At 44.7% G+C, this 60948-nt stretch overlaps 2 protein-coding genes across 3 annotated transcripts in view; both read left to right on the forward strand.

Moving 5' to 3' along the window:
- Positions 1–1475, forward strand: part of LOC119164088 (uncharacterized) — a 6745-nt gene extending 5270 nt beyond the window's left edge. The window contains exons 5-6 of the mRNA XM_075870955.1: positions 1213–1251; positions 1333–1475. Of these exons, the coding sequence (XP_075727070.1) occupies positions 1213–1251; positions 1333–1472 (179 nt within the window). The 3' untranslated portion in view covers positions 1473–1475. The remainder of the gene's footprint in view (positions 1–1212; positions 1252–1332) is intronic.
- Positions 1476–28011: 26536 nt separating this feature from the next.
- Positions 28012–58804, forward strand: LOC119164090 (venom metalloproteinase BumaMPs1). Of its 2 annotated transcripts, XM_037416196.2 has the most exons (14): positions 28012–28112; positions 37020–37216; positions 38597–38692; positions 39461–39593; positions 42295–42333; positions 46748–46872; positions 48497–48568; positions 48655–48785; positions 50157–50218; positions 50660–50768; positions 52938–53078; positions 54891–55044; positions 55486–55617; positions 58746–58804. In XM_037416196.2, the coding sequence occupies exons 1-14, from the start codon at positions 28055–28057 to the stop codon at positions 58785–58787; spliced, it is 1491 nt and encodes a 496-aa protein (XP_037272093.2). In that variant the 5' UTR covers positions 28012–28054; the 3' UTR covers positions 58788–58804. The 2 variants fall into 2 exon arrangements, 1 of the variants encoding a protein (XP_037272093.2); XR_012885267.1 differs by lacking the exon at positions 54891–55044.
- The last annotated feature ends 2144 nt before the right edge of the window (positions 58805–60948 follow it).

The following is a 60948-nucleotide window of genomic DNA, read 5'->3' on the forward strand; positions in this document are numbered from 1 at the left end:
CTATCTATCTATCTATCTATCTATCTATCTATCTATCTATCTATGTATCTATCTATCTATTTATCTAGCCGCCTACGACTTTTAGCTCTCCTGGCCGTTTTGATAATAGCATCGATACCAAACATGGTATGACATGACTGTATGAAGAACATATTTGACTAGTCATAGCATGAAAATCATGACATGTATGTCATGAATGTAATGATTTACATTTCATGGTCCTGCAGTTTTTGCGGTGGTTTCGTTCACATGGCAAGTTCCAAACTGGTATGGTATGGCATTATTGCATGACAAACACAAGCGACAGACCCTAACATGAAAATCATGACAGGCGTGTCATGTAACAACATGACTACATGCCATTCTCATGATGTGCTCGCGGCCATTTCGCTGGCGTCACATATACCAAATTAGGTATTGCAGTACGTGAATGCATGACGAATGTATGACAGTGGTGCAAACATGATAAACATGAGATGCGTGTCATGTAACCACATGACTACATGCTACGCTCATGATGCACCCGCAGCCATTTCGATAGCTTCACATGTACCAAACTCGATATTACGCGACGCGAACAGATGACATAGGTAAATGACGCATCCAAGCATGACAATCACGACATGGGTGTCAACATGACTACATGCCACACTGATGATGCGCTTGCGGCCGTATCACTAGCTACACATATGCCAAATTTGGTATTACGTGACGCCAATAGATGACGAAGGTATGTGACTGGTGTAAACATGATAATCACGAGATGCGTGTCATGTGAGAACATGAATACATGCCACAGTCAGGGTGGCAATACATTTCGACGTCAATGGATAATGAAATATATGCCTGTTGCAAACATTATAATCCTCACACGCGTGTCGTGTAAGAACATGACAACATATACCACGCTCATAGCGTGCTAGATGCCGTTTCGCTAGCTCCACATATGCTAAATTTGGTCTCACAAAACGTGAATAGATGACGAAGCTAAACGGCACATCCAAACATGATATTCAAGACACAGAAGTCATGTAAGCATCATTTACTTCCACCTCGTAAACTTGTGCTGATTTTAAAGTAACATCTCAACGTTTCTCATTCGTGCTTCGCATATCGTAGAGTCCCACTGTACGTGGGATCTGCCTTTTTTTAGCGAAACGATATGAAAAGAACGTTTTCACTAATAAAATACTTGTTCGCAATTTCTTTTAGGACCCGCAAGATTCAGACGACACACAAAGCTTGATAAAGGTGTGCCAATGCAGTTCCTACTTCCATTGCTTTATCGTGTTTTTATTATTTAGAACAAGTTTGTTTTTCTTTTTTTCTTAGAGACCAAACTGGAACTGCCACAAAACTTCACTATCGAGACGGTGTTCATCAGTGACCTCAACCACACTAAATATTTTAGTAATGACAAGGACCGTATTAGTTATGTATCAGTGCTGATGCTTGCGGCAAGTATTGGCTAGTCTGTTTACTTTTAGTAAATAACCTGCTTTCTCAAATACTCAAGTACTAAAAAGAGCGTAATATTATTATGAATGATGAAATTCTCCCAGTGTAGCTGAAAATAACTTTATCTGATATACTCCTGATATATAATAAATGTCAACTTCAGGTAAACAGCCTAAGGCTTCTTTTTAGATCTTACAAAAAGTTCGTTAATTAAGGCAGAAGGCCACGCGATCCCATTTCGCGTATATCGCATCAGTGCACACAACGCAGTGGCATCATTCCGAGAAACATTTCCCGTGCCCCTCTCTAACAACTGTCCGATTTTACTTGTACGCGATATGACGTAATCTCGCTCATGGGTAACATTACCGAGCACCCACTTCTTTGCTTGGTTCTTTATCCTACAGGACGGTGGCTTGCCCAGGTTGCGACGCAGTATTGGCCGTTTTCATCAGTTTTACTTCACAATCTGCCTTTCCTTTGCATCCTCTGCTGTCGTGGTTGAACTCCGAAACTACCGGGACAACCAGTATTGCGATAACGAAAGTCTCTTTTCCGCGAGAAGTAGGGTACTTACCTCGCCAGCTCCTCGTAACCCTAGCATCGTGCTCTGCCCCCGTGCCTGGCCGCCTCGGTAGAAGAATGGATGCAGTGCTTGGGCTCGACTGCTGGCCCAACGGTCGCGGACTTGATTCCGACCTCGATGGTACCATCCCTATAAAGGCAATATGGTAGAGGTTCATGTTCTCTGTGTGTCACTGCCTATTAAAGAACACAAGATGGTCGAAATTTCCGGAGACCTCCACTACGGCATATCTCATAATTATATTGTGGTTTCGAGACTTGAAACCCCAGGTATTATTTTGACACGTGTTTTACGCCAGGGTCCGCCGATACTTCGGTGACGTATTTCCGTCACGAAAATGACGTCGAATAAATACACACGATCAGAAGATAAAAAGTGTTGCCAACAAGACTCGAACCTACGACCTCTAGGTCCGCGACAGAACATGCGGGACGCTCTATAGATATCCAATGTGCTGCGCCCGCAATCATTCTATAGACTTTGAAAAATGTACCTTTTAAATCTACCATTGTGCTCTCACAGCATTCTTGGTAAAGTGCGGTAATGCATTATGACCATGGCATACGTGATTAGTTCGTTCAACGCTTCGTTCCTAAGCGTCCTTGCCATGTCGACGCGTTAACACACCCCCAGGCGGCAACCTTACTTCAAGCCTCGTAAAGTGTCGGCATCGCTAATAGTTTAGTGCCTAGAAATGTACTGCCAACATGTTTCTAGACACCATCCACACCAAATGGTTCTGCGAGACTGCGACACCCAGCGGCTTCGCGTGGCTTTAACTCCACGTTCCCCACTAAGGCTGGCCCCAAGAAAAATCTACAAGACATAAGGCGCCTAGCGTTACCCTCTGGTCGGGCGGTTCAATACCTCCATTATGCCCCGGGCAGGCAATCTTTCTTAGAGGCGTTGTCTTTACCCGAATTTGGCGTCCAATTAGTGGCGCTCTTCTGGCTATCACATCGCTTTCTATGGATTCACTCTCACTGTTTACTACAGCTACCACAAGTATATATGACCACGAGGGTTTGCGTAAAAATTAACGGTGGATGTTAGTATATAGTTATAACGGAGATGTATCACTAAGTGTCGACGTGGATGCAACTATGTATAAGCGGCGTTGTCGCTGTCAAACATCAATACAAATTGCACAAGCCCTCTCGTATCATTGCAGGTTAAACAAGAAACTTTCTGTCACGACAAGTTTTACTTTCGTGTTTTACCAATTCTTACAAACGAGGGATCATCCATGATTTTCTTATTCTTCACGTGCCGCTGCGACACCAGTGGAATGGGAGGAAGGGGTAGAAGTAGCCTTGGTCAATTGTTAGCGGCTTGCCAACGACACGATCGCTCACGTCGTGTTTCGTTGCCAAAATAGGCGTCATCGCACAAATGGATACGCATACCGATCTTTTCTGCTGTAAAGATTGGGGAGGCTCAGTGAGAACTTGAAACTTGCCGAGGTGTGGCTTTCAATTACTTTTGTATGGCATTACTCCTTTCGAAATTTCTTACAACAACATGTTCACATCGTAAAAACGTTTCTCTCGATTAGAATTTTCAGACCGCAAGGTTGTTTACTGGCCCTTCAAGCTTTCGTCGGTTAACTTCACGAAATTTGCTCGTAAATGTGACGGCATAAATTTGCAAAACAGTAAAAGTTGCTTGTGAAAGAAGTTTTTTTTTCCTTTTTGTATATAACGCTGAAAAGTGGAATACGTAATCGTTTTTTTTTTACGTTGCTGGTTACACTAGATTAGCTGCGCTTCCTGAAACTTTGTTGCCTTTCGCGGCCATGTTTTTTTCAGCTTTAGGCATTTTTTTTGGCACTCCGCAATCGTGAACGCCACTGTAAAGTGGGGTCGTGCTGCGCCACAGGTTGCGATTTTTCCTATCTCTGAGGGAGTACACCTACAGGCGTGACCCAAGCGGCATTTCATACCTGCTGAATTTTGTCTGGGCATGGGCTACACCTGGTGCTCTCTGAAATAACTACGCTATATTTCGAGCTCTCAAAGCAGCCAAGACACCCAGTTTTCGCTTATATTCTGAATTGTGGTTACATACCTGTGTGTTCACTATCAGGCTAGTGAAACTACAGCGCATTCGATTGAGAACTTATTTCATAATGATCATTTTTATAAACACGCAAGAGACCCCAAAGTATGACAACACTGGTGCATTCACAAGCCGTGAAGTGACCAGCCGATTTCATTGGATGTGTTTGTTCCGGCCGATCATTTTATTTTGTGATCAGTTGTGCGTGCAATTGAGCTGTTGGAACTTGCGTGAGTCCGACATTGATAATTGCATGATCAGCACTGGTTGAAAATTAGGTAGAAGATGACAGCACGACTGAATGAAGCCTGTGATGTCACACACCATGGCAAAGGGGTGGTCACCGACAGTAGACGAGTTTATTGTCGGCAACTTTTAGGACTAATTTGGCTACAAAATAATCTTTTTACATCCCATTTTTCATAATAACAGGCACAATGAACCATCTAATTCCAAATTTCGCTGAAAGCCGCAATTCAATGGGTGATTATGTCATGGACCCAGTTGTACTTATGTCTTTCGCATCTCGCTAAACTGGAATCGCTGGGTGCGCTTGCTGCACACTTCCTCAAGTTTCGCAGTATAGGGGGGCTGCATTTAGCACTGGATTCAGAACTACTCCTGTCGCTACAAAACATCGACATTTTGCTTCGTAGGAAATAAGTTTTACAAGAAAAGTAACACGCGTTCGTAGATGTATGACCCCAATAGGAGGAGCCGGAAGGTACTATTTCCCTTAACGTCTTTAATCGCGTCGTCTTGTGTTATCATCTTTCTGAAAAACTAGGACAAGTGAAGGTAGCGAGCTGATTGCTTCTTTTCATTAGTATACTAAAGTTACAAATTTTTTTAGACGAATTGCCTGAAAACGGACGCTTGCTTAGTTTTTGAGGAATTGTGAGACAAAATAATAGGAGATGGCTTTCTTCGCTGTTGCAATGAAGCAGTTTTTGCAAAATAGCGGTAGCAACTGATACCCTTTAATCTGCTGCTCAACGTTTGTCTTGCAGATTGGCCTTCGGTTTCAGCGGCTCGATCCACCTGGTCGTATAGCGTTAACCGCAATTTATAAATGTTTCACAGCTGTATGTATTATGTCACTATTGTTTCTTTCGAAAAATCCGTAAACACGAGTTGTGTCGAGCCCTGTTTGAAGTTTCTCAATATCTGCTTCAGTGCTTTACGCTGCGTATCTTTACAGGCTGAAGAAAAGCTTTTTCTCAGTCTCTCCGGTGATGGCGCTGTCCTCGGCTCACCAACGTTGACAAAAATATCGACTAGCCCACTGCGCAAAATAGAAGCAGCCGATATAGTATACCTGGTCACACAGTATGTAGCATTTTGTTATCTTAACAGCTTCAAACAAGACACGTTGCATACGTGATTATGACATTATTATTACCATCTAAAAGACGGTCATAATAGAATCGGCATCTATGGTACGCTCATACAATTCCCCTTTTTCAGTTAATATCTCAACTAATGCATCATGTGTTTTTTTTGTTTCTTGTTTTTATTTTTGTCACAAAGTTGGTGTTTTGCCATTGTGACATCGCATTACTAAAACCAAGGAAGTGAAAACAGTGCAAACACCAACAGAGCTATTGATTGTGTGGCTATCAGATTACTGTTCTCAAAAAAATCCCCACGTATTCCCGAAGTGGGCCAAGCTCCGGAGGCAAGCTGATAAACCATGAATTTTCATTTAATTTTGCCCATCCGATTATTGTACAAAGACGGGGCATAGAAACGCAGTGGTGTGGTAGGTATATATAAACGGTACATAGAGAATGCTTTATTATTTCCATATTAATATATTATATACAGAATATCTCATTATTTACGTATAGAGTATATGATGGTTTTTTCAACAGCTCTACGGACTACAAAAAGGGGTGTTCTCAGGGAGGATTTTCTTCGAACTGCCCTTCGAGCCCTCAGCTCCGCGTCCACTTTTCAATGAGCCCGCGCCACTTCCGTTTCGCGAACTGTCGCCATAGGGTCTTAGTGGTGAGCCCATGCTAATGCCTCTTTGTCAGCCCTCCACTCCACCACCGCCTTGTCTTCTTCTTTGTTCATAGTTGCAGGGTACCAGTATCAAAGCACACTGAGTCACTACTGGCGAAAGGTAAAGCAAGCGCGAAAAGTGAGTGCTATATATAGGCATGACCCTCTAGTGGTTTCTTGCCAAACTACTGCACGCGCTGAAAGTGGAGCGTAAGGACTTTAGTAAAGCGCAAGGTCCCTATAGATGAAACAAGGTGTTTCATCTAGGGACCTTAAGCTCGCAGCCGCGCCATCTAAAGGGCGTCATTCGAATCAAACGCGAGCACAGCTTCACCTCGATAGTGGCGAGTGTACTATAGCGTTGCTACAACAGTGAGACGGGAGACAAGCCTCGAGTGTGAGGAGCCTCGCCCCTAATACTTGCAGACTTTGTATGTTTCGAAGTGCGTGCAGCGAACACCTGTACCCATTGATACAGGGTTGGTGAAAATGGAACGCGATGCATGCGTCTCTACTCTTGCATGACTGGACACGCTAGGCGCAGCAACTCTACGCAAGCTAAGCTTGAGCACTCTAGAGTACGACCCGACCGGCGTACATTGGCGTGCCACGGCACTGTGCCTAACCGTACCAGGGAACGTATGCATGGAAAGGCAGACGGAAAGGTTGATGGGTGGAAGTGAGCACAAAACAGTAAATGCTTTCGCCTTAAAACACTCCGTTACACATCGTGACGTCATTGCTTGATTAATGTGATTCTCAGTGCGCGACGGTGAAATACACTTGGATAATGTTTCTGTGTGAGCACCTGTAGAGAAAAACAGGCAATGAAGAGAAAGAAAGGGGTAGCTCTATGAGGGAACAGCCAATACAGCAAAACATTTTAAACAATGGATGGCTCTGTGCTAGAATCATGGTCCTTGGGTAGAATACTAGGCAGCTGCACAGGAATCCTGGATTCGAATCCTATTCTTTCTTGTGTGTTTTTTTCTCTTCGTTGTTTTTTCTTTCGCGCTATAGCAGTTGCGGGAACCGGCAGCAGTGGAAGTGCCACTACGGTGCCAAAATCGACTTTTATGATCTCATACAGACATCGCTGTAAAGGTCAAGCCTGTATGCTCATCACTTAGGCAACCCCGCTATACGATTCTAGATATTATTTTTCATGTAGGCTTTCAAAGTGCACCATACTATGTGCACGCAAGCACAGACAAATCAGGCCAAGGAGGTCGCAAGCTAGGCCCCCTCATTGCGTGCTCATCAGCAAAACTTAACAGTATTCAGTGAGTCCCCATTACGTCTCATTTCTAAAGCATAGTGTAACACTTCGGACTGTGATGACTCAACTTCGAAAAATAAGCTGTTTTTTTTTTTGCTTTGGTGATAATGAATGAACAATTCCTTTAGAACACCGTACTTTTGAAACACTATACCAAGACGAACCCGGCTCTGCTCTAGGTAAGAGGCTTTCTCATTGCAGAAACTCTCTGGTCTTCACTGCCTTCTCGGGGCACCATTGTTGTTCTAAGAAATCCGCAGAGACGAGTTTGACCTCCCGTGTTGTCCTAACTATTTTTTCAACGGAATGTAAAAAAGTATCATGCGATAACCCATGAAAAAGTTCAGCTGCAATATTCACCCACAAACTTTCAGCGCTGGCTACGCCTGTTTATGATGGCAATCCTAAGTAAGAGAGTGTTTATGTGGGCTGCATTACCCTATGTTCATTAACACTTCGGCAAAATCAGTAGCTATTTTGAAATGCGCACAGCTTTAATTCTCATTATCCTGAAGATCGTCGGGGACACATGGACTATTGGTTATCATTTGTTATGACATTGAAGTTGGCCACAAAGCAAAGTTTGTTTCCCCGGGATTGCTAAGCTTAAGCTCTGCAAGCACTATTGCTCAATAACTTTGCGCGGCAAGCCCTCAAATTTGGTTGAAACAAAAAGTCTAACAAGAATCTCAGATAGAGAATATATAGTCTTGTTTTAATGTGTTTTTTATCTTTTATTTTCAGAAAACCTATAAAGCGTGGAGACAATTCAGAGTACGCCAATTCAAGCGTTTTAGGTATGCCGGCATGGACTTCAGACGCTCGCCCCACATCTATGTTAACCTGCATTCTCATCAACTTGGCTAGGTTACTAAAGAGCTTTTCGTGTAGTGTGTACATATATATACTGTCGATGGCGTTGTCGTCATCGAATTGGTCCTTAAGAGGTCTTAGAGGATGAAACTTTGTCAAGTCCTTCGAGGTATAACGTGTTAAATTGATGTGGAGGTTTCGATAGAAGGTGGATGTGTATGTGTAGATGGAAGGGGGGAGAGATTGGGCGGCTCAGGTTTAGTGCATGTGTGAAACAAGTATTATGGGTACAGGTGTGAAAGAGCGCCGTACTCAGGGGCTGTTATATTTTCATTGTGATTAAAGAGTTGCGAGTAAATGAAAGACGTACACAACATGCACACTGAGCTGATGCTCTTTAGATTGATCGGAATGGAGATTTACTTCACTTAACATCTCATAAAGTGTATATAGTATCGCTGATTTTGTCCGTTGATCCTTCACCCACTAATTATCATTCACCCCAGGAAATTGTCGGATTGATTTTCTATATTGCTTTTCAGCTCACAAGCATTTCATATTTCAGGACCCTTTCGTCTCTCACTTTAAGGGAGTAGCATCATTTTATAGTATTTGTTGGCTTTGTGAATCTAACCAGTAAATATGTGGTATTTAGTGAAATTGAATGAGTTTTGGTGTCCGTAACATGTATTTCTTGACGTGCAGGGTGGCACATACGAACGACGAATGATTGGATTTCGTCTATTATTTTCTATTCAACTATTACCTCTTCAGCGTTTCAGAGGACTTAATCGTAATGGGCACTATTTTAACAACTAGATGACGTAGAAAGTCAATATGCGCGCCTCGTACTGCTCACGCATTTGCAGCTGTGGCAAACATTCAACTAGACACATGCTTTACTCATGCAGGATTGGCGACAATAGGAGGTGCATGCGGGAAAAACAAAGTTGCGATTGGCAGGGACCAACCGGGAACTTATTCCGGATTACATACCGCTCCGCATGAAATAGGACACCTGTGAGTACGCATGTGCAAATACGCTTTTGCAATTGTATTGCATAGCTACGATCAAATTCCATTTTCAGTTATTGTGCAGGCACGCTCAAACTCCGTGACCGACATTTTGTAGCGCTTGTCGCATACCATAGCAGCTTGAGGATTTTGAACCTCTGACATCATTCAGGATCCCTAGTGGTGAGGAATCACTAAAGAAGTAATGACAAAATTTGGACACACGTCTTTATCAGGGTAGCCACCCGTCGAATTGAATGCTTCATCATCATCCTCGGTCCTTGACGAACACAAATATCTTATACAACAAGCGATGTTTGTCAAGAATCATGCAGACAAAAATAGAACTGAACTGCACAGAGATTTTTTGTTATATCGTACAGCCTCTTTTCTTTGATTAAATTCACATCGTAGAGGTCATGTCTTTTATATTAAAACAAACATGTAGCCTACCCTACTAACCGATTAGGTCTGTGATTGTTGACGTTAACATTCACGGAACTGCGCTAGCTGAACACGTACATGCAAACACGCACGATAATCGTTTTCCTCATGTATATTATTGTGACCGTGTTCAACAAGCACTATTTCTTCGAAGTTCGCACGCCAAATACGTGTATGTACCAATTTTGTGTTTATTTGCATTTGTTTGACAAGTGAAAATACTTGATTATTATTAATAGTCTTATTGAACTTACAAAATACGGTTATCTTATGTGAAAACTGGACTATATAAGACCATTTATTGCAGCAAAAAAAACAATATCTTAGCTGTCGCGCCAATAGAGCGCATAGCATGAGCTCGCGCCAATTGAGAGCACAGCATTATCTAAGCAATGATATAGTTTTGCCATTATTTAAGAGCAATTTTACTTTGTTCTACAGTTCACAGTGTATTAAACTCGACTGAACGCTTTCACCGGCTACTCTATGTCACGCGTGAAAGGCATGTGTGAATATTGATTACACACCCACTCATGTTCGCCACTTCCAGAAAGTTACCTCAAGAAAGAAGTTTAGCAAATGTACGCATTAGGAAACGTTCAAGACCATCGCTACTGTCGCGCGAACCGGAAGCTCTAGCTCTGGACGCCCACAGCGGAGTGCCCTACTTGGAATATAGGTGTGACTACTAGGGATAATAGAAAGTCTTTTTTTTTACTTTGCACATCAGTATTAAGGTAACAAGCTTAGTATATAATAGTTGCCTTCTTTGGAGGGCATACACTTACGTTTTTCTGTTTGAGTACAAAGTATGTGCATTGTGAAGCTCTTGCTCACATAACCTGCAACGATTACCTATCTGTTAGCATTCATGTTGCCCTATGCTCTTGCAGATTGGGTTGCAATCACGACGGCGAAAAGGGCTCCGAAACTTGTTCAGGAGGGTACATAATGGAGAGGCATGCTGGCGGGAAGCGACATTACGAATGGTCTAAATGTAGCAAGGAAGCCGTCAAAAACTTTTTGCAGTAAGTTTCTTTGCTTCTATTCCCAGTAATCGTGATAAAAAGTGTGGGTTTTCTCATCGCAGTGCTACAACACATTACAAGTTACTATTTTCCGTGACGGGGTGCTGTTTAGTCGTTCATGCATGAGTTTTCTGTGGTGTTGCTGTTAAATTTTCGTCTTGCTAGCCACTATCAAAATGTCCGCATAAGCACTCGAAAGGACTTGTTCTTCCTATTGGGAAAATGCAAGAAAGGACTAGCGCATGCGCACAAGTGGCGCGAAGACTCGTGAAGCAGCGGAGTGGGGAACGTTGCCATCCACCTTTTCCTACTTCTTTCACTCTTGCTCACCCTTATTTTCATTTTTACCACTTATTATACTATGCTGCACATGACTACGTTTCTTCTCTTTTTCTACCTCTTTTTTTGTGCCTGCCTCTTTCGATTTATCCTGTTCTCTGTCTGTTCCCATCTCTCTCTTACTTTTTCTCTTACTTATCCTTTCTATTCCTCTTTCTCTCTATCTCTATCTTTATCCCTCTCTCTCGGTACTCGTTTTTTCGCCTTGCTCCTTTTTCTCACGTCGTTACATCGCTTTCTTTGCCTCTCTTTGAACTCGGTCTCGCACTTATAAGAGTTTAAACGTAGCTCACGTGTTCTGAGAGGGAAGATGAAGAAGGCGAGAATGAAGACGAGGTCAACGAACTGTCAAGAGCCAGAAAACATCAATTATTCTTTTACTTATTTCCTGACGTTTAAGAAGCCACAGGGAGAAACATTTATAAACTATATTCAGAAAATTAAATATTAACCTTAATTCTGAAAATGTTTTTTTTTTCCCTTGGGTTTCTTCTCTGGGTCACAGTAACAGGAGCATCTGCGTAGCAGTTTGGAAATTTGTCAGAGACACAAGAATGTTTGCTTGTTAGATTTTCTTTTTTTTAACTAATCAAAGTCTAGTTCTTTGAAATTACCAGCCATTTATTTATTTCAGTTATTAAGTATTTAAGTGCTTCATCGTAAGTCACCTTATGATTATCCCCTCTTAAAATCCCTAGATGACTAAATAATTATTTTTTCTTCATCAAAGTTTGAAACTTGTTTTTTCATATTACAATAACCAGTGGTTTAATGGCCAATCCCCTGTGCTGGGCACGAGCCAAAGCATGAAGTAACAAACAAGCAAGCAAGCAGGGGTCGGTCCATGATGACAGTGTCTTGAGTATACTCCGCACCACAACGAAAAACTTAGCAGCTACGTTGTAAAGTGTTCTGCGGTATGAAATGACCATGTCACTTTTTAACACAGCTCCAGGAATACATGTAGCACAGGACATGAACGATCGTCATCCTGCCAACTGAAGGTTCATCGCACTGTTCCCATATCTGTGTGTACATTTTGATACTCGCTTGAAAGGAGAGAACTGGAGCGTGCTTCAGACGTCTTTTGTAGAGCATTGTTTGAACTTTTCCACTGACCGTGATGACGCTCTTAAGTATATAGCTGGCGTATGATTAAATGGGAACTTTGCCATCAATGGAGATGTTCAGAAAATGATCACGTTCAGGATGATCACCGGAGCAGTGGATAAAACAGCAACAAATGTAATGTCAGATTAGGTAAGGCTGGCAGCTTGCTCATTGGGATCCAGTCTCACGTAGTTCTACAGACCGCTTGTGAAAGAGAACAAGGCCGCTCTAGGTGGACAAGTACATGGTTTTTGTCCAGTCTGTTTGCGTTGACTGCACAGTACTTAGGAGGGTATACGAACTGTTCCCTAAATCCTCCAGGAATAGCGTGCGCGCCAGCCATCGCGACTGTGCTCTTATGATCAAATTTATAATAGGAAGGCACAGCGAGACATAGACAATAGACGAAAAATACGCAACACACACGAGCGTAGGCTTGCAGCTGCATTAGGTTTGCACCAAAACAGCCCTGAATGTGCACATAAACTTCACAAATGACACATCAGTATCGAAACAGATGACCGCTTTGGCTTATCGAACAAGATACACTAACATGATTCTTTTTTTTGCAAAATCCGTTTGGTTAATGTCACAAAATAACAAAAACAACAAATGGATGCTTGTCAACGCGTGGCTACCAGCGATATTGTGATACATACATTTTTGTGTTTACTCTATTTGTGTGTTTTTTTTTCTTATGCCTGCATGCTTATTAAATCACACGGATTTTACGCATGTTTTAGTGCTCTTTTAAGAGCAGTAAAACAAGGATGAATAAAGACACGTATATGCGGTGTGTATTTGTTCTTTTTTTTCTCAGAGTCAAGTACAGTTTTAAAAGAAACCAAAACTTACGAAGTAAGAACACCACAAAGAAAGAGACAAGCACTGAAGAAGAAATGACAGGTCACTCACGTCTGTTCTTCAGTTCTTGTCTTTATTTTCGCGCTGTCTGTAAATCCCCAGCATGAATAAACAACTAGACCAACTTTCGCTTCTAGTAGAAACTGAGAAATACACAGTTTCTTTTGCTTCAAAATGTATGATTGGGTCTGCTTCAAAAGTTTTTCGCAATCGTGCTCGCGTCACCGAGATACCTCTAACAAATATTACAACTAAAATCTATGTCGCACACTATACTCACTATTCAGGAGCAAAATTGCGACTTCGCTTTCAAAGAAGGTAATATTTCATTTGGATCCAAATGAGATTATTAAAGCAGTTTAAATTACAGAGAATGAACAATGAGCAACATTTTGCGGCAATTTTTTCCGCGTCACAAAACTTTACAGAGTGGCCTCTCGTGTGTCACCAAAGAAGCATCACAGTGAAGCGTCTGTGAAACGTCTTTTTATCTTGCGTGAGCCCGTGAATGGAAATCCACACACCAAGTCGGGACGTCAGCTTGCTGTAGAAAACAAGACGAGTTTTGGAAACCTATCATCAATAATTTTTCAGGGTGCAGTCGTGCTTATGAGTGCGTTTTTTAGGGTATTCAAGACTTGGTCTTTCTCGTTACGCAAAAACAAAAACAACACCTGAATATTTTGTCTGTATTCATTTGAGGTTCGTTGCGCTAAAGCAACGTAATAACTAATGTGCATCACTTCTGTGTGACAATGATATACACTGAAACTGTGAAGCTGCGCAAGTAATACTGGAGGTAATATAAGAGATGCGGAAACATGGAACCCAGTTTAACAATTTGGGTCATGAACTATCATGCCGAATGGTCAGCCACTGTGCTATACATGTCGGATTTTTTTTTTTGTTTCTTGCACCATCCCGCGCATTTCAAACGTACAGGCTGAGTAATGTTCCTGTGACGTATGTGCTTTGTTGTTGTCATGTGTTTCATTTTTGCGCCTTTGTAGTAACTTGAATGCTCCATCAATAGCCATTCATTTTTATTACACTTTAACGCAGATCACCCGACTCCAAGTGCCTCCACGATAATAAAAAAGGCTACATTGCTGTCTTACCAAACAAAAGTGCCGAATTCGAAACTGTGACAGGCAGACGAGAGTATTGCCGTAACTATTTACCACACTATAAGAAAGTCACCTACATCCAGGTATGAGATATCCTTCGAATCAAAAGGTTTAAGCAATTTAGTCGCTCGGAAGAACAGAGCCTTTCAATGAGTTGCTATTGCACTGCGAACCGCATATTGTGCAAAAAAGCAAACGAAACAGCAACAAGAAGGAAGAGAGCACAAACAGGCACATACTAACCAAAGTTTACTTCCAGAAAAACACGCATAAAAAAGCAAGGACATGTGATTATGATTATAAGTTGGCAGTTAGATATTCAATCTCAAAGTACATAGGGTCATATACTCGCTCGACTCAAGACGTTTTTTCCTCTATGCAGCATGTACACAAGGTTCTTACTTTATTATAGCACCAACAAAAAATGCCTAATGGAACACAACAGACCATCGTTGTGATTGTCTGGCGGCACTGACGTAAACATCAGAAATGCAGAAATTATTGTTACATCATACCGTTATGATACTACACAAAATTTGTGACGTCATTATGAAAACATCGTCACTTCACATGACCTGACGTCATGTTGTCACAGGAAATTTGAGAGCACTTTAGTGGTGAAAACTGGTAAGGGGGCGGAGCAGGATCTATACATCGACTGAAAAGAAAATAGAAAATGCCGGGCCTGCGCGGTAAGTGCAGCACAGTCACAGCGAAAACTGGAAGAGTGGCCTTTCATAGCCTTTTCTAAACACTCATTGTATAACTGCTGCAAGCACACTTGCTTGATACCCACTACTGCATTACTAATAAAAATTTCTGGGTATTAATAGCATTAATAATAAAAACTTGTGGGTATATTGGGTATCAAGCCTGACTGAGGCAAGTTTGCAAATAAGTCCCAATCGCCGGCGTGGCTCAGTGGTAGAATATTAGGCTGGTACCCAGCGGATCGCGTTCGAGCCCCAATGCGGCATTAGGACTAGGTTTTTTTCTCTAATTTTGTGAGATATGGTTACGGACACCGGCGGCAGCGGCGGAAAACTACGGCACCCACGGACCTCTTAACAGCTTTCGCTGTAAAAGATGGTATTTGTCTTCAAGTGATGTAAGGCGAACGTATGAGGAACCCTATGCATTTTATTACAATAGGCACTACATGGCCATCCTTGGTGAATTTTCGTCATCGGCGTCATGCCCGTCCAAGTATGTGTGCATTTATATATAAACAACTACCCCAAAGAAAGAATTATCGAAGTGCACTACCCCGATTCAAACCTGTGATATCCCACTCCGCAGCGTGCTTCGTTAGCCAACTCTGTGATTTATTTATTTTTTTTTTGCAATATAAGCTTCACTCGGCGAATTGAGGCAGCTTCACATGGCTTATCAGGAGCAATGCTGCGCATGCCCGATGAGCAGCGACTTCAAACGGCCCACAGCTGGCGTGCTGGGGGAAGGACTGGAAGCTCCTTAATTGGCGCGGCACTAATGTACTGGCCCTTAACCTGCTGGAGCTTGCTCGCTAGGCCGTCCGTTCGTCCTTCCATCTATCTGTGTGTCCGTTCATAGTTCATGCTAAGTACGTCCTCTCATAGCCGAGCTAAATCACTGCTTCTTTTTTTGGTTTACTACCGACAAGCAAGGAGTGAATTGAACGCACCACTTACTGCTAGCGGTACGCTGATCTCGGAGGCACTTCGGGGAGTTCAATGCCACCTGCGAGATGGTTTAGAGGCATGGTTTAAAAACGCGTTCCTGCGTTATATTTCAGCTGCTGCGGAGAGGCGAACTAAAGAGTGGTCCATATGTCTACTCATTTATGATGTAGAACAACGCGTAAGCAGAGTTTCGCACGACATAGCGCCGTGGGGTGCTTAGAGGGTTTGCTTCCAGCGCAGAAGTTATAAAAAAATAAGCGCTGGCTCCATCAACCCTTGCGCTGGCACCGCCAAACTTGTCGACACCGCCAACCAAGCCCTTTAATGTACACTTTCCTTCATATTCATACTCTGAATCCCGGCTGCGGCGGCTGCATATATGATGGAGGCAGGAATGCTGTAGGCCCGTGTGCTCAGCTTTGGGTGCGCGTTGAAGAACCCCAGGTAGTCGAAATTGCCGGAGCCCTCCACTACGGCGTCTCTCATAATCACATGGTGGTTTTGGGACGTTAAACCCCGCAGATCAATCAAGAAAGAAGTAACAACTGTAACACCTAATTGTTAGTTTCGCTTCAACCAGAAAGTTCTTTTCGAGCGTTTGTGTTTAAGTAGAAGGGAAAGCATCCAGTTGCTTCACATCTACCGTCCCATACCTTGTGGCCAAGGCATCCTTTGCTTCGCTCTTGCGGAGAAACAGGGACTTTAACATGGAAAGAGAGTATGTGCACGCTACATTTATTAGCGGTACTCTTTTCTGTACAGCTGAAAACAAAACAGCACCGCTCATACTTGAAATAGCTCTTGTAGGACCCGCCACTCTTCTCTATCTTATTTTACTGGTACAGTCACTGATGAAGTCACATTTTCTGTTACTTCAACATAGCCGACGTTCATAGACGTCGAAATAGACAACTTGCCTCTTCAATACAGAAATCGCGAGCATTGCGACTTTGCCGCTAACTCCTCTCAACAGGGACAAAGTATCTGGTTCGGGTACTTTGTACGTACAACCAATGCTCCGAAGCAAGCATGAACCACCTGTAATTAAAAGTTGCCTTATTCTCACTTCTTACCTATATTACGCATGCGTTTTATTGTTGGCCTGGGTGATGTTTCCTGTCAGAAATTGGAAATTATTTGCTTTTCCTCACTTGCAGACGGGGACAATGGATCCGTGCAGGTTTTATTGCGAGATAATAGACACACAGAACAAGAGTAATGTTGTACCAATATTTGCTCCGGAAGGGACACCATGCAACAAGCATCACCCAGAAATGGTGAAACATTGGGATTTTCACTTTTTAAAAAAATGCTATATTGATCTTTCACTCGTAAGCCTAATGCCCATTTGAAAAATATTCTTCGTCACAGGAATCGATGTGTCTTTTCGTGCGTCTTGCAAGATACAGTCGCAAGTCATGACACGTTTGAGGGTCGGTCCACACATGCGTCTTTAGCCACTTACGCTTCCAGAAAATAAAGTTAAATTTACGAAGGGCGAGACGCTGCATATGAAAGCAACAAGTTGAAAGGGTATACGAGGTAGCACTCCTTTAGCATCCGATAGGGCGCATCATTCAACAAGATACTAACATAAGGAACCATGGCCACTGCAGCGAGCGGAGCGAGCTACGTGTTGTACATCGCTTTAACGCAAGCATTGGTGACACCACATCGCTTGCAAAGGTATGAGGCGCCTGCTGATTCCGGTCAATATAGAGCGCGTGTGACGGCGCTCAGCCGCTTAAAGTACGAGCCGCGTAAAGCACTCTTATACGGTCATTTCTCCCGACGGGCATGGCCGATGTGTTTGAGCCCCTTCTGTAATGTCAACGACTCCTTCCCTCACACAGTTTGACTCAGTGTTAATGGGTTGGTGTTGTCGCTCTTGGAATTTATTCGAAACCTCGCGGTAGCCGCCTACGCCAACTGTGCCGGCAGAAAGGCTTCTGAATGGTCCCTATATACTTTCGATTAAGATAAAATTACAGATGTTTGCTTTTGTATATCTTGGGCTTCAGAGCCTTAGCGGGAACCCTCACCTAAGAAGCTTGTACCTACAAGAATGAGAAATAAACAGATAACAGCACAAGCCACCATAAAACGTCTTACTCTTGTATGTAAGACGTTGAATTGACTGACCCAAATATTGCGCTTACTGCATCAAATTTTTATCGTTTTCAGAATTTTAAAAAACGTGCCACAGTAGAGAAGTAGCATGAAGCGTTAGTCTCTCTGAGAACGTCATAACAAACATCATAACTTCAGTAAACAGCAGTTCCGATGGTCCTGTATTGTACGTCAATGTACTGTATTCAATACAATTTGCTTTTAGGAAAAGAAATTGCCTTACTTTCAAACAAGTGCAATTTAGGTATCATAAACGCCCACCTACCTACTAACTTAACTACCTACCTACCCACCCACCCATCCAATCACCCGCCCGCCCGCCCTTTTGTTCACCCGCCTGTCCATCCATCCGTCTATCCATCATTCCGTCATCCGTCTGTTCGTCTGTTTGTCAAGCATCGCCCTCTGGGTGCTCTTGTGATTGTCTCCTTAGCCTGTAGTGAACCAACATTAGTATAGGTGGATAAGAGAGTTTCGCTACTATGACTGGCTGGTCATGACATGAAAAAAAATGGCAGATCCCACGTATCAAGGGAATGGATGTCATGTGAAGCATGCGTATGCAAGGTGACTGTATTTTTTATTGAGCGAAACGTTACGAAGTTGCGCTAAATACAATAAACAGCCGCATATGTTTTACATAACCATTAAAAGAAAAGCGGCGCACAAAAAGACGGAGACAAAGAAGAGAACCACACACAGCGCTGCACTCACAACTGAGTGCAGCGCTGTGTGTGGTTCTCTTCTTTGTCTCCGTCTTTTTGTGCGCCGCTTTTCTTTTAATAAGAATATACACCAACTCACCCAACTTTCTATTCTGTTACATAACCATTTGTTTACAGTTGCATACCGATGGCAACCGCAACATAAATATTCGCAAAACCAGAAGCGTTAAGGTGATAAGAAGCGCTTGTGCTCGCAAGAGTGGTAGCCGTGCAGACACTGCTACATAAATCAACCTCAGCGGATGACACGCAACTAGAATGCACATTAATCCGACATGACGTCTCTATCACAGGACTGCATATGCAGTGTTTATAAAATTGTACACTCAGCACTGCAACCACAATTGATGTTTCAGGAACATTACGGTCTATTTGAAAAGTACTTTCAATATCTGGCATGGCTCTTTAGTAGAATACCTGATTGCCACGCAGAATTTAGAAGATCGTTTGCTGCTGATACCCAGACATTTATCCTTTGCATTCGTTTCTTTTGCATTCGTTTGCATTATCCTTTGCATTATCCTTTGCATTATCCTTTGCATTCGTTTCAATGCGGCAGTCTACAACCTCCTGTAGAAGCTGATTCCACTGTGGGATTGTGAGCGGAAAGGAGTGTTGGTAATTGTTTGCTCTTAAAAAAATTTCTCCGAATTTTAGGGGGTGTTCAGTTCTCTTAGATAAAAATTGGGGAGGTGAAAGGTAGGATGCTTTATCTATTTTGATCAACCCATGAAACATTTTGAATAGTATATCTAATCTAAAGTGTTTCCTACGTGATACTAACATTTCTTACCCTAACCCATCCTTCAGCGCTGTGACTGAAGTCATAGTTGCTAGTCACAAAACGAGCTGCGTGGTTTTGTACGATCTCGAGCATATTGGACAGAGCTTTTGTTTGTGGATCCTACGTCACACGGGCGTACTCTAAGATTGGCCGGAAAGTATAGTTCGAAAAGTATAGTTAGTAGTTCTCTAATTATGGTAGGAACTACAAAAAGTTCCGTTTAACAAAGCTTAAAATTCTCATAACATCTCATAACATTTCTCTCAAGAAATAGATTGCACCACAGTCACCACAGTCACCTTTTCACGTAACATCGATTCCCAACACACGTGGGGTCTGCCGAGTTTGTTACCAAATAAATGCGCATGTTTATTAACATGGTTTTGTATAGGTACAAAGAAATAAATAACAGTATCATTAATTTTACAACAGCAAAAATAATTCTTTATTGAACTGTATTATTGTTAAACAAGTATTCATTATAACGTGTTCTCCTTTCCAGAAATGCATAAGGGGAACTTGTTGGTGGCCAATGAAATAAATAAACAATTTAATATATTTTGGTCTCATTCCTGTCTGTTATGAGAAATACATCACGAACCAAATCCGCATGTTCAATCATGCATCTATTTAAAAAAAGCACATAAGCATCAACATCTTTGACGATATGAACTATCACTTTTACTTTTAAAAAATCAGCAAAGGGACGGATGCACTGGATGACTATATAAGTACGAAACGACATTGATGATTTATTGAAAAACAAAACATTCCATTCCACTTCACCTTCGTGTTCTCCATCTGTTTGTAGTAATGATTATTAGGCCTTTATGTATACACATCCGGACATGGCACTCAAGCAGACCCGACAACCTTAGATTAACTCTCCAATATTTAGTATCACAGCCGTCACAGTGGACCATGAAGACTTTGCTTCTAGGTGCTGCTCATCTCTCTCCAATGCATGAGAGGCTCATACCTCCCCCCCCCCTCCAGTCATGGTGTAAATAACAAACACCCATGACTAACTATTTGGTGGCCTTGAAAGGTATCTGGTGATTCCTTGTTATATACACTCCAACTTCTGTGCGTCCTCCCATGTGAATCGGCTATGTGTAGATGCTGTAGTAATGAACAGCAATGCATTCATCAGGCTTGAGCGGTGCTGGCATGTAATATAGACTGCTTAGTAGATATGTATATTCATTTGCGTTTCAAGTGCCAGCATCCAGTAGTCTCGCCACAAATGCCCACAGGTTCGCCTGAAATAGCGAATTGTTATTTCTGGTCATTCGAATGTATTTAAAGAGAATGCATATGCGACACTCTTCCATATGCACCAGCTGGCTACCATTAAATCATTGCCGTGGTGCAATACATAACCAATGGTCACCTTGTGTTCAACTAGACTGTTTGGAAAACCAACAAAACGACGGTATACTGACTTGCTTTATTGTCGACTTGCCTTATTGATTTGTTGGCTAATTGTACTCTGGATACGAGAGCAATATAGCATAACATAGTATAGCAAGCTTTCGCCTGCATTAGTCAAGCAATGCACATAAACGACCCAGTGCCATTGCGCGTGCTGTTTTTTTTTTTCTTGTTAGTGGGGTGCGGGGTACAAGTACCGTCTTAAGGCGGTACTTGCACCCCACGCCTTAAGGAGCTTTGCTCCTTAAACTGTGCTGGCATGCATTCAGGGTTTTTTTTATCTTGCGTGCTAGAAATGCGTGTAGCAGGACCCAAAGCGGCCGATCGAACCGACCTCTATCACGATCTTGTTGCACTTAGCCACATTAGCTAGTACATTCACATTCTTTCTGTCGTTCAACCATGTGTCGCTGGAACCTTCTGGTCCCATACCATGACTGACTTGTCTCTCCACTTGACAATGTCTATTTTCTAACTAAAAATTTATTCAAGCTAGAACCCGCTTCTCCTTCACCTCTATGAACTTCTTGGTCCGGGCATCCGGCAAGTCAGGTCATCTTATTGGTCATTCCTACCCTCACTAGCACCGTTTTCTTGGCTGTCATTGTAAGTACTATGACCAATAATATCAAGATCATCAAAATTTGAAGATTAACTTCATTCTGTTCCTGGTTGGTTGCATTTCTTTTCTAGTCAGCTGCTTCCCTCTCAATAATAGTGTGGTCCTAAGACCCACGGGCTCCGCTTAAGAACATGTAATTTAAACAGCCGTTTATCAAAATTTGCGGCACTGATAATGCCTAAACATTGATTATAAATACTGGAGACCCTCCGATAGTGGAGACAGCACAGCGCCTTGCGGTGTACCTCTGCTTCCTGAAAGGAAATAGCCGTCTTCCTTGGCCTGTATTTGTATGTAGGATTGTCTGTTGGTTAAAAACTGCCGACTGTATTCAAACGCTCTCAGGCCACAGCCGGTTTGTGAAAGGTGTGTTAAAATTACCTCATGAGATACATTGTCAAACGACCCCTTCAAATCAAAGGTGAGTAAAACCTTGTCGTTGTGAGGACATTCGACGGAATCTCGGATATACCAATTAAGTTGAAGCAAAATGTTTTGCGTTGATCTGCACGGGCCAAATCCGTGCATCGAATCAGCGAAAATGCGTTGATTCTTCCCTGGCCGCTGTCATTGTATAGTGAGTGTAGGGAACTATGCGAACGACGACGAAGCAGCATAAAACGGCAAGCCACTGCGTTGGTGCACGCGCGACCCGAGCTTGCGTTTGTTTTGTATTTTCGGCCTGTTGGCGTTCCTCGCTCTTCTGGCGTTCCTCGGCCTTCCAGTAGGTCTGTACGTAAATAAACTGCGTGACATCTGGTGGAGGTGTGTGGACTCCCGTACAAACCTGGAACTTCGCTCCCGTAAGCTTCCCCCTCTACGTGACACGAACATGGCCACCGAGACGCCTCTCCAGGTGGGACCTTCGACCGTCCATGTCACTTGCGGTGCCGTGTATCCTCAACGAGACCCTCCTATCTTCACGGGCTCCACTGATTCAGACGTCGAAGATTGCTTGGCGAGGTACGACAAAGTCGGCGCAAGTAACAAATGGGACGACCCAAGTAAGCTGGGCTACGTCACATTCTACCTTGCGGACACCGCGCAACTGTGGTTTAATAACCACGCAGCTGACATTACTACGTGGTCTGCATTCAAGACGGCTATTGCGGACGTCTTTGGACGACCTGCGGCACGCAAGCTTCAAGCCGAGCACCGTTTACGTCACCGTGCGCAGCAACCAGGCGAGACCTACACGGGCTACATTGAAGATGCGTTGCACCTATGCAACCGCGTCAACTCTACCATGCCCGAGGAAGAAAAAATCAGGCACATACTGAAAGGCATTGATGACGGCGCCTTTCAGATGTTGCTCGCGAGAAATCCCCCCACTATTGCTGTCCTCGTTTCCCTATGTCAAAGCTTCGATGAATTGCGTAGGCAGCGCGCAATTGCTCGTCAAGCCCTCACGACGCCAGACACGCTCGCAAGCTTGCACCTAGCTGCCCATCCTACCAATCAGCAGCCGCTGCTTTCGACAATCAAGGACTTCGTCCGCGAAGAGGTAGCGCGCCAGCTGTCGCTGCTGCCACTGACACATGAGCCCACGCAAGCTTTGGCACCGGACCTCCAACACGTCATTCGGACCCAAGTCGCTGAAGCCCTTCCTCCGGTGCATCAGCAAACACCAGTCACAACGCCTCTCACGTACGCCGCCGTCGCTGCTCGGCCTACGCAACAGCGTATGCCGTATGCTCAACCTGCCACGCCACCCTATGTCGTGCCTACAACCCCAATTGCGGCACCGTATCCCTACGCGAGATCTTCAGCTCCATTTTACCGTCGCTCAGACGCTTGGAAGACGCCGGATAATAGGCCCATCTGTTTCACCTGTGGTATCGCTGGACACGTCGCCCGCCACTGTCGCCGAGATCCCCCTCCAGCCGAAACCGTGGGCAGGCCAATGGCATCGTCGTCTAGGACGCCATCAAGGTACACCACTGACGGTCCTCGACCCTACGCAAACCATCGGTCACCATCGCCACGACGACGCTCCCTGTCACCTATGCGTCGCCGACCTGCTACGGAAGAGGGAAACTGATCGCTGCAGCTCCGGAGGCAACAGCTGCATACAATTCGAACTGCTTAAGGCCTCCATCTTTCTCGCCGCAAAACGTTATTGACGTCGATGTTGAGGGGACCGCCGCACAAGCGCTTATCGACACAGGGGCCGCCGTTTCCATAATCTGTGAGACCTTATGCCGCAAGTTGAAAAAGGTGACGACGCCTCTTTCGGGCCTGATGCTCCACACGGCCAACTCGCAGTGCATAGAACCTACAGCTGTGTGCACTGCACGTGTCATTATCCAAGGTGAACTTTATGCCATTGATTTTTTTGTGCTGGGATCCTGCTCCCACGAAGTCATTCTTGGATGGGACTTTCTTTCGCGTCATCGGGCCATCATAGATTGCTCACGTGCAGAAGTTGCGCTTACACCGCTGCCAACCTCTTGTTTGGTGGATTCTCTTTCTGAAGCTTACAAACTTGTCGTTGTTGCAGACACGGAAATAGCACCGAGAACATCCGCCCTTGTAGCCCTGACCTGTACGGCCACTCCTGCCGGAACTGTTTTGTTCACTCCGTCTGACGTATTTACCCGCCGCCGTAGCCTACACCTGCCCTTTGCCGTACTCACCGTGGAATCCGGTGCTACCGCCATGCTCGTCGCGAACTCGCTATCGTCGCCAGTTACCTTACTTCGCGGCGAATGTTTGGGTAACATACAAGACGTTGACCTCTTGCGCCCTCTAGAGTTCGCCGAACACGCACCTCACCTCCAACTCAATGCTATGACGCCACCAGTGACCACACTGCCCGTGCCAGACTCATTCCAGCCCTCTGTTGCCGCTGAGCTATCGCCGACACAAAGAAGCGAACTCTTGTCCCTTCTTCGAGAGTTCCGTTCTGCCTTCGATTGCGCTCAACCATCTTTGGGTCGCACAGCGAACATCACGCACCACATTGACACCTGTACTCATGCTCCCATACGCCAACGACCATATCGAGTTTCAGCGGAAGAGCGCCGTATGATCAACGAACAAGTCAACAATATGCTCAAGCGTGGTATCATCCAGCCATCGCAGAGCCCTTGGTCGTCCCCTGTTGTACTTGTGCGCAAAAAGGATGGGTCTATCCGATTCTGTGTCGACTACCGCCGGCTCAATAAAATAACTCGGAAGGACGTGTACCCGTTGCCACGCATCGACGACGCTCTCGATTGCTTGCAAGGGGCAGAATATTTCTCCTCTTTAGATTTACGCTCAGGATATTGGCAAGTTCCAATGGCTGATCCTGACCGATCGAAGACTGCATTTGTAACACCTGATGGGCTGTATGAGTTTAACGTCATGCCGTTTGGACTCTGCAACGCCCCAGCTACCTTCGAACGGATGATGGACACCATCCTTCGCGGCTACAAGTGGTACACGTGCCTCTGCTACCTAGACGACATCGTCGTTTTTTTTTCGCGACTTTTCGACTCACCTTGTTCGTCTTCGTGCTATTCTCACGTGTCTCACCTCTGCTGCCCTTCAACTTAACATCAAGAAGTGCCATTTAGCCGCACGTCAGCTCACTATACTGGGTCACGTCGTCTGCAAAGAGGGTATTCTCCCGGATCCGGCGAAACTCCGCGCCGTGGCCGACTATCCGAAGTCCAATTCCATCAATACGCTTCGAAGTTTTATCGGCCTGTGCTCATACTTTCGTCGATTTGGGCGCAACTTCTCTTCCATCATCGCGCCTCTTACCAACCTGTTGATAGCTTCCAAAGGCATTTCTGCTTGGTCAAAAGAGTGTGACGAATCCTTCACCGCGCTTCGGCGGCTATTATTATCACCTCCAATACTACGTCATTTTGACCCTGATGCGCCTACGGAGGTCCACACCGACGCCAGTGGTGTCGGTCTTGGTGCTGTATTGGCTCAACGAAAACCAGGGTACCAAGAATACGTGGTCGCTTACGCGAGTCGAACCCTCAAGAAAGCCGAGTGTAATTATTCCGTCACGGAGAAAGAGTGCCTCGCAATCGTCTGGGCTTTGACGAAGTTCCGCCCATACCTTTATGGCCGCCCTTTCGAAGTCGTCACGGACCACCACGCTTTATGCTGGCTATCATCGCTCAAAGACCCGTCGGGGCGCCAAGGTCGTTGGGCGCTTCGCCTACAGGAATACGACATTCGTGTTGTACACCGATCCGGCCGCAAGCACTCCGACGCTGATGCGCTATCCCGCTCGCCGCTACCGGCTGACCCAGCCTCCTCGTCACCTTCTTCGGCTGTCATAACACCAATCGACTTCACAGACATGGCATCGGAACAACGCAAAGATGTGTGGATTTCCCAACTCCTCGCCTTTCTGACTGATCCGTTGGCTAATTTAGTCTCAAGAACTATCCGCCGTCAAGCCACACATTTCGCTATTCGAGACGACCTACTCTATCGGCGGAATTACACGTCTGAAGGTCGGAAGTGGCTGTTAGTGATACCCAACCACATGCGCTCGGAAATCTGTACTGCTTTCCACAACGACCCGCAAAGCGCTCACGCTGGCGCTCTCAAAACGTACAACCGTCTACGTCAGCGGTACTACTGGCGTGGCATGTACACATTTGTCCGCAAGTACGTACGTGCTTGTACTGCATGCCAGCGACGTAAAGTCCCACCTCAACGCCCTGCCGGTACACTTCAGCCTCTGCCTTGTCCAGCGCGTCCGTTTGACCGCGTCGGTATCGACTTATACGGACCACTTCCCACGTCGTCTTCTGGAAATAGGTGGATAATTGTCGGCGTGGACCACCTCACGCGTTACGCGGAGACAGCAGCACTACCCGCAGCAACCGCGAGGGAAGTTGCGTTTTTCATCTTGCGCAACTTTGTTCTTCGCCATGGTGCTCCCCGCAAACTTTTGAGCGACCGGGGGCGTGTTTTCTTGTCTGACGCCATTCAAGCGTTGCTCGCTCAGTGCAACATGGTTCATCGCCTGACGACAGCATATCACCCGCAGACGAATGGCCTCACAGAACGATTTAATCGCACTCTCGGTGATATGTTGACGATGTACACAGCTTCAGACCAGACTAATTGGGACACTGTCCTTCCATTCGTCACGTATGCGTATAACACCGCTACGCACGCGACAACAGGGTTCTCCCCTTTCTTTCTGTTGTACGGACGCGAACCATCGTGCACGCTGGACACTATCCTCCCATACACGCCCGACTCCTCTGAGTACACTGCAATTTCTGATGTTGCCAGGTACGCAGAAGATTGCAGACGATTGGCCCGTTCTCTGACAACCGAGGACCAAGACCACCAGAAGCTACGGCTTGACACCGACCGACATCTCTCTACTTTCACGACTGGTGCTCTCGTTTGGCTCTGGGTTCCACCGAGCACTCCTGGCCTTTCGTCGAAATTACTGGCACGATACCACGGGCCCTACCGCATTCTCGCCCGTACGTCACCCGTCAATTACGAGATTGAGCCATTGACACGGTCTCATGACTTACGCCGTCGTGGCCGAGAAATTGTGCATGTGAGTCGCCTGAAGCCGTATTACGACCCCGCTATAGTGACTACGCCTTAAGTCGCCAGGTTGGCTACGCTATTCACCGGGGGCCAATGTAGGGAACTATGCGAACGACGACGAAGCAGCATGAAATGGCAAGCCACTGCGTTGGTGCACGCGCGACCCGAGCTTGCGTTTGTTGTGTATTTTCGGCCTGTTGGCGTTCCTCGCTCTTCTGGCGTTCCTCGGCCTTCCAGTAGGTCTGTACGTAAATAAACTGCGTGACATGAGGATGATTTTGGCATTTTAGGTCTCGAAACCTTGATATGGTAATGTGGGGCGCTGTATAGGGAAGGGCTCCTAAAGTTTTGACCATCTGGGGTTCTTCAACGTGTACCTGAGTCCGTTTCACAAGCCCTCGAGCATTTGACGTCATTGTATTGTAAGTGTTTCGTTTGGTTGGGCGCACGATCGCCCAATACACCATAGGCCATACCATACCATCGTTCTTGACACCTTTGACGGTCGCGTTCTTCAGCGCTACAACCATGGGAAGGTATCGTCATATTTGAGACTAGATTTCACTGGACAATAGAATCGCAACTTCAAGCATAAGTTTCAACGGCTTCGAATTTTGTGAGTTGTTTCCACGCTGCTCGAGTAAATACATTTTAAGTATGCTTCGAATACATTCGAAGCGGAGCTAAGCACGTCGACTACTAATTATTCGCGTAGAAACACAATCGTTTGCTTAATCATTTCGTTTTTGAGCATGTGGGTCTTATTAAAACGGTAAAGTAAATACACTTGTAGCAGGCACGCAACTAGCTTCGCATACTTTGAATTATGAGTGCGCGACTTCAAGAAAAATCAGCCTGGGCATGCATTGTGTTCAGCTTTTGAAATAGTTCGTCCACCTGGTGATATTTGTTCTGACATTACGGTAATGGGATGAGGTGAAGACAGTGTCATCATTTAATGTAACTTTCGACTGCTGCTACCGCTTCCTGAGTGACTTATATAAGCCCTTAGTTTGTGTAATTGGGAGGTTCGCCTTAAGCTATGTCACGCGAAATGGCACGCGTTCTTTTGAAGTTTGTTCTCTTCACCTCGCTAACATGTAAGGATTATCGTTTACCTTATTATCCGGTAATTATGCCTTTCTTTAATCCGCTAAGCAGTTATCGCACTCGGAGCCTGGTAATATCTGTAAAGCCACGCTACGTACCCTTGTCATGATTTCGCAGCGCAGGAAAAAGTGAATTCAGCACTCCCGCAAATGTCCGACTTGCTCAAAAATCAGTGATAGCGGAATCGCACAATGACATTTTTTTTTGCTAAAAAGAACGATACTGGATCTGTATTGAGCACCGGTTCAAATGTGTGCCCCATTTGTCAAGCGTTTTAATATGCACGTTGACACGATTTTGCTCCAAACGAGAATTCGTCATTTGAACACTATCTACTTTCTCCTTTAGGGCGCATTCCTACCTTTGAATATATAGCACTGGTCGGATGACCATTTCCAGCTAGTGACCCTAAACTCTACTGAACGTGATGGCTGTTCATACCTGCGTGCCGCATATATACGCGTCACTACCCTGAACTTACGCCTCCTCGTATATGACTCGCATTGTCATTACCGTATAAATAAGCTGGCGTCCTGTTTGTACGCATGTCATTGGTTTATATGTTTGAGACTGTAGTTGCGCGGATGAAAAATGGAGCAGCAAGCGACAGTGCGAAAACATGGTTTTGCGACTAAACGGTCATGTCTGACTATTCGCATTGCGGCTTTGTGGCCCGACCGGAGTCGCAGATCTTCATGAGCATTTCATAACCACATATATATTTGGTCAAAAACAAGGCGTCCTTCTGCACGCTCCTTTGGCTGTAGAGCGTTGTATCTTACTATGCCACATCTGTTTACAGCAAGCATATAATTATTAGTTTAGTAATAACCTGTAAGTGCCGTCAGTGGGTTGGCTGCATCACAGCTGATGGCAAAATAATTAACACTGGGTGGCTGGACACGCAGAAACCGTAGAAAATCAAGAAGAGATACAAAGTGTTATCAAGAAGATGACATGAAACAGTCATATTTAACAATTAACGATAAGTACCGCTCTTCTTTATGTTTAAAAATACAAATGCAACCGCATTAACAACACATCAGTTATAATATGAAGACTATTTCCTTCGATGCTTGGATGATGCTCAATTCGATGAAATTTTGCTCTGTTAGTAATTATGTCTGTACTTACATGGACGCCTTTAATTATAAGATCAGGCACGCTCTTTTGTAAGCCTTCGATAAAACTGACAACTTAGTGCTTAACATTTGCACTATACAGTGCATAGAATAAAGGGAATGCACTTGTTATCTGAAGTAGCGTTGCTCTGTGAGATACGCATTTGAGATCACCTCAAACGGGAAGTAAACTAAACGTAACCATGTAGTTCAAGTTGTTGGTTATAGATTCAAATGAACTAATTGTCATTAGAGTGGGAACAATGGGATCGCCTTCACGTGTGAAAGTCAGAAAATAAAGTGGTTACGTCATTTAACTTTTTCCATGGGTAGATTCAAGATATGAAGCCCGTGCTCGTTAATTAGGGCTGTACGGACCCCCTTCTTCATAGAAACCAAACACGAATACAGTGGTAGCTTCCACTTATAGTTGGTAATGTTAACTTTGCCCTTCGTGTGTCATTATTATTGCACTAATTACTTGCTTGACTGCGATTGTGACGAAACAATCTGGGCTTATTCAAAGACCCCTGTTGCAGTGTACGTACCAACGATGGTGGCGTTAAATTGTGCACTACATACGAGTTGAAAACGACAACAAAACATTCCACGAGGACAATATAAATTGCTGTGATTGCAGATATATTATCCGGTCACTTCGATGTCCAAATGCAGGGACAGAAACTTTTCTTGTGTAATAGAGATATTTTCTCAACACAAATGAAGTGGGCTCTGTTGCATGAGTGTTGTCACCACAGATAACTGAAGTGCTACGACGAACGTTTGTAGCACCTCAAAAAAGTGGTTTCTTAACAGGTGCCCAGATTTCATGACAAAAATGACCCTTAAATAACGGGAACAGTTTGACGCAGCACTACAGAATCCTGTTCACAAAACAGATCACTATAAGCGCTTCACAATAGACAAGGTAACAAGCATCTGATAACCTGAAATACAACATAACACCGGAGTTTTCTGTCTTCGTATTTCGCTGAATTTTTCAACTTGCCTTTATGCTTTTCAACAGCACTTTTCAGCTTGCCTTTATGAATCCGAATAAGTATAACTTAAGGGAAGGTGGAGGCTCCAGTGACTCCTTGCATTCAAGAATATTGCCTCTACAAATGTGACTTCGAAATTTATTATGTTGTGGTATCAAATTCATCAATGCAGCTTTGTTGCATTTATTTTTTGTTAATGTGTCTATGTCATCGTCTTAGTGTTACTGAAAGGCATCATTACTGCCATATCAGCTCGGTGTTCCTGATCTTTTTCACCTACGAGCACTTGTTGCTATTTGCGCAAGCTTTTAGTGCCCTAATGTCACTACAGGCGTAACCATGTCTCTGTTTCGTTTCCTTGGGTATCAAAATACTCCCTAGTAGTGAAACTAGGGTCAGTGTATTGATGTCACTCCATGGTGCAACATCATCTCGGGTTCCTAAACTTTCCGCTTTGCGATTACTCCCTAATATTCGCACCAAGTGACCTGATGTACTTGCTGGCATAAGACCAGCTCGGTGTTTTTAAACCTTGCACTTCATAAACGCACGCTTATGCATGCAGCTTGTGCTGCTCTGCTCTGTCATAACTATCTTGCTGTGGTGAGGTTCACGTTTATATTACCTCGGCTACTCCTAGTTTGTTGATGGCATCAGTGGCATAGATGATCAATGTGGCACATAACTAACTTCAGAACTATCCTACGTAAAAACTCCATATCTTTGCCAGCCAGAACTTCACAGCAGAGAACCCATGAACAAAACGTAGAAAAGAGCGCCACGAAGTGAATATCTTGTATTACTTAAATGCCCTAAAGTGTGCGTTGAAATCTAATGAGTGGTGAGTTAGTTTTGATGAAACATTCTTGTGCGAATGCGTATAGAAAGATTCGTGAAGTAAACGTCATATTTTTAGATTTCAAGAAACAAATGTACCGTAGCAAATGGCATAATGTCTGGTACAGAGTTTAAATGGCAGACAAAGCATGTAACTGGTGTTATTTCGCAGGTCACATGTCGCACACAATGCGCAATCAAAGAGCAAGTGCAGCAAACCATAAGGCTTAGTGTTATGTCACGAAACACAAAGACGGACAGCACAACAGATCACCGATATCCATTACAAATAAAAGGTTGATGCCCATGTCTCAGCTTGCCTAATTTGTCAATTATAGAAATTTATCATCAATCTAACGAAAGCCAGTGACAGTGCTACGTCTCATTAGCCATGAACACAAATAACTGTAGTAAGTACTTGAGCTCATTTGAGCACCTGGCCCGCCAGCTTTCAAGGTGCCCTATTGATTCTACAGCATCATGACGTCACCTTCATCAAGTACATACTCTATCTACTTTTTAAGACAACCCTCGATTGATTGTAACAACCGATTCCTGAACTTTTACACTGCCTTCTATACGGGCTTGTATTTACTCACATGGAATAGAATTACTTCAACAAAAATTGCGAGTTCATACGTTCACTAATTTCAAATGTATTACTCACTCAATTTTAAGTAACTACATTACCACACACGAAATGACCATTGTAACTGTTAAATTCACGTGCATCAAGGACCAATTCTGGTTCTAATAAAGGGTTTCGGATGATCTTTGAGTATATCCAGAAGAAAAGACGAATAGATAGATAGATAGATAGATAGATAGATAACTTTATTGTACACCGAGGGAGGAGAGTCGGGTTTTACCCCGACGCCCCTGCGGGCCGCTCCCACGTTGGAACAGGCAGGGAGTACCTGCCTGCGGCATCGTGGGCCCCTTGGATTGCCCGAAGCTGACGGTGACGATCCGTACTTTTGATGGCGGAATAAAACCCTTGTCTTGGGATGATTTGCGCCTTGAGTTCCTTGGGTATGTGGGGGCAGTCCCACATCATGTGCTCAAATGTACACACACACCCACAGTCCGGGCAGTCAGGAGATATATCCATATAAATAGATACATTAGCTGGGCAGGGGTAAACCCCTGTCTGTAGTAGTCTGAGCGTGACTTCTTGTCCTCTGGTAAGATGCGAATGGGGTGGAGGAAAGACCCTACGACTCAAACGATAATGTGAAGTGACTTCGTTAAATGTCGCTAGAACGTCCCGCGACCCTCGATCAGCCGCACCCCCATCCAGAGGATCGGCCCCGGGCGGGGCGGAGCGGTCCAACGTGCCAGGGCCGTGAAGCCCCGCGCGGAAGGCAAGTCCTCGCGCCCGGGCGTGGGCCAATTCGTTGGAGTTGGTGATGCCGCCGATCGTGGAGCCCATATGGGCCGGGAACCAAATGATCTCGTGTGGAGTGATGGTCCTACCTCTGAGAATTCTAGCAACAGGTGGGGAGACCCTGCCAGAGGCAAAGGCTCTAACCGCCGAACGGGAATCAGAGTAGATCTGAACACGGGATGAATCCAAAAGCCCTAGTGCGATGGATACCTGTTCAGCTATTGCTGGGGAGGTTGCCTTGACAGAGCATGCCGACATTACTGTACCTCGCTCAGAGACCGCAACGGCCACATAACGATTCCTATCCGCACGCGCAGCGTCCGTGAAGGTCGACGATCCCGACTTCGAGTGCACCTGCTCCAAAATTTTCTTGGCTCTAGCCCTTCTCCTTGCGACGTTAAATTGAGGGTGCATATTCCTAGGAATAGGATAAACTACGAGTGCCTGTCTAACGGCGGAGTCAAGAGAAGTCATCCGCTCTTCCTGGAGTATTGTAGAAATTCCGGCACGTGCCAAAATCTCCCGACCCGCCCGGGTGACCGAGAGGCGAGAGATCTGCGCCGTGCGTTGAGCCTCTATAATTTCATCCAACGTGTTGTGAATTCCTAATGCTAACAGCCCCTCCGTGCTAGTTCGGATTGGAAGGCCGAGTGCCCTTTTAACAGTTTTACGGATCAGTACATTGAGCTTCTCCCTTTCTGCAGCGAGCCAGTGATGCATAGACGCAACATAATGAACGTGACTCATGAGGAAGGCATGAAAGAGGCGAAGAAGATTGTCCTCCTTCATGCCTCCTTTCCTGTTAGAAACTCTAATAATGAGGCGAAGCGTAGCCGCAGTATGTTGCTCTAATCTACGTAAAGTTTCCGTGTTACGTCCATCCGCTGAAATGAGCATGCCTAATATCCTGATACAGCTAACCTTGGGAATTCTAGCCCCACTAGCAGTCAATAATGTCACATCCACCTGCTCAGGGGGGACCCAGTCCTTAGGTCGCCGTCCTTGTCTGGTGGGCCTGTATATTAATAGCTCAGATTTACTACTTGAAAGCTTTAAAGACATACGACTGATGTTTCTTTCAACCGTGTTGACCGCCTCCTGCAATCTGTCCTCAAGGCGCCCTATGGCACCGCCTCGGACCCACACCGTGATATCATCCGCGTAGAGCGCACTTTCCAACCCCTCGAGTTCGTCCAGTTCGCGAGCAAGGCGAGTCATGCCAATATTGAAAAGAAGCGGGGAGACGACTGCCCCCTGAGGGGTTCCACGTGAACCTAATTCGTACCGTTCTGACTTCAGCTCCCCCAACTTAAGAGTAGCCGTTCGGTCACTGAGAAAAGCAGCGGCAAAATTATAAAATCGCGCACCCAGGTTCATGTCATTTATGGATTCCAATATGTGGGCATGAGATATGTGATCAAACGCCTTAGCCAGATCGAGACCAAGTATGGCCCTGGCATCGCGAGTGCTGTCGTCAATGATGTGAGATTTAAGGAGAAGCATCACATCCTGCGTTGAGAGGTGTGGACGGAAACCCACCATATTCGGAGGGAGGAGACCCTCATCCTCGATAAATGCACAGAACCTATTATTCAGAACATGCTCATAGACCTTTCCAACACAAGATGTAAGTGAGATGGGGCGGAGGCTGTCAAGGCTGGGCTTTTTGCCCGGCTTAGGGATGAGGATCACCTCCGCATGTCTCCATTCCTCGGGGAACGTGCCATCAGCCCAGTGTTTGTTAAAAAGGTCGGTGAGAAAGTCAATTGAGGCGTCATCAAGGTTCCTCAAAGTCTTGTTAGTGATCTGGTCAGCCCCGGGTGCCGACCTGCCATTGAGATCCATTAGCGCCATCCGAACTTCAGCTGTCGTGATATTCTCATCAAGCTTGGATTGCATCCGCCCACTATAGAGGGGGGGCTTGGAAAGGGTGGGATCCATCCCTCTAAGCGGCAAATATTTGCTTGCAAGCATATCGCAAACCTCCTTTTCTGAGCTGTCTCTGAGAGCCGCGCTGACTATGCGGTCGACCACCCGGCACTGACTACCCTTGCTTTTTTCGGGCCCCATCAGATGTTTAAGCAAGTTCCATTTCCCCCCAACACGCATTTGTCCATCTACCATGTTGCATGTCTCCTCCCATCGCGCTCTCTCAAGCTGCATGGAGTAGGTCTCGATCTCCCTGTTAATTTCAGCAATCCTTCGCCTTAACCGCCGATTGAGCTTGTTCAGTTTCCAGCGCTCCCTAAGGCCATTTCTGGCCTCGAAGAGGTGGGCAAGTTTGCTATCCATGGTTCCAATCTCTGGCGGCGTCTCGATGACCTTTGTGGCCCTCTTAACGTCGCTAGATAAGTTCTGTTTCCAATCCGCAAGATTTTCCCAGCAGCCCCCATCTTTACGAATATCGCGGAAAAGATCCCAGTCTACTATAGTGTGTTTCCTGCTAGCTGTGACAGTTGCCGACAGCGTAGTTTCTAGTATATAATGGTCGCTACCTAAGTGTTCATATAAATTAGTCCACTCGCAGTGATCCTGAAAATTTGTAAAAGTCAAATCAGGCGTAGTGTCCCTACAAGCTGAATTTCCTATTCGCGACGGATAACGGGGGTCAGTCAGCATAATCATGCCCAAGTCATGCGTGCTCTTGTAAAGTGAGTCACCCTTCGTTGTAGTTTTTGGATACCCCCACGCAGTGTGTGGCGCGTTAAAATCTTCCCGCGGTTCCCGCGGTTCGCGAGACTCATAGCCTTTGAAATAAGGGCATAAAAGCGGTCCTTCGAACGTTTCGGGGAACTGTAAACATGTAAAATTAGCAACCCCTTGAGCAGTCGCCTCCCGGGGAGAAGCTCAATGCACTGATATTCTGATTTAAATCGCTTGTCAAGATCGTGATGTACGAGAGCCGAGATTTGCTTGGAAACGCACACCGCTATCCCCCTGCCGTCATCCGATTTGCGGCAGAAAGTCTCATACCCAGAGAGGGTAATCCCCTCTAGGAGAGTCTCCTGCAGCAACAGGACATGTGGCTTGCCTTCTCTAGCTCTAATAAATTGGCACAATGCCGCCTTTTTTCTTTGAAACCCCCAGCAGTTCCACTGCCACACGCGGAGTGCCGGGTGCTGCTTATTTTGCCCCGCCATTTTCGCTGCCAAATTTTGCGTTTCCATCCGCCCCAGCCTTTGACTGTGGCGAAGGGAGATGCGGCGTCTGCCCTTTCTCCTGTGGCGTAACTTCTTGGACCTCATCAGTCCTAGTCTCCAATGCTCGAAGTCGCTTACCGTGATCAGCGCTCTGCTTCTTGAGCTCCCCTACGTCCACTCGAAGCTGTTGGAGTATGTTCGTGATCTCCGATAGCGACTTCTCCATAGTCTCCCGAAACGCTTCAAAACCGTCCTTGTCCGAAACAGCTACATCACCTACCGCTTTGCGTTTGCGACCTACAGTTCCTGCCGAAGTCTCCATAGCAACAGGAGCCGACTTACTAGTATCCTCCAAAGCTTTCCTCAGCGTTCCGATCTCCTCTTTAAGTGTCATTACCATCTCCTTTAGAAGAGAATTCTCCTCTCTCATCTGTTTAAGTTCCTCACTGCCCGGCTGCCATGTAGGACAAATTGTTGTTACGCTCATTTTAAAAACAACAAACGTGACGGCGTGTCGTGATGTCTAAAAGGTAACTATAACGTCCACGTATAACAAAGGTCTTTCTCAATTATTTCCCTAATTTCCTATCTTGCATTAGCTCATTCTATATTGTCACTGCAAACCTCCAGATTTCATCTATTCGTGCAACTCGCCCTCGTACTCACCGTCTCGTTCCTTTTTATGGCGTCTTACATCTTCCCTCGAGAGAATACATGTGCTCCATTGAAATAGTAGTGTATGTCGGAAAGAGCTTCAACGCTGATAGGGCCCCGTTTGCAACGTGAGCTATTTTTGTAGGGAGTGCTGTATCCCTGGTAGTATCGTAGTTCACTGCTCGTACGTGAACGTCAAATGAGACACGAAATCTCAGCCTAATGTCCTGAAATTTCTTGAACTTGCCGACAAAACTGTGCTTTCAGCAACAATTAGGAGCCATATGTCTTTCTTACGTTTGTCGTTGTTCTTCTTAGCAGTATATTGGAAAATTGCGATGTCACGTGGTGAATGTTGTTATTGTAGTTATCAATTTGTTGTCTCACGTGATTGCCTTCATTTTTTTTCTCTTACGGTGTCTCATTAAGGAATCAAAGATCAGGATATTACGCGTTATCTCTTTTCTCTACCTAACAACATATTTAGGTCTGGAAACCTTACTGTTTTTAATAATATTTCACGTAATCCTTGCATACTTGTGTGAATGCATGTACCAGAATTCCTGTGCAACCTTTTAACCAACTTCTGCGAAAGCCCTCAATATATTGACAGTATCACGAAACAAACGAAATAACTCAATATTCACTCTAATCATTAATCTTGCCGATGAAGAATTTTTTTGAGTGAAAACCTCACTGGGCACTGGCAATAGCTAACTGATAAGTTTTTCAATTTCATTCTCATTACGCTTTGCAGTGATCACTGGTGCCCGGAAGTACATTACTCAGCACAGCCTCACAGTTTACCCTCAAGTTTTCGAGGACCGAGCAGATGAGTCAAAAAAGCTGCTCGTCATTCATGAAGGACTATTTCTGACGCTAAGTAAAGGCTCGGTGCTTTCCGAAAGTGTATTACTCCGAGACCTCACCGAAAACGGTGTGAAGGAAACCTACGTGAGTGAACATTTTCTCGCCTTCATATCTTTTCCAGTGCTTAATTCTGCGGACAATTCGGCGTATTGTGGATGATAACGTATTAGTAAAATAGAAAAATAACCAATTCGGAATGTTCAGTGGTACAAAGTGACAAACATTTGAAGTTTGGTGATTCTAAACACAGCTAGTGTGCTTCTCTGCATTCGCCCAAAGCTGGCGCGATGGGCGTCAACTAACTCTTCCTTGTTCAGATAGGCGTGCGCAGTAGGCTCCTTTAGAAGGAAAAGGGGGACGACATTTCGCCGCAGTCCTCACCTCATGCCACATTTCCAGTCCAAAAGAAATCAAGCTTCGTGGAAGATGCAAAAATGAAAAATGAAGCAGCAAAGTGCTTCTCACAAAAGCCTACCTCTGGTCCCTGGATTCCTGGGTGAAAGGAGGGGAAGTGAACAGTTCTTAGAAGGCAGTAACTGCTATTCTCGGCTACTATCACTGTAAAAACATCAGCATGGACATACATTTGCACTTTAAACAATGTTGGACAAAGTTTTACTAAGCAATGGTATGTCCGACGTGCTCGTAAACCTTTTCTCGTACCCCTGTGCTTTAAACAATTGTGGACAAAGTTCGACTGAACAAAGTTATAGGCCTAATGAACCAGTTCTTGTGTGCCTTTCTTAGATTAGGGGTGGGGCAGGAGTTGCCGCCATGTGTAAACGCCCCTTCTACTGGTCATGCGTCTCCTCAGAGCTCCTGACCCGTTTGACTTGGAGAAGGAGCTCACTCTAATAACATGCTACAACTGATAATCCACGGAAACTAAAAGCTTCGTGTGTGATTGATTTGACTTTAATCAGTTCTATAATTTCTCTTTTTTTAAGATTGACGGTAAACAATTTACTGGTCATGCGTCTCCTCAGAGCTCCTGACCCGTTTGACTTGGAGAAGGAGCTCACTCTCATAACATGCTACAACTGATAATCCACGGAAACTAAAAGATTCGTGTGTGATTGATTTGACTTTAATCAGTTCTATAATTTCTCTTTTTTTTAGATTGACGGTAAACAATTTACTGGTCATGCGTCTCCTCAGAGCTCCTGACCCGTTTGACTTGGAGAAGGAGCTCACTCTAATAACATGCTACAACTGATAATCCACGGAAACTAAAAGCTTCGTGTGTGATTGATTTGACTTTAATCAGTTCTATAATTTCTCTTTTTTTAAGATTGACGGTAAACAATTTACTGGTCATGCATCTCCTCAGAGCTCCTGACCCGTTTGACTTGGAGAAGGAGCTCACTCTCATAACATGCTACAACTGATAATCCACGGAAACTAAAAGCTTCGTGTGTGATTGATTTGACTTTAATCAGTTCTATAATTTCTCTTTTTTTTAAGATTGACGGTAAACAATACGAGAAAGACTTGTACCAAGATGTCGATACGCAAGCATCATTACTTCTTCGACATCAAGCTGCTGGTAATTACCATATAGTAAGTGAATCTCTCTGCTATGCAATCAACATAAGCACTACAGTCAGTTACAAGTTAATAACAAATATAAGCACTGCTCACAAAAACACCGCGTGCTTGTCATTCACTTAAATAAAAAGTAGATCGCGCATGCTTGTTTCCTCTCATACTCTCAGTACTTTTTTAGGCTAATATAAATGCCACAAATATCGAAAGCTATGGCTTCGTTTTTCCAAGTACGATGTTTGTTGAGCAGTGGTGCCAGTATCGTACGTGAAAACGTGCCTAAACGTAACAATTTTCGAACCACTAACACAAGCATGTTTCCGCATAAGAGCGTCAACTGTCCTAAACTTGCCTGAAGTGTGTGCCGTCACGAAAGTGGCCAAATGTGATTGTGTGAAACATCTGTACAAATTACCTGCGGGGACACTCTAAAAGAAAAAAAAAGAGCGTGTGTGACTTTCTTCGAATTCTCCTGACTGACTTGCCACGTTATGATTGTCTTTAAAGAGGCCCCCCCTCTCTCTCTCTTCTGGGTCACATGGCCCACCGAAGAGAGTATGTAACCTCCAGAAAGATTTTATTGCTCTTCAAAGAGAGCAGTAACCTTGGCAAGCCCGAACTTTAAAAAAAGTACCAAAGAGTTTTTTTTAGAGGTGGAGTTTTAGATTTGAGATGTTCGCAGGTGGAGTTTCTAAATATTGTTAGGATGTAATCAACCATAAACACTTAGATCTCCTAAGAGCTGCTTGCATAACACTACAGGAAATCTGTGCTCATGTATAGGTTGGCCTGATCAATTCCACGCACCTAATAGAGCCTATCGGGCGCATGGAGCGATCCTCTGTCGCCGGAATTGCTCACAGGATAACAGCGATCCCTGAGTACAAGGGAATCATTGGGGCTCTGGAAGCTGACGGTAAGTGTTTACGATTTCGCATTGTTTCAAGAACTAAATCGAGTATACTTTCCATATTATCCATACAATGGAGAAAATCGGCCTGCTCACTGCTCTGGAAAACCACGAACAATGAAAAGGTAGCGCGCCCGTGATGCCAGTGAGACCACATGGCGTCGTGAATGCGCCACTACATTTGAAATACGCGCGCTTCTACATTAATAGACAACGTGACGTCACGCGACCAGTAAGTTAAGGTGATGGCGTTTCTGCGACGAGAAGGGGGACTGCCAATTCTCGTTTTGAGCATCATCACCATCAGCATCATTTAGCATCATTCATTTGAAGTGTCGTTACCGTCACTGTAACGTAACTTTTATCATTATCATCATCACTATTTAGTTTTATTTTAAAAGCGAGGCATTTCTTAACGAACTGCAGGCACTTCGAGCATTCCTTCCTTTCTTTCTTTCTTTCTTTCTTTCTTTCTTTCTTTCTATCTATCTATCTATCTATCTATATATTAGTCTAGTGGCTAAGGTACTCGACTGCTGACCCGCAGGTCGCGGCTTCGAATCCCGGCTGCAGCGGCTGCACTTCCGATAGAGGCGGAAATGTTGCAGCCCCGTGTGCTCATATTTGGGTGCACGTCAAAGAACTCCAGATGGTCAAAATTTCCGGAGCCCTCCGCTACAGCGTCTCTCATAATCATATCGTCGTTTTGGGGCGTTAAACGCCACAAAATAATCAATTTATTTATCTATCTATCTATCTATCAATCTATCTGTATGTCTGTCTGTCTGTCTATCTATCTATTTATCTATCTATCTATCTATCTATCTCTCTATCTATCTATCTATCTTCCTACGCGTGGGTGCTCTTGTGATATACTTACCTTGGTGTAGACGAAAGCTGGTATGGGAGGGTAAGACAGATTCAGGACTATGACTGAGTGGTGACGGCATGGACAATGTGGAAGTCCTGCAGCGTACGTCGTCAAACCCTTTTCTCCAGGCACTTGTGCCACATATCAGTATACCATGGGCCGCGGTAACGTGGGTATATGCCACAGGTGATTCACAGTTTCTATTTACTCCGGGACGTTGAAGGCAGTGTAGAACCAACAAATGCTTATATGGAACAAAAATCGGAATCTAACCAAGAATCCAACCAGAGCTTTCTGCGTAACCAGCAGACGCCTCCGTAGTGGACGTTCCTCTTAAGTCCATGATGGGCACGCAACTACTGCTTCTAATGTCGATCCACCTCAAAACTCTTGCCTCAAAGCCAAACAAAAATTAAGCACACTCTTCAACTTTACGCTTCGCGTAACGAACATCACGGACTGATACAAAAAGAACACTGTAACCTACCACTTCATAAGCTTAAAAAGTTGCTTTTGTATCAGTTTTCGCGAACGAGCAGAACTAGCATCTCGCCATGGAGTAACTTCCCACTCTGGAGCAAATACGGGGCTAAAAGAAAGCCAGCCACAAGAACACCTCACCTTACTGTGGACATAGTTGCACTGGCGTTCTTTTACAGATTGGGTTTGATTAAGCCTAATTATTGTTACTAATACGGCCAATATGTATCAAGAACCTGCATTTCGACGAAATAGAAACGGGCCGATAGTGTTTACTCTTAATTAAGAAGTTTTTAGAAACGATTTGAGGCTCTCTAAGCAACTCACTGGGCAGCTGACTAGTGCATGAGGCAGACGCATTTGCAGGCACTTTCACCAGATAGCACCCATCATGTCCACGTCAATTCGAGATGCCGGCCGATTACTCTTCGTTTGACTCAGTTGCGAGTCGTAGTGCGTCGTCGTCGTCTGCGTTTCCTGTTTACGGGCATCAACACGTGTAAATCACCCGGGCTCACTTTCGGTAATTGCGCTGAAAACTGAGTATACCGCCTTCAAGTCTAACACGTGCCTCATTGGCTGGTGACGCTTGTACGGTTGTGTTAAGGTGGTAATAATGGTGGTGCCCTTGTGTTCGAAGATTCTGATGCATGCACCTTATGGGAATCTTTTTCTCCAGACATTGTGCATAGCCCTTATCGGGAGCTTTTCCTCCAGACATTCTGCATGGACCTGATTGGGAGCTTTTCCTCCAGGCATTGTGCATGGACCTTACCGGGACCCTTTCCTCCAGACATTGTGCATGGAACTTATCCGGAGCTTTTCCTCCAGACATTGTGGATGGGCCTTATCGGGAGCTTTTCCTCTAGACTTTGTGCATGGACATTATAGAGAGCTTTTCCTGTGGACTTTGTACCAACATTACGCACTTGAAGCTCTTTGACTGTCGTTCCAAGGGCACGCTGGGTGCGTGTAACGAGGCATCGGTGCCCTCATACGCTAGAGAAAAGTTGGCGTGGACGCGAACATTGCGCCATCTAGTGAGCAATGTGTAAACAAACTTCTGTGGCCATGGCCTCCGAGATTGCGCGTGTGCGGCATGGATAACCCATCGCGCGCCCGCAATCTCGGAGGCCATGCTGTGGCGCTCACGCTGCTCAGATGTGTTTGAATCGCCTTGGCTGGGCTTGAAGTTCGCAGTCTGAGAGCACAGTGTACGTCACTCTGAATAAATTCACATTGAAAAAAATGAAGTCATGGAGTTGTGGAGGCTCTACGTCATCTGGTAGACTATTTGAAATGTAAAGCAAAACCGGTGTTACACTTATCAGTGCTCTTCCATGGTTATTGTTTCAGATGGCTTTCCTGGTGTTCAACCAAGAAAACTTGAAGAAGGTGAGGCAAGTTTGTCTCCAACCTAAAGATTACCTCAATTCAGCCTAAATCATGCTCACAGAATGAGATAAAAGTGACGTAAATTCATTGGCTGCTAAAAGTTCTGGTATGGTCAGCAACTTGCATCACACTTACAAGTGAGCTGCAAGGATGACCAAGGATGAGGTAGAGTTTTCAGAAACTTGATGATTAGGACTGGTCGGTATGACCCAGGTCTTTACTTGCTGATCACCTTCCATCTTTTATTTATTTACCCACTGACTTTGCGCATGTATTAATACATGTTTGGTCAGTGCAATAAAACAGTTGGAACTCAGCGGAACTTGCAGTTAGAACTTACATTCTGTCCGTGGCGTCTTTTCTAGTTTTATGCCCTGTTACATATGTTGCAATGCCTGGTTAAGTTATTTGAATATCCGTTAATGCTGATAACACTATCTGTTTTCCATAAAGGCTTTATTTAGTATACTTTCTCTGATGTAAACGATAGCACCTGCATTTGGATAAACACTCATAGTGCTAGAAGCATATATATATATATATATATATATATATATATATATATATATATATATATATATGTCGCTACGATGAATTGGCGACGTGGCGTGGTTCATACGCCATGTTTATATGTTTATTCTATCTCTGACTTCTTCCTTCTCTGCCTCTACCAACGATCACTTCATGCGTTACAGGATTCCCCCTCCCCCCGAAAGAATGCTCGCGTTACATATTACAATACATGATGAACAAGCAAACGTGGAACACAAAAAAATGTCTAAGTGGGCTGTAGTTTCACATCACATTGAAGTTCAGTAAGATTGCACAGACTTCACAGGAGAGGGCAGCAATCCAGGGTTATCAAGTACGGCTCTGGTGGGCGAGGCTGGCTGTTACGCTCTGGACGCCATAAGCATGCTTTGGGCATGGAAACTGACGGAAACGCAGCCAGCGTTCTTTCTAAGAATGAACGAGGCTGGAATGCCTTGCAAAATCGACAGTTTTGTTGGCGTCGCATTTTTCGTCGTGAGTGACACAAATGCGGTGCATGCAGTTTGCATGCCCGTTGATCGTGGCTTATTGGGCGCTGCTTGTGTTCCTGCTGATCACAAGCGGTTGCTTTGTGGCTTTTGGGGAGTTTTAGGGGTGAAGCTCCTTATGGCGTGGCTTGGGCGTCCCTCGTATGTAACCACCAGTGGCACATACCCGAAATAGGTATAACACTTGACCTCCAAGGTGGTGCCAGCGAGAGATTTCTTCTGTGCGTTGTTTAACAATTAAAAATAGTGCTCAATGTACATGCCAATGGCTGCTAATGGGGAATGAGAGACATGAGCATTCGGCTTTTAGTCAACGCGCACGCTGCGATCCCCATTAGCAGCCATTGGCATGTACATTGAGCACTATCTGACAAGAAAGGGTTGCTACATTATACTCGCTAGGTGTAACCTCCTTAGCTTTAGAAAGGTTTAGCGAGCGTTGAGCCACAGTGCCATGAATACAATGAACTTGTATATACCATGAATTCAAGGTGGTTAAAAATGAGAAGTAGATACGAAGCGCAAGCCGTAAGAAAGTAAAAGCCGAATTCTCCTGTCTCTCATTTCTCGTTAGCAGCCATTGGCATGTAAATTGAGCCCTATCTGACAGGGAAAGGTTGCTACGTTATACTCGCTGGGCGTAACCTCCTTGGTTTTCGAAAGGTTTAGCGAGTGTTTGGTCGCAGTGCCATGAATACAGTGAACTAGAATATACCATGAACTCGAGGTGGTTAAAGGTGGGAAGTGGACCCAAAGCGCAGGCCGTAAGAAAGTGTGCGTGTGCCACCTCTCGTTTAGTCCTTGGAATGTCCGCTGGATGGCGGTGCTTCTATATGGGGAATATATGATAAAAGGATGCGATATGGTTGGACTTGGAGTGTTGAATAGATGAACGAACGGACACACAAACAGATGCATGGATGGACGCATGAACGGACGCAGGGGCGGATGCATGAAAGAACGCAGGGACGGGCGCACAAACAGACGCATGGACGGTCCCACAGACGGACGCATGGACGGACAAATGCTTCGCCCCACTCTCCATCATTCACTCCGTGGATATGCTGCCATTTTTTTAATGGTGATGACGCAGATGTTCAGACCGAAGGCGCAATATTGAACGCTGGTGCGGAAAAGTTCCTTAGCTTTTCTTTCTGCGAAGATAGCTCAGATGGGGAATCAGTCTTTTTTTTAGTGTATGTTGATCATGACACTCTTCAGGCCGCAAGTATCCTTGCGATGTAGTTTTAGTTGTTCGTTGCCGATGTTCGTGTGGGCGTTTTAGCTGTTGTGGTTCCTCTTGTTGCTTTTGTTGGCATTGCTGATGTTGCACTGTCTGACGAGGTGGACTTCCTTTGGAATCATGAGCCCGCTTTTCTTTGTAGGTTGACGTGACCACTAAATAGTTGATACTTGTTAGGGCGTCTCGATTTGTGTCAGGCAATGAAGATAGTGCACCAGAATTGGCAGACAAATCTGCTGAGGCTCTTGCAACGCCATTCTTGATGGATGTTTCTGGCACTGGGCAGTGCTTGATAGTTGATCCTTCCGAGCCTCCTGCGTGGGTTGGGCTCTCAGGTGGCTGGGAATTCGACGGCGACACTGCGAAAAGATCGGTTTGGTCATATTTTACTTGGGGCTGTTTCTCTGTGTCCGCACCTTGGGAGATAAGCTGTTCTGATGCATGAATGAGGACGGTTGGCCCTGGACTTGGCTGAGTATATTCGGAGTTCCGAAGCTCTATCCCGACCGTAGTGGGCGTGTGAGACGCGAGGTGTGCGTTGTGAGCGACGAAAGAGCGAAGTGATGTAAAACTAGGATTTTCACTCTTCGAGTAGTCATGACGTTGTTCGGTATTTTCTTCAAGCGTCAGCTGGTCTACCATGAGCAAGGCGTCCTTATAAGGCAAGGGGTGAGCGTTAGGAGCGCTTGAAGAACCGCGTGATGAACGCCCAGGTGGTGGACCACGTATGCCAGACGAAGAGTGAACGGCAGCAGATGGTGGGGCAACGTCTGGCGTCATATGCTGAAGCGATGACTTCGCAAATGCCGACTTTCGTGCAGAACGGAGCTGCGCTTTACGGTTGGGTTTTTCCCAATATACGTATGGCCTTCTGTAAGTAAACGCATGTGCCACTTCGTCTTGAGGCACTTGTCGATTCGCGCTGGACTTTCGAATGGTTGAGGACTGCTTAAGGAATTGAAGATAGTGTGCGGTTGTCTCTAGATGGTTGACATTGAGCAGGTCTTGGTCATAGTCGTTAAAACAGGTAATCATTTCCTCTTTGATTTTTTGTCATGACTCGTCGTTCTCGAATATGTGAATTGGGTAAAATTTAAATGCCTCACCGGTGACGTAGTCACTGAAGTTCGTAACCATCTCCCGTTCCGACCAAGATGCAGCGGTAGCGTGGAGATCGAACAGGTTGAACCAGTCCTGTACGGGTCCGTCGTCCGCTGATCTGGTGTACTTAGGGATATCGAGGTCAGCCGATGGTTCTGTCATGGTGCTGGTCGTTGTCCTCCTAGGCGATGATTCGGTAGTCAATGTACGGTCAGGGCGTCTTCTGGGGAACTGCGTCGATGATGAGTGACTGATGAAGGGGCAGGCAGGTCTCCATCCTGTCGACTCGTGTGACGCTACGATGAATTGGCGACGTGGCGTGGCTCATACGCCATGTTTATTCTATCTCTGACTTCTTCCTTCTCTGCCTCTACCAACGATCACTTCATGCGTTACATATATAATTTAAGTCAATATCTTCTAATTTAATTTTTCTGAGAATGCATAAGGTGGTATCTGTTTTTCCTGTGGGCAGTATGATGCAGCAGATGTAAAACATTTACTGTTGCATTAACATTTGAATAGTTTCGAAGCGCACATCACAGCAAATACCTTTTAGTTTTATACGAACGCATATGGTGGTATCTGAATTTTCTGCTTTTTTCTGTTCAGGAACGCTGTTTGAGATACGTAGTAATGAGTCGAATTTCACAGCCGAAATAATTTCACCAAAGTTTTTTTAACACTTTATAGTATCTTTCCTTTTATAGACTTAATCTACCCGTATCACAGACAGTGCATTTGCGCCGGTTTGAGCCAACGTTATTCTAACGGAATTGCAAAATGGGTCTCTTGTTTCAAAATGACTCAACTGGGACTCATTCGAAAGACCCGCCTTGCACTCGATGGCAAGTTAGAGCTGATTCAACTCACAGCAACTCAAGGTTGAGGTCTAATTGTTTGAAGGCAACAAATACGTGTAACAAGCGATGTTCAGATGAAGCTCCAAGGTTCTGTCTTTTCAGGCTAAGTGCTCCACTTCATGTTTGCGTGGCATACCAGAAGTGACTCACTTATGGCTCCGTTACAGAGACCCCAGTAGTGCCAAAAAATTTTACCGTCGAAATGATGATCTACACCGACTATTACCACACCATCCTTATGGAAGAAGCCACGCAAGATCGACTCGGCTATCTCATAGTGCTCGTGCTGGCGGTAAGTATTGACGTAGTTGTAAGTACTGTTAGCTTATTTTGTTAGTTGGGAAAGTCTGCTGGTGAATTGTTATGTGCACTGGTAGCGAGGTAACGAAGAAGTCAAGTGCACGTAAGTGCTTTCGCTAAGTGACCTTTGGTCCGCAAGTTGAAAACCATCCGACTACTTACACCTTATAGGGCCACTACTGCAAAACATGATCAATCTGCTGATACTATCGCCTATAGCAGAGGTCGGCATCATTTTGAGGCGCAAGTCCAAAATTCACGGAGCCGGCACAACAGCGGACCACGTGACAAATATAGAGCGGGAGAGGAAAATCAGACGAAGGCAATATTCAACAAATTAGGCTAGCAATTAAGCTTGTTTTTACCACATGTATTACAAGGTTCCAATCTAACTAAGGTTACGAGCGTAAACCTCATTTAGGTCAAAACTGTTATCTGGGCCTTCAGTAAAGAAGTGGTATGGATAGAACCGGCGACCTTGACGTCATGCCCAGGGCCACGTAATACTGCCTCACACGTCGCATGTGGTCCGCGGGTCATGAATGGCCGACCCCTGGCCAATGGTGATCCAATAAACTGTGGAGATGTTTAATAGAGGGCCCTGTCCTCACTTCGTGCTTCACGCCGATGTCTTGCAGTCTCGTGTCTCGAATTGGCGTCGCGAAGGTCTCACGTTTGACACGCGCAAGCCGAGCAAGTGGCTTGTTTTGAACGCCAGCGCTTGCTTGCCCGTGCACGCCTGAGTCACGGAAGGGTTGATTTGTATGTCCGAGTCGCAGTGTAGTCTGAGCCAGCAAGGCAACGATGAAGCACCAGCCAGCGTCGGGAGATACACGCATGCATATCTACGGAGGAGAGACACGGAGGCATCGTGAAATGGTAACACCACGAGTTAAGATTATAACGTGATGTCGTTATGCGGAGCCGCGCGCATCGCCCTCTCAATCGCTAACCCGGCTTTGGTTCTCGCAGCATGTCTCAACGAATCATGCCTGCTTTATAGCTTGTATTGCTAGTAGCAGACATGGCGGTACGGCTTCCTGACCTAACGAGCTGCTCATAGACACCACGATTCCTCTTCATAGCAAGAGTTTCCACTGCGCACCACCACAGAGACTAAGAGGGTGCTGCGGGTCAGGTAAGTAGGTCACAGAAACCGTGGTTGCATCACAAATAAAGGTAAAGTAACACAGTAACGTTCCGTTCTATTGTCACGCACGTTTCTTCTTTTCACTCTTGTTGTATTCAGTTTATGCCAACAAAAACTATCAGCAACGTTCAGCGCAAACCACGGCTGGAGCTTCATCGTTGTCGTAGATCATTGTGTCAAGATTAGGCGCACAACACGGCTATCAAAGATCTTTATGGAACTAACGTGGTCACTAGCGCTGAAGCTGGAATATTCGACGGCACATGTGTGAATGTCAGCTCCCTTCACCGCCTGTTAATTGATCGACGGCCGATGTTCTGTTCCCTGCTATCAGAACCAGTGTGCATCGTTTTAATCTGACTTTTCGCTTACCAGCCATTCGTCCTGCCAAATAAACAGTTTCATTTTGGACAAGCCGTCGCTGCCTTCGTCAGCTTCACTATTCTGTGACACTGTTTCGTTACAGGTCAGCCTTCGCATGCAGCAGCTGACCCCTCCTGGTTCCATAGCTATTACAGCCATTCAAAGCAGCTGGACTGTAAGTAGGCTAAACTGTAAGCAGCTGGATTGTAACCGAATTTTATAGCAGGAGCTGCTAGCTAACCAGACACCCCTTTTTTCCAGCCGAACGAAACCTACGTGAAGTTGCACAGAGAAGACGAATTGCTAGGCACGGAAACCTTGAAAACCATGGCAAAGATCGCCAACCAAAGCCATTACGAACAGCTGGCTGATGTGGTGTTCTTGCTTACTGGGTAAGTATGACTTCTTTTTACGTCACCGAAACATAGCTAAATGTTCTTCCCACTGGCCACTTGATATTTTTGTACTGTTTAAAACCGGCGTATAACAGCTTTCGCTTACCTCGCAGTTAATGCTTTGTTCGCAGGGAATTGGCGAAGCGTCCAGAATTTAGTGGCAGTATTTTGCCTCCTAAAGCTAGCACTTTATGTGTAGTTATTCCTTAAAGACTTGACTATTTGATTTGGCTGTATTTTCTTTACAAATTAACAAATTTTGACTAGATTTGCAGCAGAGTATTCAGCAAGCACGAAACTTTGATTGTTCTTTTTATGTACAACGCCTATAAATATGCTAGAGAAATTGCAAACATCACTGCCGAGCCATTTAAGACTCTTCCCGTCAAAATGTCGCAGCAAGTTCGGTCATGCATAAGCCAAAAGGGTGCTCATTTTCAGCACATTCAGTAGACTAAGTGAACTTAAACCTAAGTAACGTTCACAAAGCTTACCTATTCACTTTTTGCGTGGCGCACTACAATGACATGCTTTTAGCGTTTATTGGCGCAAGCCTATCCCACCTTGTAGAGCAATTCACGGTTCCGGTTATTTTTCGCTTATTTTTTTTTCGGCTTTGCGCATGAGAAAACGAAAAAAACAATATTTTTATCCTCTTAACGTTTCGATGCAAGCCATATTAAAGTGTTGATTTCTGTGTGGAACAATGGAACAATGGAACAATGGAACATGTCAGTTCTAAGCAAATTGCCCTTAATTTAGCCCATGACAATTCAAATGCTCAGCAATTGAAAAACAATTGTCACATGAAATCACTGCGCTCGCAACAGCATTTCTTCTCAGTTTTACATTAATTTATAATGAATACATCTCGTTGTTATAACATGTGGTTATGTCAGTCAGTTGGGCTATGTACACTTTATATTATATGATACATTACTTATTATGTTATGGCCGTATTTGCAACGAGTTAAAGATATAGTGTAACCATATGTAACAGGCAACCTCAATGAAACGTTTCGTTCCCATTCCAATATTACATGTGTTTCTTTACAGAGTGCTTACAAAGCCCATATATTTTATATACATTTCTATGAGAATATAACGTAAAACATGAAATTGTTACAACGATATATGCAGTTTTTCAGCAGGGATACGTATATTGCTTCTTGGAATAATTAGATAACAACTACAGTGGAATGAGAAACCGCGTCAGGAAAAGACAAAATACAGAGCACAAACAAGCACAATAGCCATGCCAGTCCGCAAAATTCCCTGTGCATTGAAACATATTGAAACAAGAAAGCACTTGTAGTCCTTTTTTTTTCTCACTCACTCAGTGCAGCGGTTTTTTTTTTTTGCTTTCAGGAGAACCTTAGTGCAGTACACGAAGTCTGCTAACACTACAGAAATCGATCCCGAAAACGCAGGTAAGGAGAGTTGTCATTCTGCTGTACGCAACAACCAATTCAACCACCAGTTGACCACTCACTCCCACGCTTATGAACGGGTACAACAATTTGCACAATATTACGAACGTTTACTTTATTTCGGGTTGATCTTCACGTAATGCGTATGAAAGCACATGAAAAAAATACGTGCAAGCTCGAGAGCACGTGACAATCTACAATTTTAATTTCGTCATTGCTACATATGAACGCAGTCTTAACGATGGCGTTTTACTGTTTCGACCAATCCAGTGTGTGTGTGTGTGCGTGCGTGTGTGTGTGCGTGCGTGCGTGCGTGCGTGCGTGCGTGTGTGTGTGTGTGTGTGTGTGTGTGTGTGTGTGTGTGTGTGTGTGTGTGTGTGTTCGGACAGAATTTCCACGTTCTTCGATGTTTATTGCAATTTTTACGCTGTGGACACACAGGATTGGCGTACACCGGATCAGCCTGCAGATACCTGAAAGTCGGCGTTGCAGTGGACTACCCGGGATACTTCATGGCAGTCAACATCCTTACCCACGAATTATCACATACGTGAGTCTGTGTAGCAAGAGAGAGAGATAAAGATGCAAAGAAAGGCAGGGAGGTTAACCAGACGCACATCCGGTTTGCTACCCTGCACTGGGGAAGGGATGAAGGGGAGAAAAGAGGTTGCAGAGAGATGAGAAGGTACACACAATCACGAGCACACTCGGGGAGCACACACAGTGTACAGGCGGTCGCTCAGGTTTGTTGACTTTAAGTAAAGTAGCAGTGCTTTAGTCGCTTTCTGCGCAACTGAGGCAGATGCCCAAGGTCCTAGTATCTTCTGCACACAAAATGGTCCGGGGTCAAGTTGATTCAAAACCATCCGGAGCTGGAATCGCTGTGTATCGTAGCAAGCGCAGCTGCACAGGACGTGTTCGATGGTCTCTTCAGCTCCGCAGTAGTCGCATGTAGGAGTGTCTGCCATACCAATGCGAAAGGAGTACGCCTTTGTAAATGCAACACCCAACCAAAGGCGGCATAACAGTGTCACATTGGAGCGGGAAAGTTATGATGGTAGCTTTAGCTTGAGCGAAGGATCCAGTTCATAAAATTGACACGTTCGGAAGCTGGTAGACGACCAGAACGTGCGTGTGAGATCTCGAGCCAGCAGGTAAAGTTGTCTTGCTGCATCATTCCTTGATAGAGGAATTGGAACTAAACGGGTTCCTTCATGGGCTAAGCGGGCTGCATCATCGGCTAATTGATTTCCGGTAATACCGATATGTCCAGGCAGCCATTGATATATAATATCATGCCCTCGTGCTAGAGCTTCATGATGGCAATGTCTTATTTCTTGTACCAATTGGTCATGACTCCTCCTACGCATGGCAGACTGCAAACTCTGAAGCGCTGCCTTCGAATCACAGAATATGACCCATTTTCCTGGACGTTCTTGAACGAGATATTGTAAAGCAGCCCTTATAGCAGCAAGCTCTGATGCCGTAGATGTAGTCATATGCGACAACCTAAACTTGATTGTCATTGCTGCAGCCGGAATTACAGCGGCACCTAATGAGCTGCTGGACGAGACGGACCCATCAGTGTATATCTGCGTTTGGTCTAAGTACAACTCATGTAATAATGGCAGTTTTGCTTGCTTCAATGCTACTCTGGAGTGATTGCTTTTCTTTTTGATTCCCGGAATTTCTAGACGTACTTGCGGCTGGTCGAGGCACCACAAAGGACATACCATTCTCGCAGCTGGCGTATATCCCGATGGAATGCTGTTTAGGTGCTTGGATATGACGTCTGAAAACGTAGCACGTGGTCTTCCGGAGGGTAGAAGGGCCAAGTGGTGGTCGGGGACACGGCTAGCATGTCGAATGTGCGCCCTGAGGCAATCCACAACTCTATATGTCCTGACCGGATGGTCTTTGGCAAGCATGACTGCGGCATAAGTAGAAGCGCATCGGGGCAGTCCTAGGCAGATACGCAGTCCCTGACCCTGCAAACTCTCCAATGAATGAGTATTGGATTTGCAAGTGTTAGTCAGTACCGGCAAGCTGTAGCACAATAGACCCAGAAATAGGGCCATGTACAGCTGTAGCATCAAGGCCACAGAAGTTCCCCATGATTTCCCGCACATGAATTTCATTATATGCACAATAGATAGCAGTCTCTTCTTCAAGTACACACAATGCGGGCTCAACGAAAGACTTCTGTCGATTAGAAAGACTTCTGTCGAAAGACTTCTGCCGTGTAGCAAGAGCAGTTGTAGATGCGAAGCACTTCGTAGCGAATATGAGAAACTTTTACCATATCTATCTATCTATCTATCTATCTATCTATCTATCTATCTATCTATCTATCTATCTATCTATCTATCTATCTATCTATAGACCTTTAAAAATGCTGTTAATATGAGCATGAACACGATAAATAAAGAAAGGAAAATCTCGATGCATCAACGGCAACTCCGCAGCTTCACATGCTCATGTCAGCCAACAACCGATGACTTCGCGTATATCGCTCTGTAATGACGCTGTATTGTGGGTATATTGCATCATTCGTAAAAAGATGGGGGAGCGATTTCTAGCTGTCTTGCACGAATTAATGAAAGTAAACCTGTACTTCTCATGGTGGAGCTCGTATTCGTTGTAACACTGTTTCCTTCCTTATCGTGCCTTAGGCGAGTATCGATGAATTGTACAGCTACTCAACATGTTCCTCCCTCAGGTTGAACGCCAGCCATGATGGTCAGAAAGACGCAAAAAATTGCTCAAAAGAACACGAGAACTTGATGGACACACATCTCGGAGGGAAAAAGAACTTCATTTACTCGTCGTGCAGCAAGAGATCAATTCGCAAGTTCTTGATGTGAGTTCTCATAGTTTATGTTAAGTGAAGCGCGGTTGCTCGTTGCTATAGTTCATTTAAAAAGAAATGTATACATCTAAATACTGCGAAGTTTTATTGTTTGTTTGTTCAACGGTAATAAAAACAATTTTGTTGAAGTACTTTCGTTATTGATAGGAGATGATCAATAAGCAGCCGAGAATACACGACCTTTCTGCAGCGCCAAGTTTTTTTTTTAATATTGCTGTGCAGAGCAATTTAGGTACGTTGCGTGTGATAGTCCACCCATGCGACCAATGGAGAGAGGGAATTTTTTTTTCTTTCAGAATTCTATTCTTTACCAAGACAGAGAGGGGGAAGGGGAGGAGGATAAGCAAAGCTTGGCATACTAGGCACTTCACGGATAAATCACCGTGCATGTAAACTTCTATTCTTTCCTGTACTCCCAAGCCATTTTTCGTAGAGAGAGCTACGTGCCCTATTCTCACCGTTTCGCTGTGGCTGGTGGCCGCACCACGAACGGAGCCGTTGCCTAGCAACCCCCACAGCTGGCAGTGCAGCTCGGCATGCAATCTGGGATGATATCAAAGAAGCCGGGGAAACCGCGCTGGAACCAAGAGGAAGAGCCGGCGTCGCATCTTATATACAAGGGGTGGCTTGGTAGGACTCGCCGGCAGATATCAAAAGTGAGTCGGAGAGAGTGAAAAAGGCCCGGTTTCGTCGTTGGAACGAAGCCAAAAGGAGGCAGCAAGCCCAGGAGACGGAGGAAGAACAAGCCTCTTACATTGAGAAGCGCAACTGTACAGAGAACTAAGCTAAACAATAATGGGAACCATACAACTCGCTGCGCACACCTAGGCATAACTGTGTTTCGCCACAGCCTTTTAGGGGCGAAGCTCCTCAGGTTGTGGGTCTGTACACCGTCTGATAATGTATGTAGCCACCGGTGGCACATACCCGAAAGAGTGGTCCTTAAAATGTCTGCTTGATGGCAGCACTTCTGTATGATGAATACATGATGATAATATGTGAGAAGGCTGTACTTGGAGTGTTCAATAGATAGACAGACGAACGGACGGATGAACATACATATATACGGACGGACGGATGGATGGACTGACGCACGCCAGACAGACAGAGGGTGGATGCACGCACGCACGGACGGACGGACGGACGGAAGGATGGATGGAGGGACAGACAGACAAAGGGACGGCCGCGCGAGCAGGCACAAGGACAGACGGATGGACAGGCGGAAGAACGGACGGACGCATGGAGGGACGCACGGATGGACGAACGCATGGACAGACACATGGATGGCTGGAAGCAAGAACGAATGGGCGAACGAAAGCATGGACGGACTGACGAACGCTTCGCCCCACCAATCATCATTTACTCCGTGGATATGCTGTAATTTTTTTTTGTTCCCCGGTGTATTACGTCGTATATGCGCTGTTCGGTTGAAATGCCTTCATATTTGCGATAAAACAATAGATGCCCGGAACATTTTTTACCCTACTCTCCGTGTGAATGGTTGGCGGTTTTGGCCACAAAAATCTTTTCCCTAAGTTGCCCGTTATTTTTCTTAGGCATGACTACATTCTATACATGCTTGTCTTACGATAGGCAGACGTTACGTATAAGTTTATTTTAAAAACTTAGTCGTAATTTTGCAATTTTACAAGCAAGTACCTTAGGCTATGCTGTTGTCCCTTCAGTATTGCTGTTTTTGTTTTTGTTTTTGAAGATTTTTCTTACCATAATTTATTTGTAAAATTTGCAATGTCATGCGTTTCTAATCCTATTACTACCGAAAATGTCTTTTATTTATTGTAGGTCTAATAACGGATCATGCTTGAGGCACAAAATAAACGAAGGCTACGTGTTTGAAGTTCCCTATACATACTTACTGAAGAAAGCGCCTTTCGTGGACGGCATCGGTTATTGCCAAAGATTTTTTCCCGACTACAGTGAAGTCAAATACGTTGAGGTAAATTTACTTTATGTTGTCTTCGCTAACTCCAAGATGTGTCCTACAATATCGTTCTTACCTTAGGATGCTTTTTTTTTTTTGCACCATCACCTATCATCCAGTTTGTTATGATTGGGTGGTGGTTTGGATGGCTGCGTGGATCCTGATGAGCCACCAAGCAGCATAACTATTTATGTTGAAAAGCTTGCATTGTCTCTGCAAGCTTTATCAGCATAAATAGCTATGATACCAGCTCCAGCATGAACCAGTATACACGCCAAATTCTTGAGGTGTTCTTAATATCCTCTAAATTCACATATACCTTTTAACTTAAACAAGCACGCATATTTTAATTGTGAGCTTGGGATGCACGCTGGGGATGCACGTATCCTTTTTGCTAAGTAACCACATCTGGAGCAGGATATTTTTTAATATTGCCGCTCTTTTTTTTTCTTGCAGTCACAACATCCTGGAAATGGGTGCCGTTTTAGGTGCAAGTTCGGAAATACGGTCAATGAACTGCAAGACGCAAAGTTAATTGTGCCGAACGGAACGCCTTGTGTCAGTTCTCTAGGACGAAAGACAAAAAAGGTACGGCTCTTCGTTTTCGTAAACTCGCATTTCTCTTTGCTCTCTCTGCACGAAATAGTAAACCAATTGTTGTTTTAACTATTTCCGCGATTCTCTATTGACATTAGGTGAGGCAAGTATGTAGTTACAGCCACAAGAGTGCGCAGCATTTCCTTTCAGGGGAACAATTTTTACCGCAGTGATTCTTCCTCCCCTCTGCACCCCTTTGTTATTCGAGTCCAAAACACAACGCACTTCACGGTGTGTAAAAAAGATGAAAATGATGTTCTTCTCACCATGACGCGCGCAGGGTTCCTCTTCACGTAGGCGTGGCATTTGTCGGGATATAACCCCCCCCCCCCCCCCCCAACCCGAAAAAAAATTACACCTGCCCCCCCTGTTTCCCTCCCAAGAGCAAGCATAGTCAAAGCACAGCGCATGTGTTCCCAGCCTTCCTGCCCCCCAGAAGGAACTCGCTTGTCGTGGTTGTGGTTGCCCCCTCCCCCCAAGTAAAACATTCCAGGTGCCACCCTTGTCTTCACAGGGGACGAAGGTTCATCGCAGTGCCCGCCCCTCTCTATTAAGGCAATGTATGGGGTAAATTTTGCACCCTCCCCCTTGGGTAATTATAATAGCCCCCCCCCCTTTCACCTGGGGTGCCCGCCTATGCTTTTGACACTGACCGACCTGCCTTAAGTCTCTAGCTTTCTAGCAGCAAAGATGGGAGGCCAACAATTCTGTGGATGTGGTGTCGATGGTCTTCTGTCGCTACTATCACCCAGAACCAGCGGGGTCATCATCCTCATAGCCCTGCTCTTTAGACAATTATAAAGTAGGTCACGCTGAGTAACGGTATGCGGCAGGCTTTGCGCCTCCCTTCCCTTCCCGCCTTGGGAGATAGGGGAGCACCGTCCTGCCTTCCCCTCAATCATGGGCTTGTGAGCGACAAGCAGTTTCTAATATGGCAGTGTGATTCAATTACGAGGTCGCTCGTTTTTTGCACGCTGCGCCGTTTTATTGCGAGGGCTTTCGTGCGGACTACTTAAACGGGAAGACGACACGCCACTGGACTAGCATGTGAATGCTGATTGAAACTGCCCTTGAATATTTGTATCACTTTCTACATTCAATAATCATGTGGCATGGAATACATAGGACAAACGGGCAGATGCCTGCCTCAATGACCGGACAAGAGAGCTCGCGGCATCTTCATAAAGGAGTCCTTCTGGGCATCTCTCCTTCTTCAACAGCCACTGCAAACGCACGGTCAAACTGTGACGATATCAAGATTTTAGCAACAAGCAAATACAGCCTAATGCGCAAAATTTTAAAAGTCATGGCTATGTACGAAAGTGGAGAATCATGCGTCAGCACACCTTCCTTAGTATACTCACAGAAAAAGGGGAAAAAAAGATTCATGTGCAGAAACAGCCTAGAGATCAGCAAGCATTGGATTCGCTACCAAATTCTGTAAATATACGCAAGAAAGCCATCAACAAAGGTTAATTTGCTAAGGCGATAGTTATAGCGCGAGAACAGAACGACGACAATGAGACAAAGAGGACACGAGCGCTCGTGTCCTTCTTGTCTCATTGTCGTCGTTCTCTTCTCGCTCTATAGCTATCGTCATGTCATACCAACTAGCCCAAACTGCCACATTTGTAAGTTGAAATGAAATGAACAGATTTTATTTCTGGAGAGAATACAGAAAAACGAAGCGAAGCTAAAGGCCATTCGGCCTGACGTGGCTTTGCTACGTGAAAAAAGTTCAGCAAACAGTGCTACACTGAATAATAATTATCACAATACAAGGAGCAGCATAATAACAGAAACACAGAAATAGCATAAAAGCAAAAATAGGTGACAGATAAGTACAAAACATAGGCTGCATAAACACACAGAATCAGACATCGAGGCTCTTTTCATTGCATATCCAAAAAACACATACATATTGATATATTCATATAATACACTCACATATTAATACATACATCTGCTATGTACGTACATGCTACTGTATGTACACGCGTTTTGTACCTAAAGGTGAGAGTATATGTGGAACCTAGCGAGAAGTTTATTGGAAAGATGATGTTTACTATACTCAATTAATGAGGAGATGTTTTATGTGATATTTGAATTGCGTTAATTTGCTAGTCCAGCGACGTGCAGTCTCTCCTTTCCTCGTCGTCCTAGTATTCAGGTGGTACCCTCCTCGCTATGTGCAGCCAACGAGTTCAGGCAAGCGATGTTCGAAGTTATTCATTTCATTGTTGAACTGTTCTTCCTGTGGTTGTTCTACTGAAAGTGAACAATATAAGCGCGATTCCAACGGTCGTAGTCACACTTTCACGATACGCCTGCAAACAACACTGGCCGTCTCACTTCCGCTGAGACAATAAAAAGAAACAAAGGGAAAGAAAGCAAGCAAGCAAGCAAGAAAGAAAGAAAGAAAGAAAGAAAGAAAGAAGGAAAGAAAGAAAGAAAGAAAGAAAGAAAGAAGAAAAGAAAGAAGGAAAGAAAGAAGGAAAGAAAGAAGGAAAGAAGGAAAGAAAGAAGGATAGAAGGAAAGAAAGAAGGAAAGAAGGAAAGAAAGAAGGAAAGAAAGAAAGAGAGAGAAAAGCAAATAAAGATAAGGAACGAAAAAGAGGAAGAATGCATGAAGGAGAGGAAGAAATGATAAGAGAGAGGAAGAAAAAAGAGGAAAGTAGTAAGCGAAGCAAACAGACGCAAAGCATTGCTAGCCTTTATTTTCTGGTAGGGTAGTGCCCCTGAAAATATTGTCTTATAATAACGCACGTAATAAGTGTGAAGTCATTTCAATTCGTACGAAAAGTTTTGGTAGCTTTCGTAAATGAGCAGTGTTGTGTACATGCTATGCAAAACGCTTTGAGCACACAACCATAGGCGGCACTGAAAGGACGACATAATTTTCCTTCGCAGAATATGTAGTTGATGTTTCTTTAATAATGAATTTTCATCAATATTTCTTCGGATTGAATAACATAGGTGTCTTTTTTTCTTGTTCTGCAACTGCGAGTAATGTGATTGCACAGGTATACTTTCCAGCTCAATATGTCTTTTCTTAATAATTAATTTATAACAGAAAAAACACTTCGTTGTGCAACTAATTTTCTTTATCTTTTTTTCAGGTTTGTCACAATGGCTTTTGCGTGCCAAAAAGGAAAAAATAAATAATTTGCCAAAATCACGTTGTGTTGTTTAATTACAAGCCTAGACCTTCCCGGACCTCCGTTCATCATCTCAGGCGCTTACACCCAGAGATAAATTCAGACGATACCTGCGAACTATGCCGCTGGCCTCGCGCCGTTCTTGAGCACATTTTCTAAGAGTGCGCTGTTATTGGCAAAGAAAATGCAGTCTACCCAGAGGAAGCTGCGGCACGGTGGACGGCTGCACTACGCAGCTCCAACCTCCAGCATCAAACAGTGGATCATCCAGCAAGCCCATCGTGAAGTGGTGAGAAAAGGGACTCTTCGGTTCTCCTCGGGGGCGGCCTGGGCACAGATCACCAATTTTCCGGAGGTTTTTCATTAAAATTGTCACTACCACCACCTTACACCTTTTGGACACGGGTGACCGGCAGAGTTGGAATTTGAGACCTCTGTGTTTATCACTGCGTCTATCACGGTGTAGTTTTACTCTGTAAAAGTGGATGACCAGCAGATCATTGTAGCAGAGGGCACAGAAGGGGCAGAGATGCATTTTCGTAAAAGGTAAGTGATTGCACGTAATTATCACGAAAACTACAAAAAGGTACAGAAAGTTTTTTTTTTTTTTCTGAAGCCCCGTTGCGGTGGTATAGTGGCTAAGGTACTCGGCTGCTGACCAGCAGGTCCCGGGATCACATACCGGCTGCGGCGGCTGCATTTTTGATGGAGGGGAAAATGTTGTAGGCCCGTGTGCTCAGATTTGGGTGCACGTTAAAAAACTCCAGGTGGTCGAAATTTCCGGAGTCCTCCACTGCGGCGTCTCTCATAATCATATCGAAGTTTTGGGACGTTAAAACTTCACGTATTCATAGTTTTTTTTTCTGAATGTAGCATGTGCTCCTTAAAATTTTTCATTTAAGCTGCCTGCGTTTGTTCTCCGCATGCTTTCTTTTTTTTTCGGGACGCTTCAGTGGACCACAGGGAGTATTTAGTTACTTCGGCACATATGTTCATGATCGAGGATAACTTCGTTTTTTGTTTCTTTATTGTGGAGCACATTAGGGAGCTGAAATCTGTTCTATGCTGTCGTGTGCAGTCATCGTCGTATGCTGCTGTGGCTTTGTGTTACGCAGGTGAAACCACATAAAGCATAGCCATCCTCAGCTCGAGTTCTCACAAAAAGAAGTATTTTTCGTCTTGCCTTTTTGTTGCAGTATAAGTCTTTTTCTTCGGGTGGACTTCCTTAATGATGATAGTTGTAAAAAATAAAAACAGAAAAAATTTATAAAGAAAGGGAGGAAGCCGAAAATAATTAGAAACAAAGAACACCACGCTCTACACTTCTTTTATGCCAGACACCACTGTAATGCAAGCTGCCATAAGTTTTTCTTTTTCTTTGGTGAAACAGTTGTGAGTAGAGGCTTGTCCAAAACCTGTGGTACATATCCGCGCTAGGAACGACGCGCTGGTAACTATTCCTTTTGCCTCGGCGTGTACAGATTTGCTGTGAAAACGTGAAAAGGAATTGGAAGACAGAGGGGCGAAAAAGGTTGGGTTGTTATCAAACATTTGGTGCTATGGAGATACAATACTTATACGAACTACGAGTGGGTTAACATTCTACGGTGACGGTGGAAGATGCTGACAAAGGTTTGTCCGTGCTCATATACGTTGTCGTAGAAGGCCGTAAAATAACGCTACTTTAAGCTACACATAATGACCTTGGCCTTTTTGGTAATTTTAATCCCGGCTGCGGTGGCTGCATTTCTGATGGAGGCGGAAATGTTATAGGCCCGTGCGCTCATATTTGGGTGCACGTTAAAGCATTCCAGGTGGTCAAAATTTGCGAAGCCCTCCACAATGGCGTCTCTCATAATCATATGGTGGTTTTGGGACGTTAAACCCCACCTATCAATCAATCAATTCCTGGTAATTTTACAAATTGTATATCTAACGAGATCAACATGACTAAGAGATATTCTGACATTAGTTAGCATTTAAGACAGCTGCAGTTTTTCTCGTGAGTATTACTCTTCTGAATGTCACAAGTCCAGAGAAGAGAATTGCAGATTGCCAACAATGCATAAGGCAATTAAGCACTTGTGGTCATTAGGTAAACGCGTCATTAGAATGGCGACAGCTCTGGCGTATGCATTCCTGCTGCATTTAAAAGAACATTGTT

This window comes from Rhipicephalus microplus, chromosome 8, assembly GCF_043290135.1.
Source record: "Rhipicephalus microplus isolate Deutch F79 chromosome 8, USDA_Rmic, whole genome shotgun sequence".
Classification (NCBI taxonomy): Eukaryota; Metazoa; Arthropoda; class Arachnida; order Ixodida; family Ixodidae; genus Rhipicephalus; species Rhipicephalus microplus.

Excerpts from the sequence above, each read along its gene's own strand:
- LOC119164090 (XM_037416196.2), top strand. The coding sequence starts at position 28,055 with ATGTCACGCGAAATGGCACGCGTTCTTTTGAAGTTTGTTCTCTTCACC. Across the intron at positions 39,594-42,294 it reads TGGGGCTCTGGAAGCTGACG|ATGGCTTTCCTGGTGTTCAA; the intron begins GTAAGTGTTTAC and ends TTATTGTTTCAG. Across the intron at positions 48,786-50,156 it reads GTGGTGTTCTTGCTTACTGG|GAGAACCTTAGTGCAGTACA; the intron begins GTAAGTATGACT and ends TTTTGCTTTCAG.